Source organism: Dreissena polymorpha, chromosome 12 (assembly GCF_020536995.1).
Source record: "Dreissena polymorpha isolate Duluth1 chromosome 12, UMN_Dpol_1.0, whole genome shotgun sequence".
Lineage (NCBI taxonomy): Eukaryota > Metazoa > Mollusca > Bivalvia > Myida > Dreissenidae > Dreissena > Dreissena polymorpha.
The window spans coordinates 16,580,174-16,652,262 of NC_068366.1; the positions used below are offsets into that span (position 1 = coordinate 16,580,174).

Here is a 72,089-nt window from a genome sequence, read left to right on the forward strand (position 1 = left end):
ATTCATTATAACTTTAAATGTGTTTCAAAAACAACATGCGCTATTTGACATTGCTTATGGAAAGTGATGACATGTTGTTTACCAGTGTTTACAAACACCACATACTAATTGCATATATAAGCTCATGGTTAAAATCACAAATTAGTGATTTCATGACTTTTTATGCATGATCTTAAAGTTTTAAGTAACAACATCGCTTTTTTGTTTTAAGCACAAGGACATTAAACAATACACCAAATTTACTATCTTCCGTGGATTTTATCTGAACATTATACACGTCTCCGGCAACGTTTTTATATGTTCCTAAAATGTACTGTGACTAATAGGACAGTCAAGATAACGCCAGAAAACTTACGATTTCGTACCCTTAGTAGAATGGATCTTAATTATCTGATAAGATTTGACTTTCGTTGAACATGTTTTAACCGAGGCAGCCTGTTCAGTGGTAGATTTGTCATATTTAGATCAATTTTATCCGAAACTTAGGGCATTTCATTTCATGTTTGTTTCAATACGTAATGTTTAAAAATCAAAATCTTTAAGCCCCCTGCGTCATTTATTGCAGTTGGACATTTACGACCACATCTACCTGAACAGCAATATGGATGCCTCGATATTGTACATAGATTTAGTTTTTGCTTATGTTTGACGGTCTTAACATTAGTAACAAAGGACAATCACAATTTTTCTTATACCTTTTTGTGGAGGGAACAGAGTTAGGGGGGCTGACAGGCAGACATTGTTATAGGACACGCCTGATTGCAATGTTTTACACCTTAATGTGAATGAATGATTTGTGGTGTACATAATGAATGATTTGTGGTGTACATAATGAATGATTTGTGGTGTACATAATGAATGATTTGTGGTGTACATAATGAATGATTTGTGGTGTACATAATGAATGATTTGTGGTGTACATTGTGAATGATTTGTGGTGTACATTGTGAATGATTTGTGGTGTACATTGTGAATGATTTGTGGTGTACATTGTGAATGATTTGTGGTGTACATTATGAATGATTTGTGGTGTACATTATGAATATAGTATCTGTTCGTAAGTTCAATATGGTAGATTGACCCGTTGTTCTGGTTCAGTCTGGAGCTTATCTAGCATAATGTACTGCCCCGTCCCAATCCTACCAACAACAGCTGGTAGATTGACCCGTTGTTCTGGTTCAGTCTGGAGCTTATCTAGCATAATGTACTGCCCCGTCCCAATCCTACCAACAACAGCTGGTAGATTGACCCGTTGTTCTGGTTCAGTCTGGAGCTTATCTAGCATAATGTACTGCCCCGTCCCAATCCTACCAACAACAGCTGGTAGATTGACCCGTTGTTCTGGTTCAGTCTGGAGCTTATCTAGCATAATGTACTGCCCCGTCCCAATCCTACCAACAACAGCTGGTAGATTGACCCGTTGTTCTGGTTCAGTCTGGAGCTTATCTAGCATAATGTACTGCCCCGTCCCAATCCTACCAACAACAGCTGGTAGATTGACCCGTTGTTCTGGTTCAGTCTGGAGCTTATCTAGCATAATGTACTGCCCCGTCCCAATCCTACCAACAACAGCTGGTAGATTGACCCGTTGTTCTGGTTCAGTCTGGAGCTTATCTAGCATAATGTACTGCCCCGTCCCAATCCTACCAACAACAGCTGGTAGATTGACCCGTTGTTCTGGTTCAGTCTGGAGCTTATCTAGCATAATGTACTGCCCGTCCCAATCCTACCAACAACAGCTGGTAGATTGACCCGTTGTTCTGGTTCAGTCTGGAGCTCATCTAGCATAATGTACTGCCCCGTCCCAATCCTACCAACAACAGCTGGTAGATTGACCCGTTGTTCTGGTTCAGTCTGGAGCTCATCTAGCATAATGTACTGCCCCGTCCCAATCCTACCAACAACAGCTGGTAGATTGACCCGTTGTTCTGGTTCAGTCTGGAGCTCATCTAGCATAATGTACTGCCCCGTCCCAATCCTACCAACAACAGCTGGTAGATTGACCCGTTGTTCTGGTTCAGTCTGGAGCTCATCTAGCATAATGTACTGCCCCGTCCCAATCCTACCAACAACAGCTGGTAGATTGACCCGTTGTTCTGGTTCAGTCTGGAGCTCATCTAGCATAATGTACTGCCCCGTCCCAATCCTACCAACAACAGCTGGTAGATTGACCCGTTGTTCTGGTTCAGTCTGGAGCTTATCTAGCATAATGTACTGCCCCGTCCCAATCCTACCAACAACAGCTGGTAGATTGACCCGTTGTTCTGGTTCAGTCTGGAGCTCATCTAGCATAATGTACTGCCCCGTCCCAATCCTACCAACAACAGCTTGTTTACTAGTCTAAACTTATCATAAACATGTTACGTCTTCATCGTCAGAGACACGATCATTAAAGTTACTAGTTCGACGTCTTATAAGAGGCGAAAAAACAATCTTAATTACGACACATATTCCAAACAAATATGTGAATTCACCAGTTATAAAATGACAATTAATTGTTAACCTTTAATTCGATAGAAAAACAGTGCATTCAGTGTCATTTTCCGATTTGTCAACGGCTTCAAATTATCTCGCTTATATAACGAACATTCTGATTTGCTACATGTTTTTCTTTTTAAGTTACGACATATGTCAACCGATACAAATTGTCAAATTTTAGCATCGTTTATTTTTAGTTTTTAACCGAAACCAACTATTTAGTCAAGTATTTAACAAACACGGTATTTATGTTACTTTATGGACACATACAAACTATTTGGTGATCAAATACAAGCTTAGTGTGCGTTTAAAGATATATGTGACTTTTATTTGCAAATATAAATTGTATTAAGTGTGTAAGCATTATCAAATTACCGGTTATTGTTTTTTCTTTAATATATTGTGAGTTATTGTCAAAAACACACCTTACTAAGTAGATTCCTATATTGACATGTTATTTGCATATTATGTCATTGTTGAAAACGTTTAAACGCCGAGTGAAATAAGTGTTGTTTGCATTGGTAGTGGAAGCGTAAACTCTAGGTAGGCATATTTCATTTTGCAAACGACTGAAAATAAAACCTACAATGAAGTAAGTATCCCATATCATTCAACACACGCACTTTAAACGTATGTTTTAAGCTTTAATTTAGTATTGTACAGGAAAGATCATGTGTGTTTTTATGATTAAGCAAACCGCCCATTATATGTGATATTAGATGAATGGAACTCATTTTATTTAACAATAACTATGTAAACTATAAAATGATTGTGGCGAAACCCGGATCCATCTATTAGTGTGTGTATACTTTAGAGATAACGTCTTGGAGACAAGTCAGGGCTGAAGCTTCCTATGTCTTAAAGGCTGTGGAACACACCCGTCTCTTGATATTTTTTTATATAAAAATAATGCTCGAAATGTATTTAAATCTGAGGAGGACATCGGAATGAGTCAATCAAAAGGTTTTAAATACAGGCAATCGATACTATGAATTTAGAAAGCTTGGATATCTGTAGTTTTCGCTGAAGCCATCCTTCGGAAAACGAATTCCGCAAAATAATGACTTGCCGATGTAATGAATGTTGTATGTCCCCACGCTATAATGACATAATGATATATTCAAATTAGAAATCGCTTTATAGAGCATTTCTGACCAGAAACCATCCTAACGCCAAGGAAAACCTCTGAACACGTGAGTGGAGTTTGTGCTTGCACTTCAGCGTTTTAAAACAGGAATTTGGTATTTTTGCATACTTCCTTTGCGTTTAAACTAAGATATATTTATTTTTGTGCGAGCCGTATACGATCAATTCTGACTATGATTTCTTGATTTATGTAGCGGGAATTTGAACGCACATTTAACTTGGTAAATTCTATTAATTTAGATATTGCAAACTTACTGATATTGGTTTACGTATACCAATAACCGTTAAATGCATTTTGGCGACTTTAATTCAAGTAGAAAGTATACATACTTGCTAAAATTTGATGTCACAAGCTTTGGCGTCAGTCGTAAGATTTAATGGCTGCAGGCAATATTGTCAATACAAATGAGTTGTATTACGATGATTTACTTTGTTCCAAACACAAACGGATCTATCAAGATTGGGCCTTTAATTATTTAAATGATTTATCATATATTGTCCACTTAAAGGTAAGATTTAAAATAGCTATTTTATTTGGCCTGTGGCAATACTAGACACGAATATTTGCGGGTTTGAAGAGCACAAACACGGCAATCAACCGGAACGACCAATATACCCGCCAGGAAGAAAACATTAGCCGGGACGGCAAGTAAAAGTACTTATGACTTGCAAACTCGTCATTACGACAGACCATCAAATTATAGGTACCAGCACAACATAAACTTAAAAACTGTTTAGAAACTTGCAGTTCTCATTTAGCGACATTGATGGACTGGCGGACATTCCCTTCTATAGCGCAGCAAACAGACATGTGTCTAAAACCTGTATATATTATGCGGCGCTTGTTCAATATTCAGATTGCACAGAAACATTTGCTACGAGGATATTTTCAGACCCCATACTCGCTATTAGTGAATACAAAATCAAAAAGTACATCTCATACAAAATTTGGGTTTGATCAACTTACCTTCACTGTTTTGCCTATAGATTTTTGCAATAGAGCGCCTGCGTTTGTCCAGGTCAGTCGTGACATGTCTTCCCTCATTTTGGTAATCAGAACACCAGATGACAAAGTATCCACGGCAATTGCGAAATTCCGATAACCGTTATGGCTATAAATTGCGTTTGATTATAAAACTTTTTGACAACACGAGAATGAATATCAGTAAGTCACGTGTATATATATATAAATTATTAATTAATTATTTTATGTTTTTTTTTATTAATGTATTTATTTATTATTATTTTGTACCAACACAAGATTGTCTATACTGATTTTCAAACTAGTATTTATAATGAATTATGATTATAGTTAAAACACATTAGTTATTATGCCAGTTTTAAGACCTGCGATGCGAAGCGATTTATCAAATGTGTCCACATTTACAGGTCACTTGATTATTGCGGGAATACTGTGTGCAATCGGAGTATCAGGTATGCTATGATTCATAAATGGTTTGTGAAAATAAACAAATAAACATGTTAAATACGGAAAATAATAGCGAGAGTAAAATAAAAATTGTTTCATATCACATACGCGTATGGAAAATTGTATATTAATGCAAGGTGAATTTATAAGAAAGAATACATTTCGACGAATTACAACATTTATCTCGCTTCATTTTACGTAAACAAATGGTGTTCAATTTATACAATGAATAACATCTGCTTGGGAAGTTATGGCTTAACAAATCGCACAAAGCGAGAAAACGTATAACTATGAATGACTAACATGCTAATTAAATGCGTTTGAATACGTCCGTGCGCTATGTGTAAGATTCTTTGTTGCCACCTAGAATTATTTTTGGGTTGGAAAGTTGGTTACAATTGAAATATCATGTTTACACATCATTATGAAATATAAGAAGAGAGGATCCGTTTTTGTATTTACCTTCGCCCAATCAGTGAATTTCAGCGTCGAGTGTCGCGTCTTTAGGAAAAAATAGATAAGTAATATTCCTTCTAATGAGTATAGCAATCTGATAATAAAATATATAATAACATTGTATACAAAAATGATCAGTTCTAGAATATATGTAGATAACATGTTGTTGTTTTACTCTATGTTTACTGCCTATCTTAACCAATTAGTAAATGTTTATCTCAAACATTTGGCGCCATTACAACCGTTATTGTAATTTTGCATTTCCTAAACATAAAAGTTTGCTCAATTCTTTTGACTATCATATATCTCAAGAAATCAATGTCATATTCCATCTTAGAAAACTACGCCGAACAACGTCTCTTATAGCTCTAAACCCTTTTCCCACGGCGAGTACTCTGTGCGTTACGCGGGACACAACATTCGGACTGGACGTCCAAAAATCTATAAACTCACAAACTCTTGCTTGGGTACATTCATAATTATTAACCATTTTTACATTTATTTCAGAATGCCTTGAATGCTTCAATTGTCGAAATATCGCTGACCAACATGCATGTACAAACACTAGTCAATGTTCAAATAGTGAGGTTAGTTTCTTTCGATTTATTGACAAGATTGTCTGAATACGTCAACTGTTAATCGTTGTTATTACATGGTTGTATTGGGGTTCATAATAATTGCAATTACAATTCTGAATCACGTTTATTAATACACTGTACTTATCCCAAAATCAATCGTATATAAAATAAAAAGGAGTTTATATTCGTATTCAATGCTTTTTCTGTCATACTAACATAGATTCAGTCTGTAAAGTTGCATTCGCACTTACGGAAACGGGTTATTAAAACGCTTTTTTATAGTGCTACTATTTGAGCAAAACAATCAATAATAAATGACGATATTACAAATTTACATTATTTAATATAATATTATCTGTGTTAATAGTCCTGTTATTTGAAAACGCTCCACTCCGGCAATGAAGTACGTTACGAAATGGGCTGTCAGGACAATCAGGTAACTGTCAGTGCGAGCAATTTTTTTCAATGCCGTTTTCCGGCATTGCTAGATTTTTTGCAACATATGGTGCAAATTGTTTAAATATTTATATTCTATTTACTTTTTATGTTTATTTTCAATGATATATTAAATAACAATTTTGGAAGAAATTTGCACAGTTTTCATTAAAATGAAAAACATTTTTTAGCTTTGGCTATTAATAAAATTGATTGATAACCCCACGTGCCGCATTTTACACATACATATTTCCGTCACACTAACTGCACTTTAATAAATGATTTTGAAGTATGATTTTTAGGTTAGAGATTTGATTTTTTTTTCGTAAAAAAACTTCTTGAGTATTTTTACTGTTGTTAAAAGGTATTTACAAATCCTTAAATGCAAGTTCAGGTTATATTAAGGACAAGCATAACTTAAAATAATCTGTTGTAGCCTTACTTTAACCTCATATTATATTGACCGTGAATGTATTGTACATGGATCTTTCGCACGACACACCAAGTCATATTGCTGTTAAGTGTGCCTGGATATTTTAAGTATCGTTCAATACAGTTTCATGTTAACGAATTGACATTGACGTTCGGCCTTGACATTGAAGGTTGTGATATTACTCTTGCCGATGTCAAACAAATACCATAATGTACTGTTGTATGCCTTATGATATCAAAAGCAGACTTAAATATTGAAGGTAAACACACGATTTTATCAAGAAACAATCTCATAAAGGTTACTATTACGTAATGTATTTTAGAAATCCTTTTATACATCAAATTTTACTACGAAAAAGTATATGTTTTTAAGTTAAATGCTATCTATATTTTGACCAGCAACCTCAAGGTTTGACATCGACGTATACTAAATGTGAATATTAGTTTACAATAATGGAAAGGTCCTTGAGGAAAATAGGGAAGGTTCATTAAGGATTAGTTATGGGAAAAACGGACAGGCTAAAAATGATTTCAAAAGAGCACATACTTATCAGTCTCTATAAAAGAACAATACGCTTTGCTGTTTATATTGCAATCACATTATCTCATAAAACTACCAGAAGACTAAGATTACGCTAACGTGAGTTGTCAAACCGATAATATTGTACTCGATTCGCGTGCCATAGTCTAACTATGCAACGCAATTGCAAAACAAGGAGGTGAAAGACCTTTGGATATATTCTTCAAAGACGTTTAGTACTTCAAAGTTCATATGCTAAACAAAGTATTAACATGAGAACCACCTACTAAATACGTTGATGAAAAGGTACAATTCAAATAAATAACGATAAGCAACCACATTTCAGATATTTATAAACAACAGCTGCTTATAAAACATGCATGCCCCACTCCATCCCAAACGTATATGAAATGTTTGTCTTATCTAGTTGTGCAGTTCAGCAGCTGTTGACCCCAACGGTATAATTGGTCGTTCCATCCAGACCAGACAGCAGTACTCTTGTCATGAATGTTGCAGCAGTACCCGTTGTAATGAACAGCTGTGTGCCCACAGAAAACGTATGCATAATATAAGCACATTTATAGCAACATGTAAAAGAAAGCGTTGCCCACGTTTAATAAATATTTATATTAAGGTGTTTAACTGGAAACTATAACGCTTCGTTGTTAATTATACGATGCGCAGCGAATAAATTGTGATTTTTTCGGACTTTTCGGACTTAATTGAATTAAAAACTATAATACAATTTTCAAACACAAATACTAGCTCATTAAGTAGTGACACCCAAAATATGCCTTCCAGATTAAAACGCCAATATTTACATCATTAATTTTATATTATAAAGACATATATAGATTGAACCTGTTATTAAAGCAACATCGTGCATCGACGACGCAACACTGGACTGCGCCCGTCTGAACTCCATCTTTCACGTCTGTGCAGATGTTCATCACGCCAAAACTACTTGTCCAAAGTTTTGCGGACTCTGTCAGCTCGGTAAGAAAGTTGTATGCAAAAAATGAACCATTCAAACTGTACACTTGTTAGATAATGTATAATACAAAAAATAAATATATATATGAGGATTAATATAATACAATTACAGTTGATGGTAATTGGGCAGAATGGGGGGCGTGGACAATATGCAGTGTTACCTGCGGCAATGGAACGCAGTCACGCACGCGGTCATGCACAAACCCGTCACCCACCAATGATGGACTCAATTGCACGGGGTCATCATTTGACTCCAAAAAGTGTTCGAACCAGCTTTGCCCAGGTACGAATATGTTGTTGATGTATCATATATGGATGATCATACTGAATTTATAATTCTTTTTTAATTCAATGTTGGTTAAACATTTGACGTGGAATTAATGGCGATCAATTGAGCTAAGTGTCTCATGTAAAACAATTTGACATTACCTTAAAACTGTGCTAATAATGCATCGGCTTGTAAAAACAAATGTGTTTTTTCCAAGTTCATGGAGATTGGACAGATTGGTCCACATGGTCAGTTTGCTCAGTAACCTGTGATGTGGGACTAAGAAAGAGGTCAAGAACCTGCACCAATCCTAAACCAGATCAAAATGGAGACTATTGCGTCGGAGATTCTTTTGAGAATACAGTTTGTCTTACAGAACCATGCACCAGCAGAAGTAAGTATCCTATTTAAGTTTTAGTTTGATGCAAAATGATGTAAAAGGAGTGGGAAATATGTAAATAAAATCAACTATTTTGATTGATCACAAATCACAAAATGTATCATGTTTAATTTAGATGGCGGTTGGTCGACATGGGGCTCGTGGCAAAGCTGTTCAGTGACATGTGGAGTGGGTCTAATGGTGCGACAAAGGAACTGTACCAACCCGAGCCCCTCGGCCTTCGGCAAGACATGTGAAGGAACCTCTGAGACGTCCGCTGTTTGTGCCAATACGCCATGTAAGTAAATGTGTGCGATTAGGTTTATGCGACAATATTTCCAATTTAAATTGATGACTAAGGATGGTCAATTAAGAAAACATAAATCAACACAGAGAGCTTTATTTCGGTTCTATGATAAGACACGCTGCCGCGCTTCGCATAAAGTGAAAGGCTTCAGAGCTAGATCAGGGAGTAAATTGTACGGTACTTATTATAGTGGTGTAAATCGTAGTGAAGTGAGAAAATATAATTGCTTGTATCAAAGGTGCAGGCCATTAGTAAGTTTCTTGATGACATTTTATTTTGGTTGTAAACAATTTCCTTTAACATGGAAATACACTAATTATATCAATAACAGGTTATGTAGTAGCCTTCAACGCCCACGGATTAAACGTTTTGTCACATCTTGTTAATGCGTTTCCAACTGTGATCTCAAATGAAGGGAATGCGTTCAATCCAAGCACTGGACACTTCACAGCTCCTGTGGACGGAACATATTTCTTTTCTACCCAAATCTGCTCTATGACCGGAGTGGGTGTTTTGTTTTACATAGAAAAGGGCAGTGAAAGCATGAGCGGAAAGACTCGTCTTACGGCTACATTGCAATACAGTGCTGACAACTCGGCTTGTACATCACAATCCACCTCCGTGAAGCTAAACAGGAATGAGCACGTGTGGGTGTTTATGGGCAATCAATATACCTTATCACAAATGTGGGAAGATAGTTCACAAGCTTGGCATTCATTCACTGGAACGTTGATTCAAGAGCTTTAATTAATTCGTGAGCTCTATACGGTTGTATTATATCCCCGAAGTCCAATGTGTGTGTAGAATATATTCAGTCTGAACTTTACTCATCGTATCAAACAACTTCATCAGTAGTTAAACACCCAATAACACATCGCTTTTGAAACACTTACATTGGCGTTTCTTTTTAAAATATCAATTTAAATAAAAATAAATGACCACAAAGATAATAACACGTTTTGTTTTGCATTTTTTTATTGTTCCATATTTCACAAGAGACTATTCGAGCACGTCATACAATGCCCTGCATTCAGTATATGTAATCAAATTTTGTAACAATTATAATAATTGTTAGACAGTTTTAAATTCATGCGTTGGTCCTCTGCCTGCATCGCACAGAACGCAAATGTTGAACCAGTAGCGTTATTGCGAGATCTCAGTGAATATGTAATATGAACACTGGTCGAAATTTGCTGGAAAAAAACAAAGCAACAACAAACGGTAAATGTTCATTTGACTGATACATATATTTATTGTTACTATGTTTTCATCTCAAAGTCATCTAGACATTTAATTTTTAAGTCGATCTAATGCGTATACATTGAGATTACCGTTACTTCGGATTTGTCAGTTAAACTATTTTCTATATTAAATAGAAAAAACGGAGTTATGAAAATGTCATCGATTGATACGTTTTCTAGTGCACAAACGTAATTAAATATTCTACAAGTCGACTCACTTTCCACATAGCTATTAAAATGCCTTCGCAATATTTATTTCTGTGAATGTATTTAAATACTAGTATAACTATTATAACTATTAAAAATCAATATTGAAACTCGCAACGTTCACTTCACATACATATATACATAACTTGGATTCAATTCTTAAAATTGAGTGTATGCATGTATCGAAAATCACATAATCTCTTTGCGTTAAGATTGATTTCAATGCCAGAGATATTTAAAGATGGTAATTGTTTTTTTAGTAAGAATATAAATGGGATTTCATCATGAACCATTCTACACTCCGTTATGTGCATGATTAATTATGCCATTGCCCTGACCAGGATAATGACAGCAGTGGTGCTCAAGAGTTGTAAATAGTGCATATGAATAACTCAAGCATGACCTCTGGTATTCGTGAAGATACACTAATGGAAACAAATAAGTCCACCAGAGAATAGAACGCACTATATTTCAAGACCAAAACCTTCTACCGATGATAGTGATATGGTAACTGTCATAAAAGTGCATTGATGAAACCATTTATAGTTTGACGAGCTGCATTCAGTAATTGTTAATGAATGTGAATATGTACATGCGAATCTGAACTCACGATAGTTTGTTAATGATCCAATGTTCGGCTCTACTACATCTTCCATAATTAATGTGTTTTATTGCACGTTTTGCAACGTGACTTTTCGTTTTTATAATTATACCGAGTTTTAGGGCTAAATTGTTTATTTTACTAAAACGGGCATTCCAGTGCCGTTTAAACTTTAGTGAATGTCCATTTCAACTGTATTCCCACATAACACAAATATGTTCTAAACAATTCATATATTCCTTTTTGTGAGCATATAGTGTCTATTGATCTTGAAATTTTTTTTAATCGTTTATCAAAGATATATTTAAAAAAATGAGCAATGCCTCCAGTGACATTCGCACGGAAGCCAACTTCAATTTAATACCAGTGCAATCAAGCAATTAAAAGCGCGCGTGCGTAAACTTATTATACATGGCCTTGAGGTACTCATTGCTACTCAAAATATGAAAATATGATTATACAAGTACAAGTATATGCGGTTAAAATTTAATTTAATAATAAACTGAGTATAATAATAATAAACAGTTATTATTGTAATAGAATAAACAACTTAATGATAGCATATTTGTTTTGCAATATTATCGCATGTTATGTTTTGTCGATAAACGTACATAAAATGCGAGTAAAATACACTTATTTTGAAAGACGACCGATATTAACGTCCCTAAATATTTGTATTGTATGCTTAGTTTTGAAATAAAAAAAGAAGAATTAATGGAATGCTTTTGTTTAAATATGGAGTTCCAAACGTATATTTGTGAATGTATTCACAAACCATTGAACTATGTATTGGCTTAAAAATTATTCACATATAGAACATTAATATCCTCTCTTTGTTTTCATTTATGTAGCATAAATTATTTTTATAAATGACTTCAATGTTAAGTTCTATTGATAGAGGACAGGCAATATTTAAGTTTCGTGTCTTTATAAAGCTTATACATATTCCTTATTATTTGTTTAGATACATTATTCATTTTAATGCCTTCAGTTTTCCTTTAAATTTTTCATGGTCAACATCTGTAAGCTAGTATGATAAAACTGTTGTATAGTGCTTTTGGTTATGACCGCATATTAGAGATACCCCACACATATTCCCCGAAATTCCACTTACCTCGGCCGATTCGAAACATCGAAACCTTAATAACAATCCTAAAAAGAGCTATACTATTATGCGCGTTTTTGCATAAGCATACACACTTTCAACTATTTAAAAGTTTTTATAAATATGTGTTCATTTTTGTATTTAGTGTACACATTGTTACATTTCTCTTTTATGTGGATCTCATCTGAACATAAAATGTTCTTGTCTCATACTTGCATGAGACAGGACTCATATTAGTAGACAGAGATTTCTGCGACTGGTTATTTATAAAAACAGGGTATCTAGAAGGACAAAACTAAAACACACAACTTTAAAATAAATCTATCTCGTAATTTCAGTTTAACTTATAACTGTGGTATTGTTCTTAAACCAACATATCGCTCAATAACTGAGGCAAAGTATCTTTTCATGAAAATATGTTGCTGTTAAGGGTCTTAAAAATCCATCAAAACAATACAAGATATACATCTGGTGAGGCAGAAAGTCTTGTCATGCCTTTTATTATAATTCAGTGGAGTGGTCGTGATTTGGGGGAAAACCATTTTGTCTCTTTATGAAGGAAAAAGAATTTGTTCGCAGATAGTCGTTTGAAAATAATTACAGCTTAATATGCAGAAGAAACTATGGCCATTATCCAGCCTTAAATCAACGCACCATAAAGGGTCTTCAATATGCACCAATGCAGAAAACACAAATCCAAATCGATATTTCCGGCGAAATCAAGTAAAACAATCACCATCCTCACCAGCTCTTTGCTATAATAACAATCTGAGACTTTCCCGGCGCCCCACTTATCAAGTATAGAAAGTTCATCACATTTTATGTAAGTGCATAAAACCAGACCACACACAAAGATTCTTGATCTTAAAATAATCTTTAAAAACGGGAATATTTACTACTACAAAAACTACTACTACTACTACAACTAATACTACGTCTATTTACAAAGATTTGCATACATTTGTTTTACACTAGCAAATCTTAAATATATATTGAACATTATAAATGAATATACGCTATATGCTAGTTAGAAGTGTTGGTGGTTCAATTTGAAAAGTCTGAGTTCATTGTTTTATAAATTGTAATGTTTTGAAGTCATCTTTCTAAAATAAATCCTCGAAATTGTGTTATCTACGATCTCAGGCAGCGTAGCTATTGGTATGGTAATGTAAACAATCAACCTTATACCACCATCACTCACTACAACTGGTTATTGAATTTTTATGTAAATCATTTTGTATAATAAATAATCAAATCAAAACAAAAAAGTAAAATCTGTTTGCGAGATACAGAACAACAATATAAAAGCAGGGAATTATAAATAACTCCCAACTTACATATATTAATTTTCTTGTATAGGTTATCACAATTGCAGATTGCATACAAAATTAAACGGAATTTGCAGACACTTAGGCTATCAAAACCACACCATTCTCCGTGATTTGTTTGAGATAATGTATTGTGATATCACAATTATGAGCATATTATGTTTACATACGCAAATCTACTCAGTGGAGTGGAATACACGCGTTGTGCAATATATAAGGTAGTAGAGTCACTCTTTTAAGAAAAAGAAAGAGAGAGAAAGAAAGGATGCCACTGTCCATTACACGAAATAATGTATTCTTTTGATTTGGAGTATTCATGTTGTAGTTGTCGCAGAATATCCAAATCGGAACTTTAAATGCAAATTATGGCATTTCATTTCATGTTTGTTTCAAAACGTACTGTTGTACAATTTACATCTTTATGCATCCTGTGTCATTTATCGCAATACAACAAGGTTGAACTTTTACGAGGCATGAAAGAGTACGTCAGATTAAGCTACTTTGGCAATATGATTGTCCTAATTTCTCGATAATTATCAGATAGTCGTAAAGACGCTTATCAACGCATGTTTCATTTTTAGACATTATAAACTGTCGAAGCGCTTCATTATCAACAGGTATTCCGCGATAGTTCACTTAGATTTTGTTAATCGTTGACAGTCTTTTCGAAAATGTATACAGTGCTACATGGATTAAGACATTAGTAAAAACGTACAGTTATAATTTTTCTGGTATCTGTTTGTGGAGGGAACGGAGGAGGGGAGAGGGGCTGACAGGCAGACATTATTGTAGGACACGCCTGATTGCAAGTGTATTACACCTTAATGTGAATGAATAATTTGTGGTGTACAATGTGATTATATTATCTGTTCCTATGTTCCAAATGGTATATTGACCCTTTGTTCTGGTTCAGACTGAAGCTTATCAAGCATGATGTACCACCCCTTCCCCATCCTACCAACAACAGCTTGTACCCTAGTCTTAAAGTATCATCAACATGTTACAACTTCCTCGTCTGAGACACGATCATTAAAGCTACTAGTGTGATCTCTTATAAGTGGCGAGAAGCAATCTTTCTCCTGTCACCTATTTCCAAACAAATATGAGACAACATCAGCAACGAAAAATCATGGAATTGTAAAACTGAAAAAGGGTCTTTTAGGTCATTTGCCAAATTTGCCAACGGTTTCAAATTATCTGATTTAGATACCGATCATTCTGCTTTGCTACACGTTTTCTTTTTTGAATTTCGACATATATCAACAAATAAACGTGTCAAATTTTAGCATAGTTTATTTTGGTTTTGTAACTGAAACCAGCTATCGAGTTTAGCATTTAAACTACAAGGTATTCATGTTACTATATGGACAAATACAATTCGTCGATCAAATACAAGTCAATTGTGTGTTGAATGATATATATTTATGTTTCATTTGCAAATATAAATATTATTAAGTGTATGGATATGAATTAATATTAATTATTTTTATTTCATTAATCTGTTGTAAGATTGATCATAAAACACACCTTTTTAAGAAGATCCATGAATTAACATGTTATTTGCATATGTGATTGTTGAAAACGTTGTAGCCCCGAGTGAACTAATATAAATGATCACGTGATGTGTGCATTTATAGTGAACCGTTAACTCTTTGTGGACAGATTTAAATTTGCAAAAGGCTGAATATAAAAAGTTCATTTAAGTAAGTATTTAATATCATCCAACCATCGCATTGAAACAGTAAATCTTAAGGGTTGTTGCGGCAGTTTATTTAACCGAGGGTATATTTATAGCAACACCGATGCTATTATCACAACCCAATAGTTTTGTTATCAGAATAATCACAAATTAATCACCGAGTAGGTTCATAATAGGTACTCAGTGGTTCGATCCCAGGTGCGGTTAACTTTTTTAAATTCTTTTTTTCTTTCTTTTATTTCATTCTTGTTTTTTTCCTGGAGCTCTTTAGTCCTGTTGTTTACATTAATCAATTTAAAGCATGTAATCACAAACTTCAAAACATGCCGAAATCTGTCAACAATTCCCTGTTTTGGATGATTAAGGTCGAGTTTGATACTGTTTATTCTTATGTTTGTGATTAAATATTGTATAAGTGTTGTGTTTTTAGTAAGCCTATGTGATCCCAATTAAGATTGTAAACAAAATATAATGTTTATGCATATCTCTAACAGTCTATTTACCGGTACATGGGTTTCGTCTAATTGCTGTATTGTAGGAAATTCGACATAGACGGTAGGGATAGTTAAACAAAAAAAACTATGTTAAAAGTGCGGTGACCCCCTTTTTTTTATTTTTGTTTAATGATAACAATATCTAGATGAACATATTTGAGCAGTTTCGCAAAAAGTTATTAGATAGAACTTTTTAAATTCCATTTTTGTGGTTAAAATAGTAAAAAATTGACGTATTTTTGGGTGACATAAAAATTATAAAAATCAAATTTCTTTAAATTTAACTTGTGTTCTCCATTTTTTTGGTAGTTTGTGGTTTAATTGAATGGTATATGATATATATAAGCTTATATAATATCTACATGTTGCCAATTTTATAGGTTATTTATCATTTTTATGCAATTAGAGATTTTTCAGTTTTAATGAAAAAGTACATGTTATATAATGGCGAATAAAATCAAAACAAGGCCGGTGACCCTATGTTTTTATTTCATTTTTCATATAGTATATGTATGTAGTACTTAAATATAAATTTTGAGCAAAAGTTATTAGATGGAAAAAAATCAGTAAAACTGCAGCAACACCCCTTAAGCTAAAATTCAGTTCTGTACAAATAGATCATGTGTTTAAGCAAAGCGCACATGGTACTATCTGTTATATTAGATGAATTGAACTCAATTAATTAAACAATAACTTTGGTGGGATTTCGACTTTACCGGAACCCGGATCCATGTAACAGTGTGTGAGTGTGTGTGTGTGTCAATCTCCACGCAGAGTTGTCGTTCCTTGCTCTCACATACAACCCATTTTGTCTATAAAATAGATAAAACCGAACAAACGCATTCAACGTATATTTGATTGGATATTTAAGATTGCATGCATTAAATTAAGAAATATGACTTTTAAATGTACGATAAATCGTGCAAAAACTTGCGAGTTTTAATGCAACTCTTTGGAACTAATTTATTGCCCATTTACGCAGATGGAATCATTCCATGCACTTCACAAATGTAAACAATTGAACATATGTTTTTGAGTGACGTTAGGAATTGCTTCAATGTGTGTATGTATGTTGGTTTCTTAACATAAAAAAACATATCAATTTTATAATAATGTATTAAGACTGATATAAGATATCATGATATGAGATGGTTTTCTTTAATGCAGTGAATGCAATGTAACCGTCGTGCAAGAGATTGTTTAGTATTCTGTAACCTCAATGATGAACGCTTGGAATGATCATGACATAAATGAGACGCTTTCATAACAATAGTCCGTTCTGAGCCCAACACAGAGGTGAATGTAATGTAACCGTCGTGCAAGAGATTGTGTGTGTGTGTGTGTGTACTTTAGAGATAACGTCTTGGAAACAAGTCAATGGTGTAGCTTCCTATGACTGTGGCACACACTTATCTCTGGAATGTTTTTTCGGCGTAAGCTGTATTAAGCCAGCTTTTCACCTTACCTGACCTTTGTAAGTGTCCAATAAAATTCAAATAAAATTTCCCGCGGCTAGGTACGAATGAATACACTTCATTTATTCCATTGGCTGATTTGAGTTTACCACCAGAACATTGGAAACATATCCGCGTCTTTGTAAAACTGTTTTACTGCATGAAACAATTTTATCTCTAATGAAAAGGCTTAATAGATAGAACAGTTTTACACTCAATTCTCGACATCAATACAGTTTGTACGTGCACCTTTTATTTTCAGAGAATTACCAGCGCAAAAGCGTTTATATTTAAAGGCTTTGTTCTCATAGTTAGTACTTACTTCCATATTCCTGTCAACATGTTAACATGTTAAAGTATAAAGAGCAGTGGAAGCGAGGCCTCACTTTAATGCGTTGCATTTCAACCCGCGAGGTATCGGGTCAATTCGCGGTTAGTGTGTGAATGTCAGAGTTTATATACAGGTCATCACCGGAGTTCGCGGCCAGTAAAATAATCGTTATATAATAAAGACGCTATCCGTGAACTAGGTGAGCTGGAATTTTCTTTAGACCAGAAATATGTTAAATGAAGATATTCAGCAATATAATTATGGTATGTCAATAATAGATTCTTAATGTGTTTTCAACAATAGAATGATAAATATTATTTTTGATTAATTTAACAATAACTTTTCAACAATACTGACTAATGTATTAAAACCGGCCGAGTTGATATTTCTCACAACAATTTGGTTTCCTCAACTGACCAGAATTAATCAGTATTCGTCAGATACATTCAAAAGCGTAACTCTTCCATACTGATTTTCGCAAAAATTGTGCCAAAATATGCCAAAAGCATAAAAAATACGAAACCTAACCATGTACATAACGGAATCCTCAAGACTATTATTAACCTGTACGTATGCACGTTTTTGGGTCACGTGAGCGCCAATTTCAGGTGATTCCCACGTCAGCGCTTTTCAAAACAAAGAAGAACTACTTAATAACACGGTTTCTCCATGGCAAATGGCGTTGTAAACACAAATGCAATGGTCACGTGGTTTTACATGTGACCCGCGCGTGTTTCAATTTAGATCATTTCTGTCCAAATTGAAAAGCCCTATCTTTGTACTGAATTTGGGCATTTCTTGGCCGATTTTGACCAATTTTTTTGCACATCTGACATAAATACCATCGCATTTGGACTCGTTATCACTTTTTTGCGACACATAACAAAAATGGGAAGATATACCAATATCAACTCGGCCGACTTTAAGCATGAGTGCGATGATTCTCGATACTGTTAATAATCGAATTAAATAGCAATGCCCGACAAACCACTAAAACAGGTTTGTTCGAAGAACGCGCCTATAAATACGGATAATGCGCGTTTGGCCGGTTGACTTATATGTTTTAATTTCACTCCCATTCTTCTTTTGGTTTTCTGTTTTGTATCTATAGGTTTATGACCAGCAATATGTAATATGTAAAATAAGCCGCGAAAACTCCGCGTAACAACCCGTACTGCGTGTGATGCAGCTAAGAACTGCACGGAAAAAGACATTCGCTATCCTTGATCTCATTCATTGAACTATCAACGCCGTATATCTTTTTAAAGATATTTCTTGTTCATAAATAATGCTCGAAATGTAACAAAATCTGAGACGGTAATTGGTAGTGTTCAATTTAGATGCCGACGAAAGCTTCGGTCAAAGGCTTGAAATCGTAAATTTGTCCAGAATTTCAATGTTGAACGGTTTTAATAGCTTCAGATCCGAAACACAAGTACTGCAAAATTTAACCCATTTATCGTTTATATAGCCAAGTTACGGATTGTATGATACTTAAGAAAACTTGATATATCTGACAAAATCTTTACGCTTGCATAACGGATACGCTTACTGGTTTTAATGCATTTATCTAGACAAAGTTGCTCACGCTACCGATTAATTGATTTTGTCCTACAACCACTCTAAAATTATTGTTTTGTCAGGTCGTATGTAAGTGTTTAAATGTTAAAGACACACATTTAGATTGCTTTAATGAAAGGATTGAGTGAAAATAAAAATACCCACATCTACTTGAAAAGTGAATAAGTATAAATGGATGTAAATAACGAGGAAGTGTTGATTACAGAACTTAGGCTGATTCACAGTTAATAACGGAAGTGTAAAGAAAGACTTTTGTTTATTAGATATATACGACTTAGAAAACCGCATGTATCTGTTTTGAAAAAATGAAGCTGCTTAAATATTTACTTTTCATTTTGCACGGAAACATGCTTGTTTTGATTTATGCTTCAATTGATGTGAACTTTGTGTGTGCAAAAAATACCGAATGTTTCTTTTAACAGTAATTGTGGAAATGTGAATGACACGTACACGTGCTATGAGAATATGTTTCCTGGATTGCCGCCCAATGTGACTCGAGTAGAGATATATTGTATTGACCCGATGTCAGTTACAGACGAAACGTTCCGCGCAGAAGGGTGGGGAAGAGTCACGTATCTAAGGCTTCCCTCGAATGGGCACTCATCAAACACCCTACATGGAGGGGTATTCACTGGTTTGAAGCATCTGACGGCACTGCATATTAACATAGTCTCACTGGAAACATTAGATAAAGGAGTATTCGACGGTTTGGAAAATTTAACGATTCTAAATTTAGACGATTGTTGGCAGCTTAATTTAAATGACTTGCTTGACATTATATCCGACGAAGGTGTTTTGCCAAACCTGCATACGTTATCTCTTGGAAAGACATCATCAGAAAAAAATTATAACGTTATACTGGGGGAACGATTCTGGAAAATGTTCAAACGTCCTGTGACGTTCTTAGACATTAGCGACAAGAAAGTAAACGTGAATGATTTCCGGAATTTAGATACCGACGAAAGCTTCGGTCAAAGGCTTGAAATTGTAAATTTGTCCAGAATTTCAGTGTTTACGGGCTTAATAGCTTCAGATCCGAAACACGAGTACTACAAAATTTAAAAGCAGTTAATTTATCTAGAATTTACAATGACGGCCACGGGACAGATGCTCTAATTGTTTGTAGTCCATTGACCAGGTCAATTAAAAATATACATGACATACGGAAATCTACATATAATTTGAAATTATTGGAAAATATCGACACTCTTTATATGGACCAGCTATGTGGGGATGCTGAAAAACTGTCCCCATTTACGTTTCAATATATAACAAACGTTTCGTACGGTTCTAAGGAAGGTCACATTCTTTTGCCAAATTTAAAACGGGTTTACTTCAGAAAAAATAACATCAGAGTGTTAAATGCGGAAGTGCGTTTTGAATTCCAAAGCAGTCTGGTGTTCTTCGATTTGACAGAAAACGGACTGGAATATATACACCCTGTGCTATTTCAAAATGTTCCTTCCTTGAAATATTTGATACTATACAAAAATAGGTTAGGTCAAACGCAGATGAAACATGAATCAGATTTTGCTGAACTGTTAAGATCATAAAATTACCTTGAACATATCAAGTTAGATAATAACGGAATATTTGCTATTTAACCACTGGCATTTATTGGTAATACACGATTAACAACGCTAGATTTAGATTCCAATATGATCAGTGATGTAAGCTGTTTTTTGAGAGATGTCCCAACATTAAGGTAATTAAACCTAAGGAACAATCGGATTAAAACAATTCAATCTTCCACAATAGAATGTTTGACAAATGTTCCTTTAGTAGAATTGACAATGGGTGGTAACGAACTTGCTTGTCAAACATGTTCCGACTACCCATCTGTCCAAAGTCTTGTGAAAGGAAGCACATTTATCGCAGACTTCGATCAATTGCGTTGTGAAACACAAAAACACGTCCAAGTAAAAGTAACAAAAGATCTGCTCTCTTCGCTGTGATTTGACTGTGATCGTACAGCAATTATCGGCGCTACGGTGGCGAGCACATTAGCTTTCGTTTCAGCACTGTGTTTCGGAATTACTATTTTGTGTTACAAAAGGACACTTAATCGAAGAGAAAATCGCGTGGCTAGAGTTGTAGCCAACTTAAATCGAGGCAATTGTTTCGCGGTTTATATGATTTATAGCAGCGTTGACGAGGTTTTCGTTCGGAGCGCAGTATTCTCGCCCTTAAATGATAAGCTTAAGCCAGTGGTGGGTGCGGAGTGGGACTTAGTGTGCATTGGTGATGAACAGTTTAGAGTCGGTTGGAACATATATCGAGAAATTTACAGATGTATGGAACGATCGAATGTAGCGGTTGTAGTTATTAGCGAAAGGTTCGCTTATAGTGTTTTCTGTAATAAGGAGCTGGATATTGCAATGCAGCTTCAAAAACCAGTGGTATTGCTGTTGAAGGAAGATGTTGACATAAACCAACATTCAGAACAAATTCAGCTATTGTATCGAACGAGTGTGCGTATTTTATTCGGATACGAATATAATGAACTGGTCCTGAAAACAACATGGGATAAAGTGTGCGAATCGTTTCTGCAGATGGGATAGATGTTTTAACCGAAAAATGATTGTGATGGATTCGTACAAAACGTACAACAGTTCCGTCGTCCAATCCTATTTGATAATGCCTGTGTTAGCAACAAAACTGTTAAATACGTTTTTATTTTATTTTTACTTTTTGTATTTGTAGGACTTTTAAACTTTGCTTGTTAACTTACGATTTTGTGTTGTGCCATTATAGGGGACTCTTGTTATTTTTCTGCACGTTACAACGCAATTTCCGAAGAGAAAAATAGGGATATTCGACTGAGATAATTTGCTTCGGATAACATTGTTCTCTTGGTTGCATTTCCATAAACTGAATAATATGCGCAAAAGGTAGTATAAAATGTGAAAAAACATGTATTATGACCGATATTGTTTTCTATTTTTTACCAGTTGCTCTTCAAAACGAATCGCGAACAATTGTTTTATATTGCCAAATCAACAGCGTGAATGTTCATTAAAAAAAAGCGCCGTTGAAAACGAGGTAGTGTGGTATTTAAGAATGTTTTTGCGCGCAACCATCCGAACCATCATTCAAAGCTTGTCTGTTATGACGTATTTAATTTTGTAAATGCTTATTTAAAGTTTAACAAAACACAAACATATGTGATGTTACTAATTATAAATCATTTAGTAAATTATAATTATTTATTCAGACAATTATTTTTTACAGTACACAAACATAATACGTACAGAAATTTAAAAGCAATATACGCAATTAAAATATCGCTTGACGCGAGTTCCACAAGTTAAATGAAAGAAATGTGTAGTTTATATATGTTGACACATGTTTGGAAACAAAATAAGGCTATTATGTGATATCGCGTTTGTAACAATTTACGTATTATATTGTTTCGTCCCAAATAATTGTAAAAAAGAAGTGTTAATAATTTATTGATAATAACCAAATGCAACAAATATTGCTTGGACATTTTTTAAACACCTTTTATCAAACACTTGGTTGTCCAAAACGAGTATAGTGCAGGATAAGGCCTGTAGACCCGTTCGCAACAGGGGTTGTTAGGTTTTCTCACTTTATGTGAAATAATTAGTCCGTACACATGCTAAATCATCGAGCTGCTTGTCCCTCACTCTGCCAGGAGCCTCAAAATAACAAAATCCAATATGGCTGCTGACGGCCATGTTGAAAAAGAAAAAATGCCTTTTGGAGTATAATAAAATGTTAAACATCCATAATGATTTTTTTTTATTAGAACTCAGTTATGAGAGCTCTTGTTGAATTTTTAGTGTAATTGATCCGGAGAGGTCAAGTTAAATGTAATATGATAACCAACGACCTTGAGTTCATCTTGGACATATGAAGCCTGTACATAAACTTAAATGTGACAAATGTGGACGTTATAAATTTAATAACGATATTTTTGCAAGTTTTACTTAATATTGACACATATAGAACATGTAAGCATTTTATACCGACAGTCACAGACAAAGCTTTGGTAAATTGAAACAGTTTCACAGTAGATGGAAAAATAGTACAGCGAGCGGGACTCAAATACAGATGATGTGAGAAGGTGAAAATCGACCAAACTCCTTACCAAGCAAACACGTGACATTTGTTCAACGTTGGTCCAACGTTTAACTGACGTAAAATCAATTTGATGTCGGGCAGACGTTGCCCCAATGTAACCTGTTTTCTGGTTAATCAATGAGCCATCCAGAGCCATAGGGACAGGCTAATCAAGAGACGGGCTAACACCTTATTCCACATGGCGTTTTAGCAAAAACTTACAAAAAAACAACATGCAAGCAGGCTCCCTTTACAGTTAAGTGTGTAGTGGAATTGAAACACTGACCGTCACTGTGTATGGGTTCTGACGTTCGAGCACATAGTCCAACAACTTTACCTCATTTTGGTTGAACGCGTTACGACGATTGGCGCTCAGTGAATGCTGAAGATGATATTTTATGTGATCCATCGGATTGTTAGTGGTTAGAAGGTTGAGGTGGCTGGTGATGGACCCTATCTCATCGAACATAAATTCAAATTCTGCTACAGCACCAGCATTGTGTGTCTCTTAAACAACAAAGTGACCTCCGGTACCGTTTGATACTCTGTGAATGGTTTGCTCAACCTTCATATCATCTGCAACACTTCAAAACCAGCATGGGCGATCCCGAAAAAACCTATTGACCAATGAAAAAACGCCGATAAGGCTCAGTTTGTTTAAACTCCGTTACTTTTATTTGTTCAAGGTACGATATATATATATGCAATATATCTACATGGAATCTTCAACGGTAGCTACATCAATAATCTAGTCTCCATCTCTGTAAAAGACAACAGCATATTTAACGATTGACACTCATTGCAACCAAACACCTTTGCATTTGCCAAGCTCAGACTTAGCCTCACATTCTTTCTCAAACACAAAAAGTGTTGGTACAACTTTTCCATCTGCCTGTTTATAACCTCAAACTGCTCTGGACAGCGTTCATTGGCAACGAGCATGTTTTGCAGGTTCTTCATCTACTCTATGACTACAAATGAAGCTTTGGTCTTATGGGTCAAAAACTTGTGCCACTAAAGTTTATGAATTAGGCCTCCGCCATCAGCATAACAATGAGGGCTCGTACATAATGGCTGCCCTTCAACACTGCATCTATCACACCTGAATCAAACACCCAAAGTCGACCAATGCGTCATCCAACCGAGAACCTCGCGGAAGTTTGCCCTGACACCTTAGGATAACACTGGAAAGGGCCCATACAAAGAAATAGGTCACTGAACTCGTTCGTTTCGTGTAGGTAAAAGTAAGCTGAGAGAGCGGAAAACCGTCATCACACTATATTGCCAGCGATTCCTGATTCAACTGTCTCCGCAAACTCTGAAACTTAGCAAGGCAATATCTGACCGGTATAACAGGAAAAAAGCCAGCACGCATCATCGGCACCACAGCGGAAGAAACACGCATAGGAACGGCGGTCCAGATATAAGTATTTGCTTCTTCTTAGACAATTGCGCAGAACAATATTTGTGAATTCACGCTTTCCGGGTTGTGTCTGTATCGAGCAACTTGGCTTGCTTATTTTCAGGATGCAACAATATATCGTGTGATAAGGCTAGTCAAACTATCGGCTTGATATCGGGAGGTAGCTCTTGACATAGTAGCTTTGTCCTTAGAAATGGATGTGTACGTCTTATTCTTGTATTTGACACTGGGGTTATGAACAGAGGCTTGTTAATTGTGGCATTTCACGGCGTAGTTAACAAGAAGTCGGCCGGCAGAGCTGATGGTCTGATAACTTGAACATGCTCCAATTCTGTTGAAAGCAGTGGGAAGGCTTCTGCTGCGATCTCTTTCATAAATTGCAAGGCCAACCATCATATGGGATGGTGTTGAGTCAATCCATTTGGACTGATGTACAATAGCATCTGGAATAGGCAGTGTAGCTGTGTACTTTTATGGACCAGGTTTCTGTTTGTTCCTGCGAATGATTAACTGCCTGTGTTGGAAGGGGATCGTGCAATAACTGTCCCTCTGCCTCTCCATGTACCTCGTCCTCTAGAGACTATAGATGCTTCTCAATGTCATGTCGACTGCTTTGAACAAGTTTGTACTTAGGGACTTTAAAAAGAGCTGACAAAATCGTAAGAAGCAGTCGTTGCATTTTTGTTTTTTTCCCATGAAGAAGTGACATCAGCTATGTCGTAGAAACTGTATTTTCGATAAATTTAACGCTCTTGTGAACTTTTCTTAACTGGGTATCAGCTTCCTGCATAATGCCCTGGTTCTTTAGTTTGATGACTATGTAAGCAGCGCTTACATAAGATAAACTATTTTATTTCAGATTCATTTACCCTTCAATTGGGCGATATTGTGACCGAATGTCCATAGTGACTGATAATCAGCTTCTTTATATCAAGGTTTTGGAATGTTTTGATGAAAGTTAAGAACTTCAAATTCTTTCAAAAAGACGTAATGCAAACACAACACTATCACATATATGCAAAATTCACCGTTTGCCAGAAGATTGTCAATATATGACAGGGTGCGCTTGTAGAGTACACGCTTGGTGTTTGTAATGGCCGGTAAATCATGATCATTGGATTTAATGTTAAGGTCAAAAATTTGTTGTGGCGGTATAGGTCTGCGGAGATGACTGATTTTATACATAAATCTTGGTTGTTGCTCAGACTATCAGCCAATCTTGTGAAAGCTTCAGTACCTTACTCGAAGATTTCCCCCCGGTTCCTCTTGTGTTCTAGATTACCGCATATTACACAAATCATGGCTTTAGGATCTTTCCGGCAGCTAGAGGGTGGACATGGTTAAATGCTAAAGCGAAGAGATTTTCTTAAACCAACACTTCTAGATGCCTAATTGTCTGTCTCACACTCCCTTGGTTCTTCTAATATGTTCCCCTCAATTGCATTCAGATTGCCGGAATGTGTGTACGATTTATACCACCACTTATTTGTATTATGGTATGAAAACATACCATTGTAATCATATGTTTTGTCATCCAAACCTTAGATGCGCTTTGTAACAAGAGCCATTCCTTAGAACAGCAGCTCTTTTTACCCTCACATGCCCCATCGCTTCTCAAGTTAGAGGTGAGTTGTAACCTTCCTGGCAGATGATACATAAACTTTGATGAAACCCGTCGTCCTCTGCGACCAAGGGAACTAAACTTGTGCTTTTTGAATAAGATATTTTAGGTGCCAAAGTAACCAACTACTGATTCAGTGAAAAGTGTCTAAACTCCAATATCTCTTAAGACCTTGAATAGACTAGACTGACTTGACTATATTCAACGTCATCAGCAGATTGGTATGCTTTTGAACTTGCTTTTATACCTAACCCAGCTCTGTGCAAACTTGTTGCTTCCCAAAGATTACAGAAATATTTGTACCGTGACTTTCCCGCTTTTTAAAATAAAATAATTTGATCTATGTCAATATATACACCTTCAAATTACTATTAAGCATGATATTAAATGAGTATCTAGTAGAAATAATGGTTATATTGCAGATATTTTGATATTTCCATACTAATATGATAAGCAAATTATGATTTGACAATTTCAAAATGCATTATTAGCGTAAAATTGGAGCTTTTTTCTTCAGCTAATCAACTAATCAAAGTACTCAAAGCATAGAATGCCTGAGGGTGTCTGAATGACAAAATGACCTTGTACATGCCGTTTCAATGTCATTCTGACTTTGAAGAGATGTATTGGTAACATACATTTATTCTATTCATACAGTACAGATTTAATATAAATGTAATTTTCGTTACAGTAAATACAAGTATTTTGTACATGATCAACGACAGCCATCTGTGAAACTTGTATAGCAAGAAACGTGGAATGATGCCACACACGCACCTGGGTTATTTTGCATCGAGGAATCTACAAAAAATCAATTCCACTGAGACACTCACCCAATTGCATTTGCAAATGGGTCCACAGACCAAGTTTATGGCTAGTAAGTCTAATACAAGAAACTACGCCTGATAAAATCATAAATCAAATTGTTGATAACGTAGAGAAGCCTGCTGGCAATAAACAAGACTTAGAAATAATAATAAATTAAGGTAAGAATAAACTTCCATTTCACACGTTGTTAATAACTGTCGTTGTATTTAATCCGCCGTAACGAAGCATTAGGTATTTGTGCCATTAACGTAGTAATTAACGTTATCGTTATAATATTGCAGAAACATTCGCAATGATTGAAATTCACTTCGGGAAGTTATTTTTCCCATCGATTTTTTGAGAAATTATAAATGTAGAGACTGAATGACATTTTTTAGTCCAAGTTTCATCATTGTTTTTGCTTGTTTTGTTTGTTGCCGCTCAAAATACTGTTACAAATGATCGCTTCATTGGCTTAGATGATGTGAACAATACTGTTAGGTATGCTGAAATAATTTATACTTGTATTTTTCAACAATAGATTTAAAATCAGGATATCATCAGGTTGAAGTAGAGGAAGAACATAAAGAAAGAACATGCTTTACAGTAGGGTCTTTGGATTTTTCGAGTTTAATACCATGCTGTTCGTACTCACGAACGCCCCCGCCACATACCAACGCCTAATGGAAGAATGTCTGAAAGGACCCAATATGCGCATATGTGTCGTTTTCCTTGATGATTTGATAATTTTTAGCGACACGTTTGAACAACAGTTAGAAAGACTAAATACTGTTTTAAATAGACTGACATCTTGCAGTTTAAATTGGCTCCTAAAAAAATGTTTTTTCTTTCAACCCAAATCCATTTTTCTTGGACATGTTGTTAGAAGTAAAGGGATTAAAACAGATCCAGCAAAAAATAAAAAAGTAAAAAAATAGCCAGTACCTGAGGATTAAGACGAATTGAGATTTTTCTTAGCCTTCGCAGGATATTATCGACGCTTTGTCAAAGATTTTGGTAAATTAACAAGACCATTGAATGAACTTAACTTTTGCCTCTTACAGTAAACACAAATAAAAATAAAAATTCTAAAGAATGGAGATGGACTGATGTTGAACAAGCTACATTTAAGTAATTAAAAGAAATACAAAATGTACTTTGCTCACCACTTGTTCTTGCCTACCCAGACTTTGAGAGTCCTTTTGAAATACACACAGATGCTTCTAATAAAGCATTAGGCGCTGTGTTGTTTCAGCAGCCAGAATCAAAAGTGAGCCATAGCTTACGCCAGTCGTGCTCTTACTAAGTCTGAGCGTAACTATAGCGCATTTAAGTTAAAATTTCTAACGTTGAATAGGGCTGTTACTGAGAAGTTCTCAGATTATTTAGCCATGAAAACATTTCCTGTTCTAACAGACAACAATCCCCTTACCTATACAGCCAATTTAGATGAAACAGGGCAAAGATGGGTTGCAGCATTAAGACAATACAAATTATATTTATAATTTCCAAAATTCAAGTATTTTATTAGTAATAATTTTCAATGCAAGATTTATTAGTAATTTCCAATTTATATGTTTAAATTTATTTATAGTTGTAATATTCATCAATAATATTCTTAACGTTACATAGTATAATAATTATTATGCATCATACATGTAAGTCTTAAGTTAATATGTGTATTTGTATATTTTACAGGATGGGACATATCATAGATTAACTACATCCTGATCAACTTTTTGTGAATGATATCTTTATATAAATATATTGAAATGTGAAATTAAACATGATTGAGTTGTATCGTCCTCTACTGTGGAATTTGAAATTGGGTTATGACCCAAAAGAAACCCTAAGTTATAATACGCCATCGAAATAAAGATATATTTGAATAATTGCGGACCATACCCATCGAGTGAGTATCCAAAATGCATTAATCCATACGGCTTGGATGCGCAGAAGTCCTAACGGTGATGAGGGGTATAGTAACAGAGAGGCCGTTTACCAACAAGGCCTTCCCAAAAAGGCCGCACCAAAAAGGCCACTCTCTTACACTGCGGTTCATTACATTCACCTCTGTCGTGGGCTACTTTCCACCGCACGTGACTTTTAGTCACATGATCATAGTCGCATAATCATAATGGCCGCGCCCATCGGGTTTGCTTTTACTGCTAGTATTTGAAGTTTACAACTGGGCGCGTGCTATTAAATTTTATTTCATGCACATATTTAAGTAAATGAACATATTCCAATATTAATAATGGGACTCCATATCTTTATTAGAAAATAATATAAAATTATCAAGAAGCAGCAATAATTAATTGGTTGCTATTTTGACAAGATTTTGAGTGAGAGAGAACTGTTGAATATAAATATTGACCAAAGTAAACAGTCTGTTTATGTTTTACCAATGCAATGCCAGTTAGGTACACATAGACCCTGAATATATTTACTCAATTAAACTAATTCTATGGTAAAAATACAAATCTTAGAATAAATTCCAGGCCAACACCAGTACAGTTGTTTTGTTAGTGTTGTTTTAACACAATGAATTTAATTGTCCCATGCTTTTCCTTAAAGGAGCCAACTGGATGCACCTATCATACACTTACAAGTTCATTCAGCAATATTTATAACAATAAAAAATTATATAAGAGAAATATGACAATCTGTCAACAAAGTACAGAATCAAAACTGCACAGAACCAAGCTGCTATAACATTAATTCAATTCTTTACATGATCTTTTAAATAAATAATAAATCACCATACTAGAAATACTCATGCCTTTTCCCAGGCTCTTTAGAACCAGTGCACCACTGTGCCTAGTCTTTAATTTATTATATTGTCTCGCCAATTTGTGTTGCTGTAATTCTTCATTATCATAAAAGACATAAAAAATTCAACGGCTTTTAAAAGGGGCTTTTTCACAGATTTTGGCATGTATTGAAGTTTGTCATTAAATGCTTTATATTGATAAATGTAAACATTGGATCTAAAAAGCTCCAGTAAAAAAAGTTACCCTCAACAGGGCTCGAACCACTGACCCCTAGAGTAAAAGTCTACCACTTGTACTACTCGGCCATCCGTGCTCATACAATGAAGGATGTATGTTATACCTTATATAAGCAATCCTTGTAGTTTCACAAAATATAACGACAACAACAGAACTCTCCGAATTGTTTAATCGTTAAGCGTTGCAACGCTTGATACTTTTCAGGTTTTTAAATCGTCAAAAGATTCATATAATGGATATATTATAGCATGGTAAATGTTCAGCATTACTGTTTCCTCATAAATATCATAACTACAACACAAATATGCGAATCTGAAACAGTTTTTTTTTTAATTTGGTCAATTTACCAAAACTTGAAAAGGCCCCTTTAAATAATAACTGTGACAATTTATTAATTTAGATAATAAATGTTGTAAAGACTAATAATGCATGTTGGTATTTTTTGTTTAAAAACATTAATTTATATTGTGAATAATTTGTATATATGACCTATTGTACCACAAGCTGTTTCAGAATATCAATTTGGTTGGAAATATAAAACTATACATATGTACATGTATATTACATTAAGAATGTGTCTAAATTTAATCTTAATTATTTATCAAAATTAACAATAACACATGTATCCCAGTAAACCTGTTTTAAGGAAAGTGTAAGAAAATTGTACTGAAAATAAACACCAGGTTTGAATAAAATCTATGTTTTTCTTAAGACTTAAGATGCACATTTATTTGCCGTGTAACTCAATGCATTTTTCAGCTGATTTTAAAGGCGATATTCGGTCATATTACCCATGGCAAAATCTTTCTTCTTTCCCAATTCCAGCAACAAAATTCGCGAAGGATATCATAGTTTTAATTTAACAATTTTAGAAAACTCGTAGTATTTTCTCATTTTTGATTGAATTGTCGCTTGATTTCCCAATTTCAAGAGTAAAAACAGCAGATAATTTAATTTTCTTATGGTATATTTTTTGGATATTTTTACAAACTAAAGTTGTTTTAAATGGTGTATATACTGGTAATGGGAAGTTGATACTGATATTTACATCATCAAATAAAATATTAAGGATCATTGCTTTATTGATGTATTTACATTGCAATCTTTGATTTCAGGCATATTTGATATTTATAAACTAGTCAATGCAATTTAAATCCATTGCAATAATTGCATTAAAATGAAAGTACCAATTGAATATTATCAATAAATGTTTTGTGGCCATTACATCATCTTCCGGAGCCCCTGCTGGTATTTGAACCCAGACCTCTTTCCAATTGGGTTGACTGGAAAGTATGCTGACCTAGAACTACAGTTCATAGATTTATAATTTTAAGCATTGTGAACAGACACAAACATCTACTATTCTACATGTAGGTTAGTCAATATGTTCAGAACTTGATAATTACCAATAGCATGATCCCGCAATGGTGGCAGATCCAAATTACCAGGTTACCGGTAACCGATAGTGATCAAGTAATTAACTACATGTTTTATTGTACACATGTATCTAACAGCATGATCATATACACTGGTCCTGACAGCAAGGGGTCAAAGATTCGAGTCCCGGATTGGCTGTACAATTTTCCCATCCTGCAAAATTTGGTCCCAATGTGGGACCATGGCACAAGCAATTCTCAACAAAATCTATCCGTGGTTTGAATGGATCAGGTTAACACTGATCCCTGTGACTTGAATTTTCAAACAAATTCCAGATTGGAAAAGGAGAATGTCAGTGCACGAACTTAGTGATTGTCACTAAAGGGGAGATGTTTCGTGGCGCCCTGACTAGCTCAATCAGAAGAGCAAGTGGTCCCAGGTTTAAATCCTGGACTGGCTGCACAATTTTCTCACCCTGTGTCATACAAACATAAATATATACTATAGTCTATTTACAATGCACACTATTATTAATTTATGTGTATAATTTTTACAGTAAAGTATTAAAAGCAATATATTGAACAAGCACAGAAGTAGCATTACTAAAGTTATTAATAGTGCTTGGTAAGTATTAAATACATTAAATAAAGTTGACTAGCAATAGTTCAGCAAAACACATGCAAATTTGTAAATAAGATAATTATCTACATACACTGATACAGTAAGTATTATCAAAAATAATTATTATCTAATTATTTTTTTGCAAACGATTATGCTTTTCCAACATGCAGACTTACGATACATTCTCATAGTCAGCTATTTCATTTGATTACACATTTAACATAAACATACACGCTATGAAACTTTCATGTGTTCGTAGATAAACAAGCTGTTCATCACCATTTCGGCCTTTGTTTACATTTTAGCGGAGTGATGCTATCTGCGCAATTGGGCATGAAAATAGTTATCATAATTGTTATTAAATATGTCGATAAATGAACAATATATGCAGTTTTTAAAGGTAATTACTTTAAAATAGTATGCCTGCGGTCCTAGATATTTCCATGAACGAGCGTACAACTACTTTGATCAGTTTTGCCAAGATTCCTGGCATTGAGCCCGTTGCAGAGATGTATGTTGAGGCACGAACGACAACTCTGCTGGGAGAATGCAAAAAGGCCACTTAAGTGAACCAAAAAGGCCTCATGGTATACCAGAGAGGCCATAGAATATTTTTTATTATCATTGAATAGTTATGCTGAATATAATTATCATATCTTTTAAATAGTCATATTAATTCTTGTTTTTTACTTTTTTATTAGTCTACTTAAACGCCGTTAGTTTTATAATCAAAGTCGGCAAAATTATCGCCAATTATCGCAAATGAATTGTTTGTTAGTCACAATATTTTTTCTTGAGTAATTTATGTTTCAGTGTTTAATTAAAAGCCGTTAATTTTGTTATCAAAGTCGGCATAATTATCGCCAATTATCACGTAGGAATTATCCTTTTAAGAAAATTATGTTTTTCTCTGAACTTTCTGATTGCATCTAAAAGTTTAACAAATGGGTAATGAAGATGTTGTAAACTTACGTGGCCACCAAATATATATAAGATCCAGAATTATTGAGAAATTTATTTTCGGCGTTTGGAATATAGTGTTTTTAAATCCTGTAAATTATACGTATTTCTTCACTGGTGCAACCGATGGCAACATCGCAAATGTGGCACAGGTAAGTAAATTAGTTCTATAAGAAGACGAAGAACGTGTTATTCAAATCTGATATAACACATATCTACAATGCGGTAGGTCAAAATGACCCATGAGCATTGTTATAATCGTATAACATAGTCAATGTCGTTAACAAAGTAACATACACAATATATAGTGTTTAATACAACGTTATTCTTAATAACTATGTAAAATAATAAAATAATTAAAATATACGCATATGGATAAGTGACTGCTGAAAGACAAATATTTAATATATTTAACATATATATTTAAGTGCATAATATATTATATGCGGATGTGTTTGTAGCTTGTTTACTACATTATTATGTTGAGGCTAGTCCTCTTCAACTCTTTTTTGCTATGTTTAAAATAAAAAAAAGTGGAAAGAATGCAAAAGCCGGTAGCGGTGTCGGTTTTTGCCGATTGGTTCCACATCTGAGACAAGAATCGGAAATGGTGAGGATGCTTGTTGAAGGCAGCGACCTCCACCGGATCACCACAACGGGATCTGTTAAAGTCCAGAAGTCCCTGGTGTCCATCTGAGACAATTATGAGTCGAAAGAATGCACCACCTCCGAGTTCCTGGCCAAGGTCGGTCAAGTGTACGGCGTTGTGCTGGTGTAATGTGCATGTATATTTTATTATGTAGTTTAAATTATGTTGTATTTTGTCACGTTGACTGTATATTGTTTGTAATGTTCTTGTTAATGTATATTTTGTAATAAAGAAAATAAAAACGTTCATAAATGTTGTATGTCGTACTCCATTTTGATTTAATAGCAAATAGAATTCACGTGTTTAACAATATTATTATGTAATTGAAATAAATTGAAATTATGTATTTTTCGTAATAAATTATGTATATTTTGTAATAAAGATGTTTAACAATATTATTATGTAATTGAAATTAATTGAAATTATGTATATTTTGTAATAAAGAAAATGAAAAACTTCATATACATGTTTATGTCTTACTTCATTTACTGTATATTGTCTGTAAATGTGTGCTTATAAATGTATATTTTGTTATATAAATTGTGTGACTGTGCTTGTTCATTGACCGTATATATCGTAAATGTTTATTTAAAAATAAACAACAAATAAAGAAAATAGAAAAAACTTCATACCTGTTTTATGTCGTATTTCAATTTGATTTATCTGTATTTCTTTGTAAACACAAATTTGAAACCTTAGATAAGATAAGATTTATTTTGAGTCTGCAAGAGAGAATAAAACAACAAACATAAGCTCAGGCAGCTTGTACAACCGACTATAAAACATGATGAATAAGGATAACAAGTGTATAAAAGCTGAAAGACTGAAAACAATATGTAATTAAATAAGGCAAATATACATGAAATATATAGAATGATAAATAACATCAGATATGGTAATTTAAGATATTTAGATATGTCTGCTTAAAAGTAAGAAAATTTAAGAAAAAATAATAAAATATCCACTAAACTTGTAAATAAACAAGAGGTTTAAACAAATATTTCAAGGACAGAAAATATATAATACAGCGTTGGTACTAGACATTTAACCATTTATAAGCATATATACGTAAACAGCACATTTAGTCAACAGACAGACCATGCACAGTATCTGCGATTTCTAAAACACATACATGTAAAGCACGTAAAATAAGGCAGAAGCTAGCACATTTAGTTTACAGAGCATACAACGCAGCATCTTTAGTCACCAATAAACAAAACACAGTATCTTGGGTTTCTAAAACACATATAAAATAATACAGAGACACAGCAAACATAAATAAAAAAGAAAATCCACTTAAGCCCAAGTCTTACTGTTGCCGGTAGAGCCCCGGTCCATCCCGGTTTGCCAACGCCGGTCCACCGGCGAGGACCGGGATGATTCGTAGAATTTTTTTAACGCAGTCACACTATTTCCCGGTGCCGCCCCGGTTGAAGCCGGTCAACAGCCCGGCAGAGTCCCGGTCAACCCGGACTGGCTACGGTGTATCCCGGTGAAGCCCCGGCATAGCCCCGGTTGTCGCCGGTAGTGCCCCGGTTTAGCCCCGGTGAAAGCCGGCAGCGTCCCGGCAGAGCCCCGGTATACCGTAACAACGCCGGAACTCACCGTGTCTATACCGGTATCAGACCCCGGCAGAGCTACGGCAACGCCCCGGTTTCACCCCGGTCGTCGCCGGTAATGCCCCGGCAGAGCCCCGGTGAATGCCGGTGGCGTTCCGGCAGAGAGCCGGTTTTCTTATATACCGTAGCTATACCGGGACTCTAACAGCATTCGCCGGGGCGTTGCCGTAGCTCTGCCGGGGTCTGTATGGACCCCGGTGGAGCTACGGTGCCGTCCCGGTTGTTCCCGGTGCCGTTCCGGTTGTTCCCGGTGCCGCGCCGGTCGTTGCCGGTCCTTCCCGGTGACTCCCGGTTCATCCCGGAGGTATTAAACATTTTAATACTTTCCACGTGGAGCCCCGGTTTTCCCCGGTTCATCCCGGTCGTCCCCGATGGAGCCCCGGTTCATCCCGGTAGAGTCCCGGTTCATCCCGGTAGATCCCGGATAACGCACAGGGGCTCCGCCGGCATCATAGTGATACTGGGCCTTTACCCTGATAAAGAACGGTGTACAGATAGTGTACGTTGTCTCACGTAGAACTTTTCGCGCTCGATTTGCGCGCTCGATCTGCGCAGTGAAATATCATATCCGGTAACTTCGTATATTTCCGAGAATGATCATGAATATATGTTGTTGTTTTCTTAATTTTCTTTTTCTTGAATGTCTCTTAACGCAAAATAAAATAACAATATCTTAAAATATGTTTATACATACCAAATGTAATGTCTTAAAAAAACAAATTACAACAAACGTTACAGAAAACACCAAATGTAGAAGGCGGTCCGCTTTTATCGAATAAACAAAGAAGAAACTTAAGTATGTAAATCACGTTAGCCAAACATGAAAAACAAAACAAATTATCAAATCCCTAAACTTTTTGATACTGTTAATTTATTTTCTACACTGAAATGAACATTCTACTTCCCTGCTAAGCAACGATTGCTCCACAGTCGATGTATTGCTGAAATTCCCCGACAAAACTTCTTGATTTTCCGACATTTTTCCAACACAATATCAAACTTTACAAAAATATATTGAACCACAACTTGCGTTGTCTCCTGTAAGCGGACCTCGAATGACGCTATACCCGCCAAAATTCACGAAAATCCAATGCATTAGTAAACACGCATGTTTATTGAACTGTGACGAAAAGAATAGCAATTACTGTCTCCGTAGACAGTCGTATCTTTTTGGCCTAGACCGTCAAGTGAGGAACTTATTCTCGCATGAATATGCAAACAACAATAAAAACTATGTCGTAGCCAATGCTTAGCAATTTTGCTTCAATAATATTTGTTTACACGTTTTATGAAACTGTCATGTTATATAGTGATGTTCTGTATTTACAAGGCGGGTTATTGAGATCTGCGAAGAACTTCTTTGATTGCGCATGTATTACCGCCAAGTGGTAAATCGGACTTTTGGGAATTCATTCATTCGTGGGTTTTGGCAGCTATCCAATTCTGACTTTCTCAGAAATTTGTATCATTGCTATGGCCTAAGGGCTACGCCCCAGGTGAAAAACAGAAGCTTGCAGAATTTAGTATACACAACATACAACAATATTGCTTTAAGGCCTTTATGGTTCATTTTTGGCCTTTTTGTACGCTTTATGGCCTTTTTGGTAAGGCCTGTTTGGTATTCGGCCTTTTTGGTTTTCGGCCTTTCTGGACCTAAACCTGTACAGGGTGTATTCATTCCTAGCAGGTTGTCGTTCGTGCCTCAACATACATGCAAGTAATGAACCGCAGTGTAAGAGTGGGTGTATAGGAGGTTTTGGGGATTCCGATATTGACGGCACGTTTGCGCATGCTCAAATTTTGGCCGTCAAAACTGCGGCCATTCTGCTATTGTTTGCATGTGATGAACCGCATCGGTATAAGGTTACAATCATATTCGCGACCCTTTTGAAGAACAAAAAATACTCAGAACTTGAAATTCTTTCAGATTAAATTGAATCCAATGAACGAACACAAATAAGGACGAAAACAAACAACAAATTAATTGAATTTATGTAATCAACATATAGAAACTGATTTGAACCTATTTGTCTGTAAAAACTTACCTTGTTGCAGATTAACTAAATCCTCTTGATAAATGTAAATGCTTTTATTTAATTGTTCACACCAGTTTTGACACTCTTTGTTTTAGCAGTTATATCCCAGTGTTTAATTGCCCCTTTGTTTATCACAAACCGATTATCTCGATATGATCGGATACTGTCCAGACATTTACTAAGAAAACAGTGTGTAATAAACCCAGGGACCTATACTTGTATGACTCTGTATGGGGTCTCTGCATAAACCACATGTGTCTGGTCATAAAACACAATTTATGGTACCTTAACCTCCATGTCATCTCTAAGCATATTAAGTCTAAAACTTAACAGTTGCTTTAATAAAATATTTGAACATATTTAAAAAATAGACATTTTTCCTAAATAGATTAACAACTAGGAACTTTTAAGTATATATATTAGCCAGTTTAAACATAACAATCAAGTGTTTAATAACTATACATTTAAAATATTTTACAAATTTACTGCTACACAATTAACGTACTTAACGGGTACCTGCAAATGTAAACTCTGCTATAATGTGTAAAGATCGTGTGTTACTGCAGTATTCGAAACATCATCATGAAAACAAGCCATCGCGTTTGGTCATTATATACGGATATAAAATACTTGCGTAAAATAAATTAAATGTGTAGATTTTTGGTATCATAAAATTCTAGATTTGTATCGCTCATTATCACTAGAGAAGAGTTTTCAATATACACGTACATGCAAAGACAGTTCAATTTGCAAAATATGCAGGTGTAATTTTCAATTGGAATACTTAAATTATTAATATTTTCATTCAATATAAACGAAACGAAAATTCATTTAATGTAAAAGAAAATTAAAACTACATTTCAAGATTGAAAAATCAAATCTATTGAGCTATTTAAGGGCTTTGTTTTATAACTGATTCAATACACCCCTTACGCTAAATTTCAATCTCTAATGAAAAATTACACTATCGCATCCACACCACTTATAATAATATGCAAATTATTATATGTTTTATAATTTTTGAATTATCATTTATTAAAGTCTTACTTAAAAAAGAATACGGGTATTTATAGTTTTGTTTTGTGAACTTGTAAGTATTAAGTCTTTCGACGACCTTTACTCTGATACAATGTAATAGGCCGCGATCGAGAAGTTGACGGCCAATCTATTTTTAGTAACGGAAAACCCCTCTTGTGACGTCACACAAAAACCTCCTATAAGGGCGAGCAAAGTCCTAATGGTAGGATCCAATCAAATGATAAAGAAAAGTAACGTAGGTTTTGATTCGTTTGCGGGTATTTCGCGGGAACCGTAAATTTATTTAAAGGTTATTTAAGGTTACATTACAATAAAATATTTTGTATTCCTCCGTGGTCCCTAAATGTTTGTGTGTTTCTTCTGGTTTAAAAGAAATGTTTTGATCGCACCCTTGCTTTTTGTATTTATTTACGGCATCCTATGTGCGTCTGTATCATATTGGTGTATTTGAATAGGGGCAACGTTGAAAGATGAACGTTTGGGCGGACGTTTATTACATAAAGTAAGGTATCTTTTGCATGTGGAAGAATGTTACTTTCTTAGAAGTTGTGAGACTGTATTTTTTTTACTGTAATTATTTGAAGAAGACATATATACTATATATATAATATATATATTGTTAAAATGATACAAGACTTGCAACATTTGATACATAGGAAAGGCTTTGAAAGTGGCATTTTTATAATGGGACCATACGGAATCGGATTTAGTGTTATCCAACACACAGGTGGTTAGCGTGGAAAGGAAATTCATTTCTGCGTTGAATAAGACCGAGATCGTGAAAATCGCTGCACAATTGATGAAGATATGGCTGTTCAAAGCGATGCACCCCGTTTTGGGCTGATTTTGAGTTGCATACCTTGTTATATATATATATTTTATAGTGAAATATTTTATTTCAGAAAAGCTAATTTTTCGTTATAATATGATTATTTATCATTCAAAATGATGTTTTCACTAATTTATATCATAGCCACATGCTAACCACCTGTGATACGACTGTTCATGCATCCTGGCAAAAATCTCGCTGTATATAACATGCCAGTAAATAGATGTTTGACCTTGGATACAACGTAAAACTTCACAGCTTTGAGACTTATTTAAGACCTCCAAATATCAAAATTGTACCCATGTAAATGATTTTGAAATTTGCATACTGACGGCATGAGAAGGGTTGTTTGAAGTGAAATAATTTAAAAACTATTGATACTCTAACGATGGTCAGTGAACCCTCGAATTACTCTTAAAGTTTAATCTCATTAATTCCATGTATAGATACAAACGGTAATGAACTGAAAAGGTAAAAAAGCGCTAGAAATTTTGAAATGGGCGTTTTCTTAAGATTAGTTATATTTATAACAATTTATGTCGCATTCATTCATTCTAATACACACACACTCGAGGACATCTCAACAATGCGATACAAATCTATATTCTTGACAGAGTTTTGATTTGTGCCTGACGCATTCAAGTGAATATGTCAATTAAAAAACGAACTGGCATTAATCAGAATAGTTATAAGCACAACAATATTTTATTTCATAAATGACATGATCTGGCCTGAACAGAACACATTGGCGAGCTGTTAAAGATATGTTTAGGGTTAGTAAACCTAACCCTAAACATTCACTGTATGACTTGTGAGTGTAGAACTGGTGTAAGTTTTCTTATACAAGCATGGGGTAGTCGGGTATACCCGCTATATGTTTTGTTAGTATACATGTATAACTTTTGTACAACGGTATGGCCAACAAGAGCATCGGGCAGTCGGGTAAAACCGCTATATGACTTTCTTGTATAGAACTGGTGTGATACGCCATGACTTACCCGATGGGGTAGTTGGTTATATCCGCAATAGGGGTTTCTTGTATAGAGCTGGTATGATACGTTTACAAATACGAGCATGGGTAAGTAGGGATTGCGTTGGTATCAAATTTCTAGATGATCATACCCGTATAGTGACTATATGCTGAGCGTTGACAGTAACACGGGGTTGCGGGGGTATCAACTACTATATGATCATGCCCGTATAGCGACTATATGCTGAGCGTTGACAGTAACACGACATTGCGGGGTATCATACTACTAGATGATCATGCCCGTATAGTGACTATATGCTGAGCGTTGACAGAAACACGGGATTGCGGGGGTATCAAACTACTAGATATCATGCCCGTATAGCGACTATATGCTGAGCGTTGATAGAAACACGGGGTTGCGGGAGTATCAAACTACTAGATGATCATGCCCGTATAGCGACTATATGCTGAGCGTTGATAGTAACACGGGGTTGCGGGAGTATCAAAATACTAGATATCATGCCCGTATAGTGACTATATGCTGAGCGTTGATAGTAACACGGGGTTGCGGGAGTATCAAACTACTAGATGATCATGCCCGTATAGCGACTATATGCTGAGCGTTGAAAGTAACACGGGGTTGCGGGAGTATCAAACTACTTGCTGATCATGCCCGTATAGCGACTATATGCTGAGCATTGATAGAAACACGGGGTTGCGGGAGTATCAAACTACTAGATGATCATGCCCGTATAGCGACTATATGCTGAGCGTTGATAGTAACACGGGGTTGCGGGAGTATCAAAATACTAGATATCATGCCCGTATAGTGACTATATGCTGAGCGTTGATAGTAACACGGGGTTGCGGGAGTATCAAACTACTTGCTGATCATGCCCGTATAGCGACTATATGCTGAGCGTTGATAGTAACACGGGGTTGCGGGAGTATCAAACTACTTGCTGATTATACCCGTATAGTGACTATATGCTGAGCGTTGATAGTAACACGGGGTTGCGGGAGTATCAAACTACTTGCTGATCATACCCGTATAGTGACTATATGCTGAGCGTTGATAGTAACACGGGGTTGCGGGAGTATCAAACTACTAGATGATCATGCCCGTATAGCGACTATATGCTGAGCGTTGATAGTAACACGAGGTTGCGGGAGTATCAAACTACTAGATGATCATGCCCGTATAGCGACTATATGCTGAGCGTTGAAAGTAACACGGGGTTGCGGGAGTATCAAACTACTAGATGATCATGCCCGTATAGTGACTATATGCTGAGTATTGATAATAACATGAGGCTGCGGAGTATCAAACTACTAGATGATCATGCCCGTATAGTGACTATAGGCTGAGCGTTGATAGTAACACGGGGCTGCGGGTATCGAACTACAAGATGATCATGCCCGTATAGCGACTATATGCTGAGCGTTTACAGTAACACGGGGTCGCGAGGGTATACAACTACTTGGTGATCATGTCTGTTTAGTGAATACATGATTAGTGTTGACAATAGTATTGGACCACGATGGTATCCAAGTTCTAGATGATTATGTCCTTATAGTGACTATATGACTTGCGTTCGCAGAACAGGGCACTTTATGATTATCCATGTGTTGTTTCACTTTAAATTATGCTGCTAAAATATTGAAGTTTTTGGCACAGGATGAACATGTTCAATTTTACGCACACGTTCTTTGTATCACACAATATTAAGTTGTCATTTGATGGACAGTGATTTCGTTATTATCAAAAACGAAATACAAACATTATGTGATGGTTTCTTGGACTAAATAAATTCTAATACATGCTCGTGACGGCAGATTTGGATCGGGTTGAATCTCAGATACAAGTATATTTTTCGTCTAAGTAAGACCCCAAAACAGATATGGCAGATTGCTATTTCAAGTTGAATTTTATATACACTGCACAATGAAATATATACTTATTTTTCGCATGTTTTCTTGTGAGTATTAAAAGATGTCATGATTATGTCACGCTTTATAGTACATTAATATGCACGTCAAATACACTGCAGTAGGTACTGTACCATTCGTTCATTAGTAATATTGTGATAACTTTATTACTGTTGTAAAAACACTGTCATTATAACCACGCGTTTAAAAAGAGTTCGTTGTATATACAAACGTGTGAAGGCGACCAACTTATTCTTTAAATGAATAGATAAGTTGTACATACGGTGGTTTACAACTTTAACTGTTATAAGTTATTAACCTGGGGCGAAAATTCTACAGATCGTATTCAATAAAGCAAGTATAAATGGTAATTGCAATTGGTTGTCGAGAAAGAAACACATATATAATAGCAGTGTTCATTTAAATATTTATTAAACACAATCATAACCAACATTTTAAAATTCATCAATAAAAATACAGTTAAATGATCAACTATCGACACAACACGACACAACAATATTTTGATGGCATACATTGGTACATCATGTCGTCACAAAAATATGAAAAAATCACATAACTGAACATATTTAACAACATGTCAATAACGTAGGCTTAACATACCATGTGAGCATCAATTTTGTAAAATTCACAGCAAGGACATTATTTAAAAAGTATTTAGCAAACGTTTGAATGTATATACCTACAATAAAAACAGATGCAGAATTGAGAGACTGGTCCTTTGTTAACATATTTTCATTATACATAATACACATATTGTGTACCACAGAACTACTGTATTTTGTTAAGTCTGCATTATCAGTGTATATTACACACTGCACTTCAGCACAAGTATTTTAGATCTCATATGCTAAAGTATATAGATAGAAGACATTCATGCTTACATAAACAACTTTATATAGTATGTCTGTGCAATTCAGTACATTTTTTAGAAATATAAAACTGTTTGTATTATAGATGAATTTATGTTTTACAACTGCATATTTTTATATACAAACAGTATGTGCATGAGCTACTCTGTATATAACATGCATGTATGCAATATAATATGTTGAACAATAATGCACACAGAAAAGAACTAAACAAAAATAAATACGTTTATTGCATATGTACACTTAACGTTAATTGCATATGTACACTTGAAGTTAATTGCATATGTACACTTGACGTTAATTGCATATGTACACTTGACGTTACTTGCATATGTACACTTTACGTTAATTGCATATGTACACTTGACATTAATTGCATATGTACACTTGACGTTAATTGCATATGTACACTTGACATTCATTGCATATGTACACTTGACGTTCATTGCATATGTAATCTTGACGTTCATTGCACACAATTGAACACTTGACATGTGTGTTAAATGACTATCATTTCTTTCTATGGCCTAAAAAACATGGAAAAAATAAAAACAACAACAGTTGTTCAACTGCAAATGATAGCACAAACTGTAGATGCAATTCTTACAAGCAAAACAACATTCCAAAGGTTTTAACTGTACCTACTAATGTAGTTCTAAGAAGATGTGTTTGTGAAACACTATGTCCCCCATATATGACCTTTGACCTTGAAGGATGACCTTGACCTTTCACCACTCAAAATGTGCAGCTCCATGAGATACACATGCATGCCAAATATCAAGTTGCTATCTTCAATATTGAAAAAGTTATGGCCAATGTTAAAGTTTGACACAAACAAACCAACAGACAGGGCAAAAACAATATGTCCCCCAGTATAGACTGGGGGACATAAAAGGTGTGGGTATTGCATTCTAAATTTAAGTAGAATTTCTAACCGCTTTTTTGCATCTTTCCATAAAATTTGTCAATTTTCTATTATTCCACTGATAAATGAAAAACTGCAAAAAAATATGGGCTGTCCGTTGTAGTGGCAGCCATTGTGTGAATACGATTTTTGTCACCGTGACCTTGACCTTTGACCTTGTGACCTCAAAATCAATAGGGGTCATCTGCAAGTCATGATCAATCTAACCATGAAGTTTCATGATCCTAGGCGTATGCGTTCTTGAGTTATCATCCGAAAACCATTTTACTATTTCGGGTCACCGTGACCTTGACCTTTGACCTAGTGACATCAAAATCAATAGGGGTCATCTGCGAGTCATGATCAATCTACCCATGAAGTTTCATGATCCTAGGCGTATGCGTTTTTGAGTTATCATCCGGAAACCATTTTACTTTTTCGGGTCACCGTGACCTTGACCTTTGACCTAGTGACCTCAAAATCAATAGGGGTCATCTGCAAGCCATGATCAATCTACCCATGAAGTTTCATGATCCTAGGCGTATGCGTTCTTGAGTTATCATTCAAAAACCATTTTACCTTTTCTGGTCACCGTGACCTTGACCTTTGACCTAGTGACCTCAAATTCAATAGGGGTCATCTGCGAGTCATGATCAATGTACCTATGAAGTTTCATGATCCTAGGCCCAAGCGTTCTTGAGTTATCGTCTGACAACCACCTGGTGGACGGACCGACCGACAGACCGACCGACCGACCCTTCGAAGGGGGGCATAATGATTAAATTTACTCATAGACATAGCCCTGGCAGAGTACTTCATTCTTTGCAAAAAGGAATTAGTCTGCTCACACACTTCTGCGTTAATTTTGCTCAATAGTTTGAGTCTTGAGGACTTAAAGGTCTGGGGACATATGTGAGTGAAACCATGAAACACATCGTGAAAAAAACGTGTGTTCTTCCAAAACCCTGGTTCTCAATTCAAACAATACTCCTAAAGTTGACAACTAAAATCATAGAATAACTCATCTGGAGCTGAGTCCATAAAAGCATAAGCTTATGAGGCTGGATCTTTGCGGCCCTCTTGTCCTGGTATCATATGGTAGCCATAACAATGGCCATAATGTTGGGGATCAAACCACAAAAAGAGGTATGTGCTTCCTTTTCTTCCAACCTCTGGAAACTTTTTTGAACATTGATCAGCTGTATTTTGAGGAGTATCGTCATAATTCGAGCCCCCATTCCCCATACTATAGATAGGTATATTTCTTAACTGCATTCCATGCGGTGTGAAATAGTAAGCCCGTCCAAATTTTGCTGGGTTGTAAGAGTATGGCTGTGGACTGACTGAATCAGGTTCTTTACAATTTTCAAAAATTTGGGAAATTCTGAAACATAAGTGGTTAAAAAAGGACACTGCAATATTCAAATGCTCTGATTCATGCACTTCAATGAGAATATCTCTTATTTCTGACGAGAAAGTTCCAACCAAATTTATTTCAGAAGATGTGCAATTTCCACACTGTAGAGAAACCAAAATGCTCGAAAATACCTCTAAATACCTGAATGGAACAAGATTTGATAGTGAGTGACTGGAAGACAGGATTTTAAGAAGCAATGCTAACTTTCGACTTAACTGAAAACCAAGCTTTTTTGAAACACATAGAGACAACAATGGTCGAAATTGAGCATCAACATTTTCCAGCAGGATTGTATTTCTTTGTTCTTACACTTCACATGTGATCACATTAGATTTTTCAATTGTCCCTAAATATTTTTTAGCAATGTACATAAGATGATCCCTACAATTTGCTTTTATTTTGGAGTCTTTTGATGCTTGTGTAAAATTAATGAAAGAACGATCATTTCTTCTATTACATGGATCAACAATATTTTCTGAAATCGGTTTTTCAATCGCTGTTACTGAAGAGTAAGAATGATTTATTCCAATCTTAGTTCCATCCGCAGCCAACATTTTAGGATTGAATTTACAAAAAGTACATGGTTGCCGAAAATCAGTTTCAAATTAACAGATCCAGGAAAACCACCATGCTATAAAAAAATTCAGAGACATGAAAGGTGCAGATTTAGCATTTGCTCGCTTGTACTGTAAAGTTTTTAGAGAACAAAAAGCTGTAAATGTTGTTTTGCTTGTAAGAATTGTATCTACAAATTTATAGCCTATAGCATCAGAGGCTCCAGTCTCACGGGTAAGGAAATGTATTCCATATCTCTCTGGCCCAACATCACAGGTCCTCATGTTCGCTTGGCATTTCACAACATCGATCTAAAATAAATAATGAACCATCATAATACAAATAGCAAGAAACCGTCGGAGACGGGTGATGCTCCCCAAAGTTTTTTTTTGTCACAATATTGCACTATATATTCAGATAAAAGGAAACGTCTTGAGGGCACAGTAGTTGGGGGGACAAGAATTTTTTTATAGAAAATTTCAAAGGGCCATAACTCTGTGAAAAATCATCCGACCAGAACCCGCTGATAATATGCACATCTCCTCTTGGTAGTAAAGCTTCCCATTAATTTTCATTGAATTCCGGTCATTAGTTGCTGAGAAATAGCCCGGACAAGAATTGCACATTATGTACAGTTAATGGAAAATTTCAAAGGGCCATAACTCTGTGAAAAATCATCCGACCAGAACCCGCTGATAATATGCACATCTCCTCTTGGTAGTGAAGCTTCCCATAAAGTTTCATAGAATTCTGGTCATTAGTTGCTGAGAAAAAGCCCGGAAAAGAATTGCACTATATGTACAGTTAATGGAAAATTTCAAAGGGCCATAACTCTGTGAAAAATCTTCCGACCAGAACCCGCTGATAATATGCTCATCTCCTCTTGGTAGTGAAGCTTCCCATAAAGTTTCATAGATTTCTGGTCATTAGTTGCTGAGAAATAGCCCGGACAAGAATTGCACTATATGTACAGTTAATTGAAAATTTCAAAGGGCCATAACTCTGTGAAAAACCATCCGACCAGAACCTGCTGATAATATGCACATCTCCTCTTGGTAGTGAAGCTTCCCATAAAGTTTCATTGAATTCCAGTCATTAGTTGCTGAGAAATAGCCCGGACAAGAATTGCACTATATGTACAGTTAATGGAAAATTTCAAAGGCCCATACCTCTGTGAACAAGATGTGTTTGTGAAACACAATGTCCCCCTATATGATGTTTGACCTTGAAGGATGACCTTGACCTTGTGAAGGATGACCTTGACCTTTCACCACTCAAAGTGTGCAGCTCCATGAGACACACATGCATGCCAAATATCAAGTTGCTATCTTCAATATTGCAAATGTATTCATAAAATAAGCGATTTGGGCCACATATATTTGACCTCTGACCTTGAAGGATGACCTTGACCTTGACCTTTCACCACTCAAAATGTGCAGCTCCATGAGATGCACATGCATGCCAAATATCAAATTGCTATCTTCAATATTGCAAGAGTATTTACAAAGTAAGCAATTTGGGCCACATATATTTGACCTCTGACCTTGAAAGATGACCTTGACCTTGACCTTTCACCACTCAAAATGTGCAGCTTCATGAGATACACATGCATGCCAAATATGAAGTTGCTATCTTCAATATAGCAAAAGTGATTGCAAAATGTTAAAGTTGGCGCAAACAGACCAACAGACCAACGGACCAACAGACAGACAGGGCAAAAACAATATGTCCTCCACTATTATAGTGGGGGACATAAAAATCATCCGACCAGAACCCGCTGATAATATGCACATCTCCTCTTGGTAGTGAAGCTTCCCATAAAGTTTCATTGAATTCCGGTCATTGGTTGCTGAGAAATAGCCCGGACAAGAATTGCACTATATGTACAGTTAATGGAAAATTTCAAAGGGCCATAACTCTGTGAAAAATCATCCGACTAGAACCCCCTGATAATATGCACATCTCCTCTTGGTAGTGAAGCTTCCCATAAAGTTTCATTGAAATCTGATCATTAGTTGCTGAGAAATAGCCCGGACAAAAATTGTGCACGGACGGACGGACGGACACACGGATGGACGGACAGACGAAGCGGCGACTATATGCGGCGAGCATAATAAATTAATAACACAGCACCAACACACCATCAATTTAAACAAGATATCATTACAACAAATGTTCTGACTAAGTTTCATGAAGATTGGACAACAAATGTGACATCTAGAGTGTTAACAAGGTTTAACTAAAGCCATATAAGGAAAAATGCCCAGCCCCCTGGCGGCCATGTTTTTCAACAAACCAGAACCATTTTCGAACACATCCAAGATATTATTCGGACACATGTTCTGAACAAGTTTCATGAAGATTGGACAATATATGTGGCCTCTAAGTGTTAACAAGGTTCATGTTGACGCCGCACGACGGACAAAAAGCGATCACAAACGCTAACCATGAGCGCGTTGTGCTCAGTTGAGCTAAAAACATACATACATATATACATACACACATTCATACTACTACAAACATACTCATTCATTCATACAGGCACGCACGCACACACCCATTCATTCATACAAAGTTAACAAACAAACACGCAAGCAAGCAAACATACAAACATCCACAATCATCAATCCATAGCCACAATTTTATACCACAAGTGCACACGCTTTTATGTGTTTAATAAATTGTTTGTTTGACTTAACAGTTTATATTGAGGCCCAGTATACTTACATTATATTTAGCAGGTCCATGCAGCAATTAAAATAAAGTCTCATATTCGTGAACTCTGTTAATGTGACCATAACCAGCCTGAAATTGATGAACATTTTGATTACTCAGTATTGTACATTTGAACGAAGTAACAGAAACCAATCATTTAAACAAATAGGCGTTTTGAAATAATTGTAGTGTAACTCGGAACCACGACACAATAACTCAAAACAACGACACAATAATACAATTTAGAACACAGTCTTTTATAAATGTGATTCCAATTTCATTCTGTTTATATTAATAACAAGGGCTGTTTGTAAAACATGCATGCCCCCCATATGGGCTGTCAGTTGTAGTGGCAGCCATTGTGTGAATACGTTTTTTGTCACTGTGACCTTGACCTTTGACCTAATGTAAGTTATAATCCGGAAACCATTGTACTATTTCGAGTCACTGTGACCTTGACCTTTGACCTAGTTACCTGAAAATCAATAGGGGTCATCTGCCAGTCATGATCAAAGGGGGGAGTGAGAGGGGGGGGGTGGGGGGGGGGGTAGGGGGGGTGGGGGTGAGAGGGGGATATAATGTGGGGTGTGGTAATTTATAAGTTGTTTAAAAAATATTTTTTTTTTTGGGGGGTGGGGGGTAGGGGGGGTGGGGGTAAGAGGGGGGTATAATGAGGGGTGTGGTAATTTATTAGATGTTTAAAAAATTATAATGTTTTTTTTTGGGGGGGTGGGGTATAAGGGGGTGGGGGTGAGAGGGGGGTATAATGTGGGGGTGTGGTAATTTATTAGATGTTTAAAATAAACAATTTTTTTGTTGGGGGGGTGGGGGGGGTAGGGGGGAGTGAGAGGGGGTATAATGTGGTGTGTGGTAATTAATTAGATGTTTAAAAAAAAACATTTTTTTGGGGGGGTGGGGGGGGTAGGGGGGGGGGTAGGGGGGAGTGAGAGGGGGGTATAATGTGGTGTGTAGTAATTTATTAGATGTTTAAAAAAAAAATGGGGGGGGTGGGGGTGGGGGGGAAGGGGGGTGGGGGTGGGGGGTGGAAGGAGGGTGGGGGGTGAGAGGGGGGGTATAATGTGGGGGGGGTAATTTATAAGATGTTTAAAAAAAAATTGGGAGGGTGGGGGGGGGGGTAGGGGGGGTGGAGGGGTTGAGAGGGGGGTATAATGTGGGGTGTGGTAATTTATTAGATGTTCAAAAAAAAATTTGGGGGGTGAGGGGGTAGGGGGGTGAGAGGGGGGTATAATGTGGTGTGTGGTAATTTATTAGATGTTTATTATTATTTTTTTTTTTTTAGGGGGGTGGGGGGGTAGGGGGGTAGGGGGGGTGGGGGGTGAGAGGGGGGTATAATGTGGGGCTTTGTAATTTATAAGATGTTTTAAAAAAAATGGGCGGGGGGTGGGGGTAGGGAGGTGGGGGGTGAGGGGGGGGTATAATGTGGGGTGTGGTAATTGATTAGATGTTTTAAAAAAAATTGGGAGGGGGTAGGGGGGGCGGGGGGTGAGAGGGGGGTTAAATGTGGGGTGGGGTAATTTATTAGATGATGTTTAACAAAAAAAATTGGGGGGGGAGGTTGGGGGGGGGGAGGGATTCTGGTAGGGGTGTGGGGTATTGTTTGGGTGGAATCCATTGTGGTATTCAGGTAAGTGTTGTTTTGTCAAAGTAATAATAAAATGTGATCATAAAAAATAACAAATGATCTCACACTGACATGAACATATATCCTCTATTTAATAAACATGAAATTTAAACTTATTGCATTTGTTTCCTCTGTATATAAGAAAGATATAATAGTGTTTTACCTCCCCTGTCCTGCTTATATTTATATTAATCAACAAAATTAAACATTAACACAATATTTAATATACAAAATATACAAAAAATCTCATATTCTGATAATATTTTTACTGCTCCACTTTATTTTACTCAAAGGATGATGTTTCATTGGACTGATAATTATAGATTTAGGATTACAGACCAGTTGCTTCAGTTATATTGTTCAGAGTTCACCCTGCTGGCCGCGTATGCGTTCTTGAGTTATCATCCCAAAACCATTTTACTATTTCGGGTCACCGTGACCTTGACCTTTGACCTAGTGACCTTTAAATCAATAGGGGTCATCTGCGAGTCATGATCAATGTACCTATGAAGTTTCATGATCCTAGGCCCAAGCATTCTTGAGTTATCATCCGGAAACCACCTGTTGGACGGACCGACAGACCAACCAACCGACCGACCGACATGAGCAAAGCAATATACCCCCTCTTCTTTGAAGGGGGGCATACAAATCTCATATTCTGATAATACTTTTACTGATCCATTTTATTTTAATCAAATGATGATGTTTCATTGGACTGATAATTATAGATTTAGGATTACAGACCAGTTGCTTCAGTTATATTGTTCAAAGTTCGCCCTGTTGGCCGCGTATGCGTTCTTAAGTTATCATCCAAAAACCATTTTACTATTTCGGGTCACCGTGACCTTGACCTTTGACCTAGTGACCTCAAAATCAATAGGGGTCATCTTCGAGTCATGATCAATGTACCTATGAAGTTTCATGATCCTAGGCGTAAGCGTTCTTGAGTTATCATTGGTAAACCATTTTTCTAAGTTGAGTCACCATGACATTGACCTTTGACCTAGTGACCTGAAAATCAATAGGGGTCATCTGCGAGTCATGATCAATGTACCTATGAAGTTTCATGATCCTAGGCATAAGCGTTCTTGAGTTATCATCCGGAAACCATTTTACTATTTCGGGTCACCGTGACCTTGACCTTTGACCTAGTGACCTCAAAATCAATAGGGGTCATCAGCAAGTCATGATCAATGTACCTATGAAGTTTCATGATCCTAGGCATAAGCGTTCTTGAGTTATCATACGGAAACCATTTTACTATTTCGGGTCACCGTGACCTTGACCTTTGACCTAGTGACCTCAAAATCAATAGGGGTCATCTGCGAGTCATGATCAATATACCTATTTAGTTTAATGATCCTAGGCATAAGCGTTGTTGAGTTATCATCCGGAAACCATTTTACTATTACGGGTCACCGTGACCTTGACCTTTGACCTAGTGACCTCAAAATCAATAGGGGTCATCTGCGAGTGTTGATCAATGTACCTATAAAGTTTCATGATCCTAGGCATAAGCGTTGTTGAGTTATCATCCGGAAACCATTTTACTATTTCAAGTTACGGTGACCTTTACCTTTGACCTAGTGACCTCAAAATCAATAGGGGTCATCTGCGAGTCATGATCAATGTACCTATGAAGTTTCATGATCCTAGGCCCAAGCATTCTTGAGTTATCATCCGGAAACCACCTGGTGGACGGACCGACAGACCAACTGACCGACATGAGCAAAGCAATATACCCCCTCTTCTTCGAAGGGGGGCATAAATAATTATGTGATGTTATTGAATTCTATACAAATCTCCAAATAATATAATTTCAAAGTTCTAAACAACAATTGTCTGTGTCAATTTTATGAATTCAGCAACAAGTCTAATTGTTCTGATACAAAAGTTATCCTTCATGTCAAGCTGAATTGTCTGTTTATGAGAGACAGTCCCCTCTATATTAAATGGTTGCCAATAGCTTTGTAGTTACAAACAAATGCACGTGTCTCATGGATATCATAATATTTTGTTATGATATCGGATCGATTTTGTGATAATCAATATACTGTTATAACAAACTTATTATAGATAAATATACGGATTATATAAATTTGATGTTGATCTTGACAATAAATGGATTATCGGTGCAAACACAAATTTATTTAATTTAATTTATGTTTATAATAGATCGGTCATTTTCATAAGTAAAGCTTTCTGTTTGAATTCAAAATTTACAGTATCGTAGATTTAAATATTAACGTAAATACTCAAATGAATTAAAATTTATATAAACATATATTTAAATATTAAAGTCAATACTCAAACAACATGACGTTGCATTGATGTTGATCCGATTATGTGTAATGCTACATAATGGACAGTAAAAAAAGTCAATTGTGCTATATTGTTTTCTTTTCCTATGCATTTTACTCGATACAATGCGTAAGTATATATAACCCTCAACTTGATAGTATGGATCCCCTTTAAAAAAAAATACCATTTAGACACATGTTTAATGTCTTAGTTTCCAAAATTTCCCTTTTTGAGTACATGTATGTTATTGGATATATAATGCCAGTGCAACTTACTCCACAACTGCATTCAGCTGGCAACGAACGCACCCTCAGCTTCTCCAAGCCCCCCTGGTTGGTCAACAGAAATCCTTCACGATCCCTTCCGTTCATTCTGTCACAAATTAGGGATAGTGCTTGTATGCTGTCTTGCAGACTGGCACAACCATCAGGAAGAGGCAATTCTTTGCTGAGGCTGGGATATTCCCACAATCCGCTTTCAGGGTTGAAATGATGACCCTGGTTAAAGATAGCAAGGTCAGATGTAATAATCAGAAAGAAAACTCGAACTCATTCCACTAACTGAATCACCCAGTAAGGTCCTTCAGTTAAGCATTTCAGAAAAATCTGATATTTGCTATAGTTAATAGTTCAGCACTGGTCCAATGTATTGATAAGCTCCTATGATTATAATGGTCAAGATTCTGTCAGTTCTGAAGGAAATGAAGTAACATGGCAAATAACAGCTATAGTTTGGGTTATGACCATACAAATAAAGCTGCAGTATATTAGTTTAATATAAAATTACACTTCATTTAAATATACCTTAATATCTTGGTCTTGTACAGGTTGTGCAGTCAGGTCATCATCATTCGTCTCATCTAGTCCCAATGTCTCTGTCTCTTCAGTATCATCTTCACAGGCCTGTTCATTGGAACTACTGGCTATAGCACTATTGGGCAATTCATTTTCCCAGATATATTAATGATTTTTCAATATTTCTAAATGTGGGCAGAGGTTTTCGGCTTTGTCCATGTAAACAATGTGTCTTTTGGAAGACGAAAACATTGCATCGCAGTAACCTGACAGACAATGAAATCTGTTGTCACGAAGTTTTACAATGGAACAGCTAGAGTCATGGCCAGAAAATACAGAATACTCTTCATATTTTTGTGACTTTGTTGGAGGTGGAAAAAACCAACTCATTCACTTTTCCTAAGTAAGCTCTCATTTTTGTACACATTTATTTTCTGGAAGTACAGGGTCAGTGACATTTCGAATAACCAAATTCATGAAAGGTTTGATCATTTCTTCAAAGAGACGCATATGGCAACATTTGACCCTGGAGACATCAATAGTGGCCAATTCTTGAGCAGGAATGTTTATTGTTGCCAAACAAAACAATGTCGAGTATATGTCACAGGAACAAGACATGTCTGTAAGTTCATTAGCATTGGAATATGAGAGATGAACATATGAATCTTCTTGGAAAAGGCCAGTTGACAAGCTTATATCGTTCATTGCAAATATGCTCATGAAACTTGATGAATGGCGCCAAATGACATTATCATTTGTAATTAATGCAAACTTAAATTGTTGATAAGCCGATTTGTTTTCAATTTTGGATTCTTGAGAGAAGTCTGGGTCAACAGACCTTATATTAACTGCAAGCGTTAACGTTCGTTTAACTTCTCTACGAGATCGTTTTTGTGGAGGGGGCTGGTCATCATCTACTAAATCAGATGACACTGGTGGAGACAGTCTCACAGTGGAGTTTGATGGTAGAGTTTCCATGTGTTTAAGTTTCAAGCAAACATCAAACACTTCTGATAGGTAACCATCATGGAAGTAATATAGAATTTGATTTCGTACTGAGGCTGGTTTATATTTCTTGTCACAAAGGGGTAACCATTGAGAAAAGTTAACTTTCTTTAATTGCCATTTATGGTTATTCGGAATGAACGAAATAACTTGCATTTGTGCCAGCCAAGAGACAGGTGATCGAAGAGGTGAAAACAGAGATATTGGTGACTGTGGAACGGATGCTTCCTCTCTGAATGCATTCATCAGAGCTCGGAAGGCCTCATTGTCGAACAGTTTGTATGCTTGATGGAAGCTAAAATGATTGTATTATTCAATAAAAACTAAACCTTTTCACTGTAAAAACAAATAGGACACACCAACCTGTCAGACAGTCAGATTTGTTAAATCCAAATGTGCTTGTCTTACTAAATTTGACACTCAATGATGTACATTATTTTGATGTAAACAGTACAATTACAAGCACTACACATGAATTGCATCCACTTATTTAAAATTACATGATACCGTATGTATTTCTGTATGAAATTACAGCTATACATTGTTATATCTGACAGGTTTTTGTATGATTTTCATTTTTCACATTATCTGTTAAAAATTTAAAATCAACATGACAAACAAATAAGCAAGATTGCCGGCCATAAACCCTGAGGCGCTCATCTGAGACCTGAAGGAACTAAATGACTAAAAATGTGATTTCTACACTGTTTACAAGGTTTCACTATAGCCATATAATTAAAACTGCTCTACCCCCTGTTGGCAATGTTTTTCAACAGACTACCACCATTTTCTAACTTTGCCAAAATATAATTACAACAAATGTTCTGTCCAAAATGTGACTTGAGTGTTAACTATCTGTTTCTTTAATTTTACCAAGTGTTTTTACCTAACATGACCCAGTTTTAAACTCAGTCAAAATATCATTCGGAAAAATCTTCTGACAAAGTCTCATGAATATAAAACTAAAAATGTGACTTACAGTAATAGTGTTTACAAGGTTTCACTATAGCCATTTTACAAAAAAATGCCCCGCAACCTGGCTGACATGTTTTTCAACCTACCAGATACATTTTCAAACTCTGCCCATATGATATATATTAAATACACAATTTCTGACCCAGTTTCATCGATTACACTTCTAAAGTGTAAACAAGATTTTACTAAAGCCATATAAGGAATACTGCCCCACCTATTGCGGCTATGTTTTTCAACCCACCGAAAAATTTTGGAACTCAGCCGAGATATCATTAGAACAAATGTTATGACCTAGTTTTTGACCTCACATGACCCACTTTCAAACTCAGCCGATATATCATTGGGGCAAATCTTCTGACCAAGTTTCATAAAGATCATACAATAAATGTTGCCTTAGAATATTAACAAGATAAATGTTGGTGACGGACACACAATGATAAGACGGACAAAAAGCAATCACAAAAGCTCACCATAATAACTTTGTGCTCAGGTGAGTTAAAAAAAGAGACACATTTTTCACAAATGTACTCCTATCTTCCTAAATTATTTTTTAAGCCGCATAATTCTATCAAAAAGTTAACACTTAATCATAATCTTCATGGACACATGAGTTAAAGGGTTATCACTGGCAGATTCTGGGTGTACAAAATCGTACTTAAAACTCTTCTTTTTTATAATGCAGGCAAGCAGTCCAATACAGGTCAAGTGTTCCCGGAACTGCTCTGTCTACACATGTGAACGAAAATGCTCCATCAGTTTTGAAATGTTCTTTTTTAGAAGAGCCGAATACTTCTTTCCTGACGCTGGCAACTGATTTATTTCTAGAATAGAGCAATTTGAATGAACAAAACAAATGTTATTTTAGCTATGAATACAGGGTGCTTTTCTATGATACATTCTGCATGTAACAGATAAATATACGAAACTTGCAGAAGTAAGTTTAACGGTAATTATTATTTGCACACATTTTTTTTCTATCAAATATACCATCAATAAATATACTAACTGTAGTGAATAAAATAAACAGAAAATTCACATTGAATGGGTTCTTTTACCGTAAAACAGGCAGAGCTTGGAAGTTACATTGAGTTAATGTTCCACATAGATTTTACTTACTTTTATCCCCAAACAACTTTTTTCTCTTTTTAGTCAGTGCGCCTCGATAACACTCTTTTCCCATGTCAACATCAGATTGTGTGAACACATTCTCCCAGAACATATTGTCATCAAATCCTATGTGGGATAAACCTGGAATGCATAGGGCCTAAATTAAAATTAAGTTTGTTCGCCCTTTACCGACCGACCCACTTTTTACCCCCCGACCCAAATTTTTTTTATTGCGATTTCTGAAAACGTATTTTTTTATTTTCGTATTCGCCGATAATAAAAGAACCGACTGTAATATTGGCTATTACGTCACCCGATACTGAAAACGGTACTGAAGAATTCGGCAGATTACAACGTTATCATAGTTTACACCCGCTTTATTCCAATAAACAGTACTTAAAGACCGAGGATGGCTTTTTTATTGAATAGTACATATCTTTGTTTGTCTAAACAGTTACCATTTCGTTATTAATATTTCCCTTGTAAGTGTCATTTTAAAGGTAATATACACATCTATAGCCGAAATGAAGTTTGTGATTCTAAAATTGGTCCGGAAATATTACTAGCGGAACTCTGTTAAGTTAAGGCTTAAACTAAAGTGGTTTTTAGCAATCTTTTATTTAAAAATTGCTCTCAAACTCATACAAAAATATCTAGCCGGAAATGATTTTTGTGATTTTAAATGAACAAGTACCGGAGTTATTCGTTTGGAAAAATGTGTAAGATGTCAGGACATGTCATACTTTTTTTATTGAAAAGGACATATCAGCTTTTGTCTATAACTTTCGTATTTTTTTATTTAAATAACGTTTTACATGTAAAATCAAAGTTTATTGCCTGAAATAAACGTTGTTTGTGCTGTTCTCAATATTTACTTAACTGATTTAATTATTTATTAAATTTTCTTAATAACATCTTAATTCACGATTGAAATGTTCAACATGAAAAATAATGAGCCTTAAAAATACTTAAATAGTTCCTATTGTGTTCTCTAGATTTCCCTTAACGTATGTCTTTATTAAATATTCATGCCAGGGACCTACACAAATAGGTCCATGTCCATGCTGTGATAATATGTGTGGAAATATGTTTAAAAGTACGCCGGAGTATGGCCGGGTGCCTTTAAGCGTATTCTCCGTACCCGGGGTACATGATAGTATACTTCAGAGTACCCGGGTACTTTTAAGTAGTACCTTAGCCTACAATTACCAATTAAGCAAAAAATGTTGGCGGGTGAAAGCTAGATTATCTAGGGGTTATAGAGCACATAAGTACAAAGTTTTCGTATAGTTAGTCCAAAAGAAAGTTTCACTAACATAGCCAAACATGATGGTAGGTAGGTCGACTAAACGTTAGTTTTGTTTTCAAAATTTTTCTTTTGCGATTGATTACCCTTAATAAGAATATGCCATGACATGCAGAAATCTTCCCACTCTGTATTTAACATTATATTTATATGGTTTTGGTCAATTTGAAGTCAGTTAAGTAAAGTTGATCGATTGTTTTTTTATGTTATAGTTATTTTAGTGAATATGATCAAAAACTAATATTGCAATACCGAAAATCAGGGTGTGGTTCGCACAAACACGTAGGGACGTTAGTGCAATTGGGTTGGTGAAAACAAACAACTTTTTTACGCCTTTTTTTTAAATTAGGCAAGTCCGAGGATCTGACTGTCAGCAATATCTGACATTAGACAATTCTTTTTTTTTTATTTTTTTTTTTTATTCAATATCATACATATAATGTAAACATGTATATGATCATACAACACAGTGATTGTATAAAGCAATAAAGTTCAGACATGTTATACAAGATATGCTATTATATATATATTATTTTTTTTTGAGAGAAAAGAAAAGAACAACAGAGGAATAGTTTTGAAAAATGATGAGTTGTATTAAGTCGGAAGAAAGCATACTGGATTTGTGTGTTTTGTTGTAAATTCACAATGATCTTGTCTGATTGAAAAAAATATAAACAAAAACTTTTTTAGAAAGATAAACTAGCATTAGAGTGAAATGTATATAAGTGGACAAAACATTATGAGAATTTAATCCGATTCCATTTTTGTTCAAAGATTTGTAATGTGTCATTACTGAGGGCTATTTCTTTCTCAATCTGGATTTTTAGTTTAAGACTATGGACAAAACAATTAAAATTTGGTACTTGTTTTTTGTACTTCATGTTTAAGATGAAATATTTCATCAATATAACCATAAAATTCACAATATTATTACCGTCTATTGATTTCAATGAGTTAATTCCGAAACTTACATTTAAGAAAGATAGTTTAACGTTTAGTTGCTGTTGTTCAAGAAAAGATGTTAATTGATTCCAGATAGGCTGGATGTGTTTGCACTCCCAAAAAAGATGTTCTATAGTTTCAATGTTTTCACTGCAGAAGTCACACAGATTTGAGTTAGATAATTTGCATTTAAAGAGATATTTATTTGTAGCTATAATTCTATGGATGTATTTATATTGAAAATTTCTCAGTGTGCATTCAATATTTGCTTTATATGGCATGGTAAATATGTGTTTCCAATTAAGTTCATTTTCTCCAAAAAGGACTTGCCATTTATTTTGGATTTTGGAGTTTTCCGTAGGGTTTTTAATTTGTAGTTTGTAAAATATTTTATTTGTTTTGTTTTTTCTTCCAAGTATGTTTTCTACAAATGTTGTTTGAGTACATGGTGTATTATTTGTATTGATTTCAGATTTAATATGTATGGGTATGCTTTTGATTAGTGTGTAGTACTTCAGAAAATTATTTGAAGGTATTCCATGTATGTAGCATATATTATCAAAAGAGTAGAAATCCTTAATTCTATAGTCATATAATTGGTCGACATATTTAATGCTTCGTTCAAACCAATCTTTATAGAAAAACGTCTTATTGTTTGAAGTTATGTCTTTATTGTTCCATAAAATTGTTTTACTGCTAGTTTGGGTTTCTAATTTATGAGTGACATCACTCCACGCTGATAGAACATCAGACAGAAATATGTTTTCGTTTGCAATTTCATGTAAGATAGTATTGCTGATGTTACATTCAAAGAGTAAGGAGTCACCATATTTTTTTAGGATTTTCTGGTAGAATAATTTCCATTTACTCGTATTGGTATTATCTAGGTATCTTTTAACCCAGCTGCATTTGATTGCATTCAAGAATGAGTCAATGTTCGTTAATTGGATACCTCCATTTTCTACAGATTGAATTAACTGAGTTCTTTTTATTTTATCAGGCTTACCGTCCCATATGAAATTGAATATTGCTGATTTTATATCGTTAATAACATCTTTTGGTGGATTTGGGAGAACTGTTAATACATATATTAATTTAGGAAGTGCAAACGTTTTCAATGCTGTGTTTTTTCCGATTAGTGTAAGTTTACGATGATGCCATGATTTTAAGCAGTTTTTAAAATTCTGTAATTTAGGTAGAATGTTTTTAAGAACTGTATCCTTTTCATTATTTGTGAAAGTAATTCCTAACGTTGTGGCTTCATCGGATGTCCAATTAAATTTCATTTCTTTTTTATATAGAACATTACTTTGTTTTAATTTACCTACTCGTAGCACAGTACATTTACTTTTGTTTAGTTTTAGACCCGATGTCATTCCGTAAAGGGTTAGCGACTCTATTAGGTTATGGAAAGAATCGTAATTGTCGTTTAAAAAGTAAGTTGCATCGTCAGCAAATAGGGATTGTTTGATTTCTTCGTCAGGTTCAAGTGATATGCCTTTTATGTGTTTATTTGATTGGATGTGATGTGATAGATACTCAATGCAAATAATAAATAGCGATGATGACAGTGGACATCCTTGTCGAACCCCCCGTTCGATGTTAAAACTGTTTGAAAAGAAGCCATTGTTAATGATTATACTTTTAATATCGGTATAGAATAGTTTGACCCATTGAATGAGACTTTCACCAAAGTTCATATTTTCTAAGCAGGAGAACATAAATGAATGATCAAGCGAATCGAATGCCTTTTCAAAGTCTGCAAATAATATTAGACCAGGACTATTTGAATTGTTGAAATAGTTTATGCATTCTTGGATAAGACGAACGTTTTCACCAATGTATCGTCCCTTTATAAAACCAGATTGAGAATTTGAAATAATTGATGGTAATATTTTTTTAATTCTGTTTGCTATACTTTTAGTTGCAATTTTATAATCATTGTTTAGTAAACTAATCGGGCGCCAGTTTGATAAGGAATCTAAGTTTTTTCCAGGTTTTGGAATAAGTGATATAATACCTTGTTTTTGTAGCGTAGTTAAGTTTTCGTTGTTAAATGAGTAGTTAAGTGAATTAATTAGATGTGTTTTTATATCATTCCAGAATATTTTATAAAATTCGATTGTGATGCCATCCGATCCTGGGCTTTTGTTATTTTGCATTTCTTTTAGGGCTAGTCCACATTCATATTCATTAAGCAATCCGTCGCACAGTTGTTTTTCCTCCTGGTTTAAAGCGTGATGTGTATTTTTAAAAAGGGTGTTATTTTCAACATTTTTCGTTTATAGAGGGTTTCGAAAAATAAACGTTGTTCTTCTAGTATTTGAGTTCTGTTTGTTATATCTTTGCCATTGACTACTAGTTTGTGTACAGTTTTTTGTTCACTTCTACGTTTTTCAATGTTTGCAAAATATTTTGTGTTTTTTTCATTGTGTTCAACATGCTGAGCACGCGCTCTTAGTATTATTCCATTGAGATGTGTATGATAGATTCCATCTAATATTTGTTTTTTTAATGTTATTTCATTTTCAATGTCGGTGGTATCATTTGTGTTTGTTTGATGCAATTGTTTTTCAAGTGTTTCAATGGTTTTGATGGTTTCAGTTTCAAGTTTGTGTGTTTCTTTTTGTTTAAATGATGTGTATCTAATTGTTGTGTTACGTATATTTCCTTTGATTACTTCCCATTAGGTGTTTGGGTTTGCATCTTTATTATTTTGGACTGTATTTAATATTTCCTGTTTTATTTGTGTTTGATATTGTGTATCTAATAAGATGCTGTTGTTAATATTAAAGTATCCTGGGCCTCTTTCATGTTGTATATTGTGCAGTTTAAGTTCAACTAGAGAATGGTCAGTCATAAATCCTGGTTTTATGTTACATGTGTCAATACTGTTGCAAAGAGATTCAGATATTAAAAAATAGTCTAATCTACAAAATATTGTTGGTTTTGTGTTTGAGTGCCAGGTGAATTTGCTTTCGTTTTGATATATTGTACGCCAGATGTCTATCATATTGTAGTTTTCAATTATGTTATTTGAAATGTTTCTATTTTTAGGATGAGAATAAAGGTTTCCATTCTTTTTGTCTAATAATGGGTTAAGAACAGTATTAAAATCACCACCGATTATAATGTTTTTATCTTGGTTATGAATTATAAAGGTTTGTAATGTTTCGTAGAATGTGGAATCATCTATGTTAGGGCCGTAGACATTGATTAATGTTAATTCTGTTTCGTGTATTTTGATATCTATACTTGCTTGTCTGCCAATTATTATTTCGTTAAAGTTATTGACTGTGATCCCTATATTATTTTTTATCAGAAAGGCAATGCCTTGTTTATTAGTATGTTGTCCGCTAAGATAGATGTCTCCGTCCCATTCATCTTTTAAGGTTTGTGCTAAAGTATGTGTCAAGTGGCTTTCTTGTAGTAGGCATATACTATATTTTTTTTCGTCTAACCATTTGAAGATTTTAATGCGTTTTTCTTTATTGTTAAGCCCTTTTACGTTCAGAGTGCATAATTTAATCATTTAAAGAGAGGGAGGGTGTGTAAATATTATTATGTGGGTTTGTCCAGTAAGTTTCTATTTTACAGATGTCCATACATACATACAAAAGTAGAAAACTAAAATTAGAGAAACAAAAATATGAAGATTCTATAGGCATGAAGAAGTGAAAAGAAATAATCACAGAAGGATGAAAAAAGAGCTGTAAGATATGAATCCCAAAACAGGTATCTTGGGACAATATATATAATACAATATTCATAACTTTCAGCTTCTGCATGTTTAGACACAAACAATTCAGAAACTTAAACACGAACATACAATATAAGAACAAAATAATAAAAAGTACAAAAGGAGGCTTAAAGTATAATGAATGATTGTGGTTACAATCAAACATATGGACTTATTTACATCAAAATACATAATTTTACAACATACGTAGAATTCTTTACGTGTTATTGTTTTGGTGGTGTATTCCTTATGGTGATCGTAAAAAAAAAAGGAAAAAGCGACATAGAAACCCAAAGTCTTCATGATTCTGACAAAAAACAACAACAAAAACAACTGAATGCAACAGTTTTTGAAGATCAGTTAATTCTGCATGCTTTTTAGAAGTTTATTATTTTAATATTTAATACATTATGCACTATTTTTGTTAATGAATGCTTAATGTATCTATACTTATTTTTTTAAATAGAATCTACATCTATACGTGTTTATTATACCGCAAACATATGTGTTTATAAACGTATAATTATAACAAAGTACAAAAACATCCCTGATAGAATAAGAATTTATATTAACGTTCAAAACAATATTTCAAAGTATTACTAAATAATTTTTAAGAAGGAATTCTTAATTTATCTAGACATGGTTTTTTAACAAAATCTACACATATACATGCTTATTACCGACAAAAAAAACAAAGACATATGAGTTAATCATGTAATTAAAAACAAGTAACATAATATCCCTGATAAATAAAAGATTGTCTTTAATTTTTATAATGAAGACTTATTTTATCTAAACATATGTTTTATAACAACTACATCTACACATGCTTTTTACCCCAACATATATGCGTTGATCATATAATTAAAGCAAGGTTCAGAACATCCCTGATTAATGAAGGATTGTCATCAACGTTCATGTGTTGCAGATATCAATTGTATTCATTTATATATAGACGTAACTAAAAGCGTATTTAAGCAGGTTAGTGTTCGCTCATATTAAGAAGACATAATTATACAAGAACAATATGCAAATTTTCTTTTTACAATAAAAATTGTACACAGCTTAAAAACTTGTCAAGCATATAAAGAGGACAGAAGAACTTTTATTTCGACAAATACATATACATATTTACACAGTTGAAATAGGCCGTTATGGTCCTTGATCAACATATATTATATCATTCATATATTCATAATACATGGTGTTGCATAAAAAAAAACGTTATGGTTGAATAAACGATAATGTTCTGATACATATACTAAATATCGCATCCACTCGAGATTCAAAATCAATTTTCTTAAGAGACATACAGTATTTACACAGCATATATTGATTTGATATTTCAATATTTCTATTTGAAAAACATGGTCTATAAAAGTGTTAATAAAAATAACAGTTTCAAAATCAATAGTTTTTTTATTTTTTTTTAACAAACTGTATGTTCTTCACAAATAATAATGTAATATTCACACAACATGATGTAATATTCATATCATATTACGAAAACATAAGCACAATAATTCTAATGTGACGAGATTTGAATATTCTTATCATATTACGAGAACATAAGTACAATAATTCTAATGTGACGAGGCTTGAATAGACATATATTAATGTAATATTCACATAACATGATGTAATATTCATATTATATTACGAGAACATAAGTACAGTAATTCTAAGGTGATGAGACTTGAATAAACTATTTCATCAATGACCTCGTTATCATCTAAATTAGAAAAAACGAGTGCAGAAAGGAAAGCTAACTCTTCCAATCATTCTCAAAAGGAACAGAAGAGTTTTCTCCCCTTACCAAATGATTTATTCAGCATACCTAAAACTGCTAGTCTTAGTTGATATGGTTTAAGATTCAAGATTCAAAATAAAATATTGAAAATCTTAATCACCGATTGTATCCTTTTGTTGCAATATACAATATACTTTACTTAAATAATTGATCTTGTTTTATCACTTCCTCCAATAATGGATCTGTCTTTTACATGCATATGATCCTACCCCACTAATATTAAACAACATGTATACATCACCATGGGTAAAAAACGATTCTTATTTTATAAGTCCCTGTGTGCATAGTTTAAAATTTATATGTAGTCATGTAATACACGTATGACGCTTAATACTTTGGCTTTATGATGTCTGATAAGTATTTCTGCATATATTTGCAATGCAGAGACCCCAGTTACACCCACAACGATTGCAATTTTGATATACGGAACATATACACAAGTTTTGAGTTTATAAATTGTTAGAATAACAGTATTGTCAATGCTTAATTTTGCCAAAAACTGCAAAGACAGCTGGAAGATAATGTACCTTAATGTACCACAAGTTATGCAAACAACAGCTCATTTTTAATAAATGACCTATTATGTACATATAGGAGAAAAACAAATATTCGTCCTAAATATACTATAGTATAGCATAGAACTACACAGATGATTTAGCACGAAATTATGTATCACAAATAATGTATAAACAGTTCATTTTGAATAATTGACCTATTATGTACATATAGGAAAATAAAACTACAACAAATATTCATCCTGAATAAACTATAGTATAGGATAGAACTACACAGATGATTTAACACAATCCCTTCATATATAATGGGTCTAGTTATATTGAACACAATAATATCATAGTATCATTAATTAATGGGTTTTTTAAGTAGATTAACAGACAAATAAGTATTTCTACTACACAAATTTGATAAATACTATTGCATCACCTGTGTATAAATTTATGATTTGTTGTGCTACTCAGGAGATACAACTACCATACACTTAAGAAATTTGATAAGGACTATGATCTATTTAAGGTATAGATAGATGTAGACTATATGGATATGCTTTAAAATAGAAGGCAAAAATCTATAGTCAGTTGTAAGAGTTTAACCGATTATAATATAGTTTGTATCTTTGTTTACGTTTGTAAGTTTTCACTTTGTTAAAATCATTTTTTATGGATTGTAGTTTTCCAATTTATTTTTTACAATACGTTTTATGTTTGTTACAAGGAAGGTGTTTAAGTGTTATCTACAATTTGCGAGGAAAAAGTAACAACACACACACATACAAGCCGGTTCAACATATAATAAGGGTATTAATTTGTAATTTAAAAATTCAATCGTAAAACATGTAAGATGTGGAAGTTTTATGTTTATTGCAAGAAAGGTGTTTAAGTGTTATCTACAATTTGCGAGGAAAAAGTAACAACACACACACATACAAGCCGGTTCAACATATAATAAGGGTATTAATTTGTAATTTAAAAATGCAATCGTAAAACATGTAAGATGTGGAACATACCACTTAAGCTTGTAGATGTCATCACTCTTACTGGCCGCTTCCGCCGTTTCTTCTATACTGCCTGAAGTTTTCTATGACATCATTAACATTGTCATATATATCAAACTTGATACGTTCTTCTGCAACAGTTTTCCCATAGACCGCCCCATTAAAGTACCACGCACTGTCGATATTCGGATGCAATAAAAGCCTGTTGATGAGTCCCTGGTTGGGTTTTGTGACGTCATCCACCAGCCTGTACCCTTTGCTTTTCATTGGTGCCCTTTTACGCATTATGGCAGATTTCACAGAGTTATTGCGTAGTTTGATTATCACTAGACGGATCTGTCCCTTCTTGGTTGGAATCCGGTGCATGGCCACTACATCTTCCATCTGTAGGTCGACCTCTGTGTTGATCTTTAGGATTTATTCAATTTATCAAAACGTGAACAGGTCCCTTTAAAATAGTCCGGAGTCCTAACAGATGTTTCTTCATGTACAAACTATTTATTTTTACTTACATATATTTTTGCTGAGGCCCTTACACCGCTAACAAAGTATCCGCACTTATTTCTATTTACACGAAAATGTATATGTTTGACTATAACTTTAGTCGTACTGAACAATTCAATATGAATGTATTTACCAAAATTAAAACTCGCAAATGACATTAGAACACTCAGCAAATACGTAATTGCGGGATCTATAGCTTGCAGCATTTAATTTTTTCTAGGAGGTTTTTGTTATCAAAGTCAATGCTGTCGATTTTGGCCTGCATTTCGTTTACTTTTTCATTGATTAATTTTTCTATTTTTTGTTTGTGTTTTCTTCAAGTTTTTTAATGAGATTTGTCACAGTGTTTGTTATTAGCATTTCAACTTCATCTTTTTTATCATGCCTTTGAGATCCTCCCTTAAGTTGGAGATGCCTTCAGTCATGGCTTGAAGTTGTATATTTATTGAGTTAAGTTCTTCCATGCTTGAGTTACTATTGTCACTCGTATCTGGCCTATATTTCTTGACTGCAGGCTTTGTCGGTGGTTTTGTTCCAATGAAGTTTAGTTTTTGCTGGTGTTTTGTTTCGTTGCTCATGGTTAAAGTTGTTACAGTACAGTTATCTTCTTGCCTGGGGTGTCAAAGTAAATAATTGGCAACCACTTATCAATAACTATAGTATGTTTTTAATCCTTTCTACACCTTGATGTTCAGTCATGACTGAATGGAAAGTCATGACGTGTTTATCCTCCGGAAAGAGTCTCGGTACATCCTTTCGTATAAATAGTTTCAGAACTTTATTGATATAGTATTCTGAGTTTACCTTGGTCCCTTTGGGAATTATTCTGATCACTGATTTACATCTGGACGATAAAGCAGCACACGCCATGAAGCCACGGGCAAACGCATCACGTTTTACAAATTTCAGTTTATCGCCAACGTTTTCTCCCATTCTGACATAACATACTTTTCTTCTCAAATAACTTCCACCAAGATAAAACATCGCTCGTCAGATGAAACAAAATCTCTCCACTTGCCACATTTAAGCTTAAGATATATAGCTTCCAAGACCTGGCCCTGCGCTTCTGAATCTGTGCCATGTTGAGCTGATGAGCCTTGAACTTCTTCCGTAGTTTTGCTTTCACAACATGCCTAATGATGTAGAATACTGTTCCCTTGAACATTCCTGTGTCCAATGCCTTTTTTCTCTGGGTCGGCGGATTGATTTTAGAGATCCACCGACGAATTTTGCATACGACGTCAGGCGTGACCGTATATGGACGTCTACTTGAAGTTGAATTTGTAGCACCACCAGGCGTTGTTCTGCGCTATACAGTAGCGTCATGTCGAATATTCCGAATACTTCCCAATGAAATAGCAGGGTCCATCATTTTAGTTCATTTGAATGCTTCTGTAACTGCATTTGCATCTCAAAAAGCCTAAAACAATGCCCTTCATAGCTTCACTAATTTTCTTATAAGGCATGTTGAATAATATTGACAAATTGCATGTTCATTGAAGTATAGTATTTAACACAACAATGGTTCGAGAAAACCGTGGATGTACTTGAAAAAACACGGATTCCTTTTGTTCATTTTGAAGGCAACTCTCGTAGTACTGTTTTCTTTAAAAAAAACTACAACGAACATTTCCAAATCTGAAACATTTTATGTGTCATTTTTTATTCAATTTATCAAAACGTGAACAGGTCCCTTTAAAATAGTCCGGAGTCCTAACAGATGTTTCTTCATGTACAAACTATTTATTTTTACTTACATATATTTTTGCTGAGGCCCTTACACCGCTAACAAAGTATCCGCACTTATTTCTATTTACACGAAAATGTATATGTTTGACTATAACTTTATTCGTACTGAACAATTCAATATGAATGTATTTACCAAAATTAAAACTCGCAAATGACATAAGAACACTCAGCAAATACGTAATTGCGGGATCTATAGCTTGCAGCATTAATTTTTTTCTAGGAGGTTTTTGTTATCAAAGTCAATGCTGTCGATTTTGGCCTGCATTTCGTTTACTTTTTCATTGATTAATTTTTCTATTTTTTTGTTTGTGTTTTCTTCAAGTTTTTTAATGAGATTTGTCACAGTGTTTGTTATTAGCATTTCAACTTCATCTTTTTTTATCATGCCTTTGAGATCCTCCCTTAAGTTGGAGATGCCTTAAGTCATGGCTTGAAGTTGTATATTTATTGAGTTAAGTTCTTCCATGCTTGAGTTACTATTGTCACTCGTATCTGGCCTATATTTCTTGACTGCAGGCTTTGTCGGTGGTTTTGTTCCAATGAAGTTTAGTTTTTGCTGGTTTTTTGTTTTGTTGCTCATTGTTAAAGTTGTTACAGTACAGTTATCTTCTTACCTGGGGTGTCAAAGTAAATAATTGGCAACCACTTATCAATAACTATAGTCTGTTTTTAATCCTTTCTACACCTTGATGTTCAGGGATTATTCCAAGGTGATGTTTTATTGTATCGTACAGGTAATCTCTCAGGTATTACACAAATATTATTATATTCCTCTGTAGAAACTTCTTCAAACTACTAATTTATCCCATAAGTTTTCCAAATTTTCACTTTCTAATAATGTTCACTAAATATTCATACACATGTAGCACTATAAATTACTATTTTTGTTTCACTATAAACATGTATTTTAATGCATTTTGTGGAGAGCAAAATTATCCACCCATTCCCTCCAACCTATAGCCTGCTGAAATTAGACAATTCTTGGTGGTTTTTAGATTATGTTAAATGGGTATTCGTTATATTCACGGACATGTGAACATCGGCTTTAACTACGGGCGGCCAAGATCTACGCTGTCCGCTATAATGTCACCTAAGGTTTCTTGGTCTCATTAGCGGGTTGGGTATCGCTTATCCAGACTGCGCAAATGCGCAGGCAGGTCTGAAGCTACGCTGGTCGCATATGGCATAAGACCAATTTTCGCATGACGCGAGTCAATTAAGTTAATTTGATTCATTAATTATTGTAAACTCTTACTTGAATGCATTTCGAGTGAATAATTTATAAAAGGTAATAATGTGTACGTCAAGTAATTTCTTATATTTTTTTAATGAATGTGTGAATTTACAAATTAACCATGTATATAACTGAATATAATGATAAATGTTCTGACCATCATTTCGTTGTCGTTCGCGGTGGGTTAAGTACGTTTTATTAAAACGTGTATACCAACTTCTAGTAATTTGCAATGTGGACACTTCTTGTTGGCAGGAAAACGTTTTTGAATAACGATATAAACACTCAGCATCGTGAAGCTTATCCGTCTGCAAACTATTCCAAAACCAAACTAAAAATACACCATTCGTGGATAAAGAACAGTGAGTCAGTGAGTCATGAAATAAGGACAATAATGTTGTTATTGTTTCAGCAAGCGACGGTTTCCGTTTTTTAGTGGCCGCCACATAAAACGGATATGATAAATCTGTATGTATTAAAGGGGCTTGTTTACTGATTTTTGACCTGGTTTGAAGTTTGTAATTAAATGCTTTAAATTGATAAATGTAAACATCGGAACTAAAGAGCTGCAGTATAAAACAAAAATCTTTACCTGGACCCGAACCACTGACACTTGGAGTAAACGCCTAGCGCTTTAACCACTCCTTCATCCATGCTGATATAGTTCATGGCATATATTATACTGTGTACAAGCATTCCTCGTAATGTCACAAAATATAACGATATCAATTCAACTTTCCAAATTATTCAATCGTATCGCTTTTGTAACTCTTTTTTTTAAATCGCCAAACGATGCATATAATGGATATTTAAGGGCATCATAAATGTTCAGTACGAGAGGTGCCCAATGTCATGACGAACAAAACAAAAATATGAATAATTTATAATCTAAATTTCTTTTTTTTTGTGTAACAAATGCTCAATATGAGATTCATGGCAATTGTAACTTATCCTGCAACGCTTTGGCCAAGATTATAACGTCTAGTTGATGTTTGTTTGTTCCAATTTGCGCCTTTCGTCCTTCAGAGCTATTTTTAGACCAGAAAGTGAGTTTACTTGTCGATTCTGTAAGCGTCGTTTTAGTATCCCCATATGCCAAAATCCATTTGGGCCGCATCTAGAGACTTAAGTCAATTCTTCGGGTGTTATGAACTCAATGTTTTGATACTTGTTTTAGAAAACAGTGTTTAAAATTGTGGCTAGATGCACTGTCCTGATGGAAAGTCATGACGTGTTTATCCTCCGGAAAGAGTCTCGGTACATCCTTTCGTATAAATTGTTTCAGAACTTTATTGATATAGTATTCTGAGTTTACCTTGGTCCCTTTGGGAATTATTCTGATCACTGATTTACATCTGGACGATAAAGCAGCACACGCCATGAAGCCACGGGCAAACGCATCACGTTTTACAAATTTCAGTTTATCGCCAACGTTTTCTCCCATTCTGACATAACATACTTTTCTTCTCAAATAACTTCCACCAAGATAAAACATCGCTCGTCAGATGAAACAAAATCTCTCCACTTGCCACATTTAAGCTTAAGATATATAGCTTCCAAGACCTGGCCCTGCGCTTCTGAATCTGTGCCATGTTGAGCTGATGAGCCTTGAACTTCTTCCGTAGTTTTGCTTTCACAACATGCCTAATGATGTAGAATACTGTTCCCTTGAACATTCCTGTGTCCAATGCCTTTTTTCTCTGGGTCGGCGGATTGATTTTAGAGATCCACCGACGAATTTTGCATACGACGTCAGGCGTGACCGTATATGGACGTCTACTTGAAGTTGAATTTGTAGCACCACCAGGCGTTGTTCTGCGCTATACAGTAGCGTCATGTCGAATATTCCGAATACTTCCCAATGAAATAGCAGGGTCCATCATTTTAGTTCATTTGAATGCTTCTGTAACTGCATTTGCATCTCAAAAAGCCTAAAACAATGCCCTTCATAGCTTCACTAATTTTCTTATAAGGCATGTTGAATAATATTGACAAATTGCATGTTCATTGAAGTATAGTATTTAACACAACAATGGTTCGAGAAAACCGTGGATGTACTTGAAAAAACACGGATTCCTTTTGTTCATTTTGAAGGCAACTCTCGTAATACTGTTTTCTGTAAAAAAAACTACAACGAACATTTCCAAATCTGAAACATTTTGTGTCATTTTTTATTCAATTTATCAAAACGTGAACAGGTCCCTTTAAAATAGTCCGGAGTCCTAACAGATGTTTCTTCATGTACAAACTATTTATTTTTACTTACATATATTTTTGCTGAGACCCTTACACCGCTAACAAAGTATCCGCACTTATTTCTATTTACACGAAAATGTATATGTTTGACTATAACTTTAGTCGTACTGAACAATTCAATATGAATGTATTTACCAAAATTAAAGCTCGCAAATGACATAAGAACACTCAGCAAATACGTAATTGCGGGATCTATAGCTTGCAGCATTTAATTTTTTGGGATGATTTGGATATATTTCTTGGACCCGACGAGCAGTATGAGAACACACATGTTTTAAATTGCTTTCATTTTAACG

General features: G+C 35.0%; 1 protein-coding gene and 1 long non-coding RNA gene across 2 annotated transcripts; one reads left to right on the forward strand and one right to left on the reverse strand.

Moving 5' to 3' along the window:
* Positions 1-4,693: 4,693 nt before the first annotated feature.
* On the forward strand, positions 4,694-29,173 carry LOC127853581 (thrombospondin-1-like). The gene is made up of 11 exons (XM_052388242.1): positions 4,694-4,789; positions 5,014-5,058; positions 6,017-6,096; positions 6,455-6,523; positions 7,902-8,031; positions 8,348-8,470; positions 8,580-8,750; positions 8,953-9,129; positions 9,251-9,412; positions 27,284-27,469; positions 29,098-29,173. The coding sequence occupies exons 1-10, from the start codon at positions 4,780-4,782 to the stop codon at positions 27,325-27,327; spliced, it is 1,011 nt and encodes a 336-aa protein (XP_052244202.1). The 5' UTR covers positions 4,694-4,779; the 3' UTR covers positions 27,328-27,469; positions 29,098-29,173.
* A 13,680-nt stretch (positions 29,174-42,853) lies between these two features.
* Positions 42,854-51,514, reverse strand: LOC127853678 (uncharacterized). The gene is made up of 2 exons (XR_008036714.1): positions 51,388-51,514; positions 42,854-44,811 (listed from the first exon to the last, which is right to left on the reverse strand). It is a non-coding gene; the product is annotated as an uncharacterized LOC127853678 (long non-coding RNA).
* Between the last annotated feature and the right edge of the window lie 20,575 nt (positions 51,515-72,089).

What these genes read in the sequence shown, in the direction of transcription:
- LOC127853581 (XM_052388242.1), top strand. An exon ending in GCTGTGTGCCCACAGAAAAC is followed by an intron (nt 8,032 to 8,347) that starts GTATGCATAATA and finishes CTGTTATTAAAG; the next exon opens with CAACATCGTGCATCGACGAC. An exon ending in TTCGAACCAGCTTTGCCCAG is followed by an intron (nt 8,751 to 8,952) that starts GTACGAATATGT and finishes GTTTTTTCCAAG; the next exon opens with TTCATGGAGATTGGACAGAT.